The sequence below is a fragment of the Falco rusticolus genome, chromosome 3, assembly GCF_015220075.1.
Source record: "Falco rusticolus isolate bFalRus1 chromosome 3, bFalRus1.pri, whole genome shotgun sequence".
NCBI classification, from domain to species: domain Eukaryota; kingdom Metazoa; phylum Chordata; class Aves; order Falconiformes; family Falconidae; genus Falco; species Falco rusticolus.
In genome coordinates this window covers 93,261,911-93,333,101 of record NC_051189.1, presented here as the reverse complement: position 1 = coordinate 93,333,101, position 71,191 = coordinate 93,261,911, and the positions used below count along the sequence as shown (strand labels likewise).

The window sequence follows — 71,191 nt, the reverse complement described above, 5'->3', positions numbered from 1 at the left end:
GTGACTGCATCCATCCCCGTAAAAGTGGGTCAGGTATGTCAGCAGCAGTAGCCTGGGTGACACCCTGAAGCACCCAGGGAGGTGTTTCCCAAGCAGAGCTGGGTATGCATCCCCTAGGGCCACTGCAGATGTTCTTCCAAAATGGCAGGTACTGCTTAGCCAGGGGTGTTATGAAAGCAAGTGAAACCACCCTGCCAGGGGGAGGCAACTGGCTCTGCTCCCACCATCCCTGATTTCCAGCGCCACTATATCTTCAGAGTAAAGCAGTCATCAGCACCCTCCCATTAAGGGGCCTCCCCTTCCCTGCTGTCCCCATCCCAGCGCCCTGTGGTGCATGCGGCCCTGCCCTTGCCCATGGCACTGCTGGTGGTGGTGGCATTCCTGGAGCTCGCTCCCTCTCCTCCTGCCTGCAGCCACCTCTGGCATAGGCAGGCAGAAGGGCCCTGGCCCCAAGCTGCTGTGCTGAGATGCATCTTGCTGGGTTCGCAGTTCGAGTGATGCCTTCAAGGAATAAGGTTGCCATCCCACCACAACAGACATGTGACTGCTTCCAAAAGCACAAAGCACATCGTCTCAAACGTTTGTAAAATGATGCCCCTGCTCCCTGCCATCAGGAGGGCCCACTCAGAAGTGTCAGACATCCTGCAAAACACCCGCCTCCACCAACTGCCAATACACACTTTTGTTTTACTATGAAGAGACTTCCTGGCACGTGGATGGATGGATTTATGTCATCCCATCTTTATGTGCTTGGGTGTCACTGACCAAGTGGATCAATAGGTACCTTTGATCAGACACCTGGCTATACAGTTGTAAGCTGTCCGGGGATTCCCTGAATTTCCATCCTTTCTGCCACATCCAAGAGAGTACACAACCTCTGTAAGCAAAGATACTGACAGAGGCGGGAGAGAAGGAGGTTTCTGGAAGAGTGCTTGCATGTAATCCTAAACATGACCTTATAATCCCAGCCTGTGAGTCAGAGCTGGGGGGATGCAGAGGGTCGGTGTGGCCCACTCATCCACCGCAGTGAGTCACTACCCTCCGAAGAGAAAGGGAGCCTTAAAGCCTCTTTCTGATCGCTGTGAAAGATGGCAACGGGACATGCTGCACAGAGTACCCTAAATCAAAGGCAATTCTGTTACGCAATACTTTACAATACCTGGTCCCCATAGTGTCTCACTTAACAGATTGCAGGACCTGAGTCTGATTAAACAGGGTTTTCTTAATCGCTCGACGAGACAACTGAGAGACAGTCAGAGGCATAAAGAGACACACAGCTCGGAGAGCCTTCTAGATCTTGGAGTGTTTACACTTCTCCGGTCATGCTGTGCCTGCCTCAATATGGCATTTAAAAATAAATTAGCTGAATTAGTTGGCGTGATTATGTGGTCTTTCTTGCTCCTGTCAAAGGAGCTGCTGCACTCTCCACTGCCAGCTACAAGAGCATCCCAGCATCGAGCAAGTGCTGTGAGCCTGGCTACGGTCAATGCAGAAAACTGGTAATGTGATAACAACACTGATGGTCCCTTTCCTCCTGGAATTAACATCACAGAAATAAACGGAATGCAAATCCGTTATTCACATAGGGTCTTAGAAAGTGTGAAGTGGGCCACATGCATCTGTGAGTAGCTGGGGAGAAGGGGGACAGGAAGAAGGAGAACAGGCAAAGCAGATCTGCTTTGGCAGCTCTAGGAGCTCAAAGATTGCTGGTCAGGTGAATTATTTGGTTTTCTTCACAAGAAATCTTAAGCCAGCTTGGCACTGATGAAGGATGGGACAGCCTCAAATGATGCAGCATCTGAATTATGTCCTTAGAAGCAGTTAACAATTTGAATGCTTTACAAGTTACCGAAACCTCTGCAAGAGGTCTCTGCAAGAGACTGGGGCTTTTTTGTGCAATTTTTGATAATCCTGCTTGGGAGGCCAAATCTGGGGCCCCCCACAGAAAATGGCACCTATTAGTTCTCCAAGACCAGCTCCCCAGCACCAGAGCTGAATGCCTGGTGTGGCAGGGCAGCGCAAGTAAGCACAACCTGAAGTCACTTGCGGTCTTGGTATGAGTGTAGCATGTGCTAAGGGAGCCTGACAGAAGACAGTGCAAGGGAGCTTTCAAGCCTTTCCTACATCTGGCTCCAATCCAGCTGCAAATGGTCCAGGGGTGCCCCTTCCAGATGTAGACTGACACCATGGCTGTTCAGGGAAGCTGGAAATTGCCATGGAAGGGAAGGGTAGAGGAGGAGTTTTTAGCAGAGTACAGCTTAAAAATGAAGGGAGGTTTGGGAAGCTTCTGCAAGGTCTCCCCACTGCAGGGAGCATGTTTTTAGAGGCACCTCTGGCTGTGGATTGCCAGTGGCCGGTTGGTCCTGTGGTTGGCTGCTGCTGCCTCCCAAAGCCGCAGCAGCATTGTCAAGCTGCAGACGTGCAGAGCAGCTCACGCCAAGGCTGCACACTCACAGGTGATCTCTCGGTCTGTACATTTTCCAGCGGAGCTGGCAGCCGCTCCTGCGGTGTGCATGCTTCGTTGGCTATCCAAAGAAGGAACCAGGCGGGCGTTGATCCAGTTGAGGCGGTTTTGAGGACTGAAGGCAGGAAGGAAAATTACCAACTTTGACATATGTTGCTCCCTGCAGGTCTCTCTTATTATAGCCTGGCGGGATGTCAAGGTGCACAGACACAACCCAGAACTGTAACACCCGATGGCTGCTTCGCCTCCTGTCCCACCCCTTTCAAACAGGCAGGAGTGGCAAACCCATTTCTGGCATACCAGGAAATCCTGGTTCTCGCTATTGTCAAGGAGGGAGCGCGCAGTTATACAAGCTCGAGCTGCCATCAGCGGGACCCGCGGGAGGGAGGGGGGGAATAGTTCACTTGGAAAGGAATGCTGCAGTGTAGGGCAGTGGTTTTGACATGCTGGAGTGAAACTTGGCATAGGGGAATAGAGGGAATTCATTTGCCCGGTTGACGTGGCACTTGAGCAAGTGATTAAATGAAATGGCAGTGGAAATCTTGAGAGATCCTCCGAGGCAGCTAGTCAGTACAGGGCATGTGCCTGAAGCCCTTAACACAGGTTTCACTATGCTGGGTGTCTGTACCTTTCTAACAACTATTATTTATCTGACTCTCCAGCTCTTTCATCCCGCCAGCACACGAGAAGCCAGCTGTGTGCATAGTCCGACCTGGGGTAGGGCCTCCAACTTGACAAGAAGAAATGAAGACCCAGGGTTCAGTGGCCTGAAGTGTTTGTCAGCTGTTTGCAATGGCAGAAATCGACTTACTATTCCGAGAATATTTATCCACTCTAGTGTGCCAGGAAGAATGTAGTGTGGCATAGCAGCTATGCAGAACGATGGCAAATATTTGTTTCTGGTAAAAATTTGCTTGCCACATGTCTTCATTTGCAGCATATGGGGGAGTCTGGGTTGCCCTTCTGAAATGTCATTAAGGACTGAGTCTTAAAGAGAGCACTTATGTGGAAAAGCTGGGAGAAATACACATGTGCATCAAGAAGCATTAGGTGTGCATTGGATTAACACCTTTCATTCTCCCCCCTGACAAGTCCCTTCCAAGGGCTTGACATATAAACAAAACACATTAAACCTTCCTCTTCACAGATTCTTACTTCTGGGGCGAGCTCCCCATCGCTCGCATTCATGCTGTGCTTTCAGCCGTTGTTTTTGTAGTCTGTCAGCACAACCTTGAGAGAAAGGACTTTGGCTGAGAGCTGAACACACAGTACCAGCTGTACTGATTTCTGCCTCCTGGTATGTAGCAGTGGACTTTCACACTGTGCCTTCTTTGCCTCCCCCAGCTAAGGTGAAATCTCTCACCAAAGTTTCTGCTCTTCTGTGTGGCTGAATCGACTCAGCCGTGAGAAGCAGCGGTTTAGGCTCCCGCAGCCCCACTGTCAGGATGGGAACCCCTTGGCAGGGTGCAGGCAGCCACGTGGGATGAGGAGCTGAAGGCATCGGAGGAATGTTGATGTTCCAACAAACTTTGGGATGAGCGAGGGAAGCTGGAATGCATGAGTGGATCAGAGAAGAGGAGGAAGCGACCGGAAAAGGGAGATACCGTGTGATAGATGGGAAGGAGAGCAGAAGGGCAGTGTAAAATCACACAGGGGATGGGCAGGATCTGTAGAATAAGGGCAATAAAAGATGAGGGAGTGTTATAAGTGCCTAACTCTCTGGGGAGCTAGTAAGAAATTGGACGTCCCTCCCCCCTCATCTCTGACTTGGACTGTATTTTGAAAAGAAAAAAAAAAACACAAAAAGATATTTTAGTGACTATCTTTTTTTTTGTTGAGAAATAGCCAGGTTCTTGCACTATGAATTTTTTTCCTTGCATTCCTTTGGTTATGACAGTGAAGTAGATTAAAAACAAAAGCACTGTATTTTGCACTTCATCATGTGCTTTGGTGCCCTGTCCTTTTCTCCTTTCTGTGACTCTGCCAAGGAGAAGTGCAAAGCACAGACATCTCCTCCTTAGAAGGGGTTTTACGCTGACCTCGTCACCCGCATGATGCAGTGTTGTTACCTGGCAGTTGTGATGCTCTTTAGCCTCAAACAAAGGTTCATATGAAACACAGGCCCTTTGTGTGAATAGAGGGAAACAGGATGAAGAAATCGGGTGATGCCTGAATAGCAGCATGCCTGGAACAAAGCTTGGAAGGGTAATGTGGAAAGGGGGATGCTCCAGCCTCCTCCTCAAACATTCTCTGGGCACTGTGACATGATCTGGAAAGTCCTCATTGTCCTAGTGTCACGCAGCTGGAAGGTCTCTTCATCCTGTCACGTGGCCTGCAGATACTGGTGACCACTGACTCCTATCACCTGCTTCCCCTTTGCAAGCCTCAGGAAAGGATGTAAAACTGCATTTCTGCCCTATCTCTGCTCTTGCTGCTGTTTGTCCTTCCAGAGCGTACCCAGCACACCTATTTTCTCTGGCAGTGTGTGGATGAACTTTTATTTGTATCCTAGGGGAGTTTGTTAGAATTAGGGTCAGCTTGACATGAGTGGAGACCTGTACAGAGATATTTACAGCTGTTTGCAACACTTGTATTGAGTATAAGACCAGCAGCAATTAGGATCCAGACCAGTGCCTTCAGTGAATAATGGTCTTGGTTACTTGGAAATAGCAGATGGCTTCAGCTTTATGCAGTTGCTATGAGGAAAAAAAGTTAAGTAAACAAAGAAAAAGAATAAGAGGAGGGAGTGGTGTTTTTTTTTTATTGGCATAGGCAAGAAGGGCAGTCAAGGAGAGAGAAAGAAACTGGAAAACAATACCCTGGGTCTTCTCTTGCAGCCCACAGCACAGAACAGACATTTTCTTTGCATGCCTTGATGTTCAATATCCTCCTCCAGGAGCCCTTTTGGCTCCTGCCTCTCAGAGACCTTCCTTGGAGGCCAGTTTCATTATTTGGGTGCTCCACTGTTAAGATTTGTTTCTAATGCTTAACATATGATCTCCATTGCCGTGCAGTCCTGGGACCTCATCCCTGCGAAGCACCCTCACATCTCACGGCCTCTATGGCAGCTGGTAGTACTCGACCACATGTCCCCAGGGCCAGCACTCAGCAATTGTCCCTCTTTAGGGACAAGTGTCACAATAGTCCACCTGGCTTCCTCTGGGGGTTTGAAGATGGGAGGTCCTGAGATGGGAGACAGAGCGGGAGATTATTTCTGGAGGTTTTCCTGAGCCGCTACAGTGCCTGTTGCACAGATGCCCTCCTCTCCTATAGATAAGGGAGAAATGCATTCAGATTCCTGGAAATATTTTGTCTTTTCTCGGATAAATAAGATAACCTGAGGGAACAGATTACACCATGTTCTCTGTGTCTAGCTGTGGAAACAGGCACATGGCCACCTTTGCCGGCCTGGCCAAGGAGTTTGTAGTTATGCCGCTTCTCATGATGGCAATGTGGGTCCCACCTGGTGCCAGGAGCTCTGCAGGCAGCTCCTGCAGGTGGGGGCCTCCACCTGGATTTTTGGGCTTGTCTTTCTTTTCTGGTGTAGACTAGCCCCGAGCACAGAGGCAGGCACAAGCCTTCCTCAGCACACTGCTCTTCAGAAATAAAATGAGCCTATTTTGCCACCCTGCAAGAACCCCTCTGAGGACTCTGAGAGGAGGCAGGACTTCTCGCAGCTTGCTTTCCCTGCCTGCAGCAGGGGTTGCCTCCTTTCACAGCATTCCCCGCAGTGGCCCGTGTTTCCCTCTGGAGATGCAGGCTGTAATGAGATCAAGATGGAGGGGCAGCCTTTTAGCAACTCTTCGGCCTGCTCTAGCAATGGAGGAGGGCTGCCAGTGCGCCCGTCAGTGGGACAAGGTCTGGGTAGCCTTGCCTTCTAGAAACGAAGGAGCTGGTCCTTCCCAGGGCAGTGTACCTCCTGCTTGCGATGACACCAAAAAAGCCTTGGCTCCTGCAGGCTGCTGGCACACGCGGCTCGCTAGAGCACTGGCAAGTTTTGAAGGTTTTGTCAGATGGGAACAGTGGTGGAGAAAAGAAAAGTGAAACCAGATGTTTTTCCTTACGGTTGCTTCATATTCGTATGAGGGGGAGAAGAGAGGCCATAAAAATGTCATAACCCCTGATCCCTGAGGCTCAGCATTATACTCCGCAAAAGCCAGTGCTGTAAATCCGCACCTCCGCCTCGGCAGCCACGGGTCCTGGTGGGATGAGACCATTGCGATAGCTCCCCCCTGGGAGGGCAGAGCCTTTGCGTTTGTCAGCATAAACTGGAGCAAAAAAGCCTTTTGGAAGTTAACGCCAATAGGCTACTTTTATGGAATCAGTTATTTTTTCAGATTTCTCTGGGGATGCATCAGTGCCGAGTCCTGAGGCTGACCGGGCAGGCTCAGAAATTCGGGATGTGTCTGCACTGCAATCAATCTGCCCCGCCGGCATCCTCCCCAGCCTGGGCTGGCCTGTCAGCACAGCCAGGGCAGTGCAGTGCTGGGCTCACCCCCGAAGCATTCTCCTAGCTTGCCCGGCAGAGTTTTGCAGCCCCTGCTGCCCTGCACTGCTGCAGCTATGCATGTCCCTGTCACCTCAGGCAGCCAGCCTGGGGACCACTGCACTGCAGCGCCAGCAGCCATGTGGAAGCAGTTCTCGTTAGAGGGTCCGGCTGGCACCAGAGGAGAGCTGCTAGGAAAAGTCTGACTCCAGACATCTCTCTTTTCCTATCAGAGAGGCTGTTATAGTCAAAAAACAACCCTGTGGAGTGCCAGGCAGACCTCTTCCAGGGAAATGTGTGCTTGGGTGAGCACAGGGATGGAGGAGAGGAAATGAAAGTTATGTACACACATGCCTTGAGCCAAGCAAGGATTTAAACAGAAAGCAGCAAGGCCTTTTCTGCCCTGTTCAAGGCCTATGATAACCAGATATTTTTTCTTGATATTTCTTGATATTTTCATGTTTGGTTTCTGCCTACATGTCAGCAGTGAGGAAAGGCTTTCCCTGATCTGGTGCAGACTGTATGGGTGCTCATCCGCCTTGCAAGGGCTGGGGTCAGAGGTGATTTCAGCCGCCAGCCTGGATTCTGAATATGAATTTCCCTGCAAGGTCAGAAGTGACTAGCTTTAGCCCTGTTTTGGGGGAATAAGCTGTGCTACCTCCCATAGGATTCAGGTAGTTTGCTGTGCTGGGCAATGTATAGTTACAGCACTACTTGCACTAATGGATGAATAGAAACAAGAACAGGATGAAAGGTGGGGAGTGCACAGAAGAGGGCAGTGGGCTTGAACTTCAGAAGATTTCATTTTGGATCTTGATTCAGCCAAAGGCTCCTGTGTTTTCTGTGGTCAAATCATGTAAATCAGCTTTTGGAGCTTTCTGCCCCTTTGCAAAAGGGGCAAGCTGCCCTTGGTAGTCTCCGCTGAGCGCTGGGATTACACACCGTCCAGGTATTATGACAGCATGGCCCAATTTTTAGAAGTATTTTCATATGGGGGTTAGTCATCCTGTAAAATAATTTTGTGGAATGACTGCAGTTTTCTTTGACTTTGCACACAAAAGAGACTAAAAGTGTAGTCTCTTTCTGACACAAATTGCAGACTTTTTACCTCACTGCTTGATTTCTCTTCTCCATCACCACACCAAATGACAGAAAGCAGGAGACATTCACAAGCTGCCTGGCATTGTAATTGCGCTACTTTTGCGAGCGCTGGCACCCTGGGCATCCTGGTGCACTGCAGCTATCAAAAATAGATTATACTGTGGGTGACTGTGCTTCCACTGACTTTGTATTGACTCAAATGTTCTCAGATGCAGGTCTTATGGTCCTTCATCACTAATGTTTTCTAGACCTCTGGTCTATCTCACACCTCTCTTCTGGACTCTTTCCAGTTGGTTAGTGTTGAAGAGTTGTGTCCAAAACCAGAGAGCAGTCCAGCTCCAGCCTTGGTTAGTCTGGGGTGGAAGGATTACTTCACTTGCATTGAGGGATTTTTTCCTGTTTATACATGCAGCACGTTGTTTGCCTTTTTCCTAACGGTGTTGCACTGTTGACTGACATTCAGTGTATGATCCTGATCCTCCCCTGCAGAATGTGTACCAAGACAGTGGTGTCTCCATCCTGGATCTGGGAACTGATGTATTTCTCTTGGCATATAGTTCCTTGTGCTTGGGCCCCTTGAAATGCACTCTCTCTGTGATGGCTTCTTTAGTTTTCTTGCGGTTAATGGAAAGAAACATTTATGATTGATTCAGACAGTTGATCAATGCTCATTTGGGGGAGGCCAGCTTGCGTGATGGAGTTGTGGTGAGCCAGAACACCAGGAGACAAAGGCAGATGTTACGGGCAAGATTGAAATGCAATGGCTGATGTTACAATGCTCAGCTGTGAAAATGCTCCTTAGCTCTGTCAAGGGATTGTTGTTGCTGACCTGCTTTAGAAGTAATTACAAAAGATTGCCTGGTTGTAGAAATGAACATAAGAATAGTTTTGTATCTCTCTCTGAGTTAGGGAGTTAGTAATAGCCAGAGGGTGAGGATTTCATGTGCATACCTATTATCTCCTGGCATTTTGCAAAATGACTGAAAACTTGAGCCAGTTTGCGAAATGATCGGTTTCACAACACAAGAACATAACGTATGTGCCTTAAAAGGCTACTGTAACTGAAACAGAGCAGTAACTCAACAGCATCTTTGAGTGTTTAGTGAGAGATGAAATTTGTCTAAGCAGAGAGTAGTCCACTCCATCAAATATTCTCCCTGTCCCTGTTGCTGCTGAGCACTTTGAAGACATTGGAAAGGACAGAATGGCCTTTAGACTTCTGTAAACCTGGAAACTCCCATAATACTGATTTCCACCCCTCCCCCCCCATTGTCAAAAAACTTCACCTTGAACCCAGCTGCTTCTCCCTGCTCCTTTTGCTTTAGTTTAGTGCAACAGAACTTCTCCAGGATTAAAAGCTGCTCTTTCTGCCATGCAAGTGTTGGGAGAGGAGGGTGGCTGCTGGGCAACTGATGAACTGGGGTGAAACGGTATTGGGAAAGAGAGCACAATGTTCTTTTCTTTTTATGGAAAGTGATATATTACCATAGACCACAGTAATCCAAGGTCTGCTCTGAGCTGCTTCACGATTAGCGAATAGGCCCCACTTGTGCTGTACCAACCGTTTGTGCAGCTGTGGTAGGCACGAGGATGTCAATTAATCTTGATTTGTGCTATAGGATTACTTCATATGAGAGGAAATTTATCATCAGGTTTTGTTTCAGTGTATGTAGATGGACATCATGCTATCTTTGCAGGGAAAGCACAGGCTTCCCCTGTGCCAGGCAAGTCACTGGTCCTTGCTGGAACTTCCCTGGCAAATTCCCTCTCTTCTTGAGAGCCCTAATTCGGTCTGAAAGATGGAGCAATCAGCACACAGTACAAAATGTTTTGCAAACTTTGCCCAGGCTGTCCCTGTGTCACACCCATTTTAGGGAAAAGAAAAATAAGGCTTTTGCTCAGCCATATAAAAGGTTGTAATTATTATTTGTATGGCAGCTCAAACTTTTTGAGATGCAGGGTAAACATAGAAACAGGTGAAGTCCTGGTTCTGCATCAGAGAGCACAAAGTCTGCATAGATAAAAAAACCCAGAAGATAAAAAGATGTAGTCAAGCACACCCTCCAAGAACAGACATGTGCTGTCTTTTAATATTCCTTCTACCACCATCCTGAACCAGAGAAAAATTAATTTGCCTTCAAAACTGCAAGGCTCGGAGAAATAAATAAACAGCAAACTACAAATGTGTTCTTCTTACTGGCTTCTTTTGTAAAGTGATGTTTGTGCAAAAGAATGAAGCTCTTGTCTCTGAGGTGGGATGAGAAAATACAGAATAATGTGATGTGACAAAATTACGAGACCTGCCAAACTGTTTCTTAGTCCTGTGTCCGAGTCTACCTGTTCTTTATGCAACACACCAGCCCCTGCTGTATGAAGCCATGCTCCCAGGGACCAGGCTGCTCTGAAACGGGTGCAAGGCAGCACACGCTGGCAGATCTAGTCAGTACAGGTCAAAGCAGGGAAGAGGAAGCAGCATGGCCTTCAGCAAAAAAACAGTTCAGGGACCTGGAGAACTGGCTGCCTTTGCGAGCCGGGGCTGAAGTCCTCGCTGCTGTGCCTCTGCTGTGATTGCTCCCTGCCCGACCCTGCTCGGCTGCAGCTAGCTCAAGTATGCCAGCCTCGCTGATTGTAATGTGGAGATCACTGTGTGCGAGCCAGAGGAGAAAATAGCTGGGTAGACGGTGCTATATTAAGGAGAGCGTCTCAGAATTGTCTGCTGGGATTCTCTGGGGGCAAGGGCCCATCTTGGCCTCACTTGCTCTCTGCCTTCCCCAGCACCTCCTCCTCTTCCTCCCCTTTTCTCCTTTATGGATCCTCACTTGCTGAGGACACCCTGGGGTGATGCGCAGCCCAAGGGGTGCTACCTCCAGCTGTAATTTGGGGGAAGATGAAAATCAGGTGTACGCAGCCTGCACCCCATCTGCGCTGGAGCAAGCTGGAGGCCCCTCCGTTCCCACGACCCGGTCCAGCTCTGCTCTGCCACAGGTCCCAGGGCAGGACCCGAGCGGCAGTTTTCTGCAGAAAAGGGCTGGCAGGGGCAAGGGAGGGCCTCCTAATCTTCCCTGTCAGCAATCAGCTTTCTACTTTTCAGGCTCCATGGGGGAAGGACTTGCAGCAGCATGTTTTTCTTCTCCCTCTCCCAGCCTCAGCTCCTCTCCTTTCCCCCCTCCCACAGCTCGCAGCCACTACCAGCCCTGCTCCTCATCCCTGCCAGTTGTCTCTGCCTCCCTCCCAGCTCTCCCCTCCGGTTCCCAGCTAAGCTCCAGCGAGCAGGGCAGCAGGCAGGGGCGGGAGGGGAGGACAGTGACAAGACACAGCTGCTGGCTGCTCTTAGCAGCTCGGAGAGTGGCCTCTAGTGACAGCAGCAGAGCGGGCTGGGCATGGGCGGCCGCATGGCAGGAGGGAGGGCACTGGTCCCCCCCGGCAGGTCAGCACGCACTCCCCTGGGGTCGCCTTTGGTAAACAGACAAGACCCGTCTAGTACCGAAAACAAATGGGGGAAGAAAAATGCTTGTGCTCGTGATGCAATGGAAGGGCCTGAAGATTTGTGGCTTTGCAATATTACCCTTATTTTTTTTGGTGGCACTAAGATCATTTCCTAATGCAGGGAGGTCTCAAAGAGGCTGGGCAGAAGGTACCTTGCCTCAGCTCCTCCCCAGATCTGCTGGAAAACAAGAGTCCACACTCTGTTTTTTGGCTTTTCCAGCCCTTTGAAACATCCTGATGGACAGTATAAAGACAGTAGCTGAAAGCACGTGGAACAGTCACCTTCCTGTATCAGTGCAGGCATCTGGTGTTTGGGGGGCTCAAAAAGGAACGCAGCTCTCTGGTCAGACGTGATACGAGCTCCAGTGCAGTATATCTGGGCTGTGTCTGGGATCCCTAGCTGGGCACCACTGAAAACTGGAGTGCAGAGAAGCCCTGGAGTTGCTCTAAGTAGTGGATGTTCAGAATCCTACACGTACAGAGAGAAAACTGGCTCCTTTTACCTGTCAGAGTATGGAAGGATCAAAGATGGAAATACTGGGATTGATCATGATGGGTGTCAAAAAGGATGCTGGAAGATAAAGCAGCACAGCAGCCACATGGGAACAGTAACGCAGTCACTTGGAGATGCTTCAAAAGGCATGTGGGACAGTGGCTATCGTTTGTTCTTTGTAACACACATTTTACTTGGTTAGCCCTTCTGTTGTAAGAATAATTTTACCGTCTGTGGACGGGTTTCATGACGCTCCTTTTCCATATAGCCCTTTTACATTTTTTTCCCATATTAAACTTGACAGGTTTTTAAGTGTAAGATTGTCACAGAAAAATAATTTTGATTTTTTTCTGGCTCTTGAACATTCAAAAAAATCCTGTCCACAGCATTATTCCCAAATAACTTCTTCTAGTTGTTAAAATGTGATGCTCCTGTGTTTATATCACGTGCTTCTTCGTATCACTGTTACCAAGGGGTGTTTTGCCCCAGCACATTGCGGTCTTCTCAGGACCAGGTTTGTTATTCAGGATGACTCTGCGTCCGTGAGGAAAGAGGCAGGCAAGGTCCCCGGCTGCCTGCTGCAAAGCGCTGCTGCTTGAGAGAGGGAAATACTAATTCTGTTGTAGAAAGCGATGTGACATGCCATCTGCACAATGCGGGGCAGTTATGGTCATTCACGTTCAAAAAAGATTGATTCACGCTGGAACAGGTGCAAAGAAAGGCAGCAGGGGGATTAGAGCGTTGGAGAGCTGAGGTTATAAAAGTAGACTAAAAGAGCTTGGCTTATTTAGTCCAGCACCACGAAGGCTGAGAGAGGGATATGATCGCTCTCTATAAATACATCCTGGAGGTTAATGCTAAGGAGGAAGAGGAGCTATTTCAGTTAAAGGACAATGCTGACACAAAAGCAAATGGGCATCATAAACGTGGCATGCAGAAACCCGGGGTGGGAAGTTAGGTAGACGTCAGGCATTGCTGCTGGCAGGGTGAGGGTAGGGTGAGGGCAGGGGGCTCGGGGAGCTGCCGGGGGGGCTGTATTGCTTTGCTTACCCATGCACGCAGGCTGGGTGCCGCAGCCATGGGCTTGCAAGACCCCAGCAGGGAGTATCTGCATGAGCCCGTTCGGTGGTGTGCCGGGGAGGTGCCCCAGCCAAGCTGCAGCTCCCACCCTGCCCGGACCCTGAGGGCACCAACAGCCCTGATGTCCCTGACCAGCCCCCCAAGGCTCCCCCATGTCAGCCCCCTGGGGCCATCAGCCCCTGGCCTAGCAGCGCTGCAGCAGGGCCAGTCTCTGGCTCCCCACAGCCTGGCTCACACGCGGCCTAGGCCTGTCCCTGTCCCCCGGGAGATGCAGATGCCCGGAGCTGGCACTGCCCTCCCTGGGCCTGGGGGGGGGTGTGGGACAGGCCCCCGCCAGCAGGGCCGTGCTCATCTCCACACAGGGCTTCCATCAGCCCATTGGTTACAATAGCCGTAGTTGTCTCAGTTTGCCTGCCTGGAGAAGGAAGAAGCGCCATTGATACGGGCACCTGCTATGTTTTGTGTCCAGTGACGAAAGGTTTCCCTGTAATGGCTGTGACGGGGGATTTTGGGGTATGGAAGGAGATGGCTGCCACTGGCCACGGGACCGAGGCCTGGGAGCGCATCTGGCTGCCCAGGGCTGGTGCTGCAGCAGCGCAGGGCATCCCCAGGAGGCCGCAGACATTTTGTTCCTGGCACAGAGCGTGGTCAGCTGCTGGAGACAGCCCATGGCCGAGAAGCTGTCTGGGCGTGTCTGTCACTTGAAATCACTAGCATCATGTTGTGCTTCAAATTTCTGTCTTGGGCTGCCTAAAAGATCTTGCTGCCTAAAACTGTTGGCAATGCGAGTGGACGAGTGATTACTCTTGGTGATGGGAGCTGAGGGGCTGCTGGGTTGCCAGTCCGATTTTATTTCCACCCTGCAACATATGCCTGCTGAGATACTTCACCTTCGGGTCAGTGGGATGGAGAGGGGCTGCCAGTGAAGCTGTGCCTCCTGCTGAAGCATGCTTGGCCAGGGCAGAGCCCTGCCTTTCCTCCCCAGGAAGGTACTGCCGCTTGCTCTTGGGATGCTCTGCTGGTACAGTGCTCTGAGCACCCCCCACCTTCAGTGGCCAGGCCACCCACCTGAGGACCAGGTGACATAAAGCAATGGAGACCATACCTAGCTGGCAGGGTCAGCTGTTAGTTCTCATGGTAAAACAAATAATGTCGTGGTCACAAGTTTCCCAGCTCACGTGTTTTGGAGATTTCTCCCCCTGCTCCCCCTATTCTCTTTTCATTGCTGGAAGCTGTGGGCAGCCCATGGGATGAATATTTCACTCTGGACTTTCATTCAGCTATAAAGTCAGGATGTTTGCCAGAAATTTAATTCTTTGTTGCATCTTCAGGATAATAGCCGGGTAGGATGGCGGATGGCTCATTCAGGACGAGACATTACAACACTTTTATTCCTGGCATAGGCTGGTATGTGGCTGTACTGCCTGCGGGTAGGTGCTTGGGTAACAGTGTTTCTTTAAGGAAAGAACTTTTTTTATGATTATTAAATACCTCTTCTCTTGCTTTGCCCAGTGAGTTCTGCTGGTTGGGACATCCTGTATCAGAAAGGGACCCGGCAGTGCATGTGTTAGAGACCTGCTGCCCTCTAATGGCTACGTGTCCCTGTGAGCCCTGGGACCTCACAGGTTTTGTGCATTCAGTGAAAGAAATCTGCTTAGCTGAGACCTTTTTCATAGCGTGGGGCAAATCTCTGGTGAGGGAGTGTGGAGAGATCTCTTCATGACTCTTCATGGTGTAACGCACCTCTTCCTTTTCCCTGGATTCAGTGCAACCCCCATCTTTTCCTCCTTGCTTCTGCCACATCCCATCCTGCTTTGATTCCTGTTAGGGAAGTACTTGCCTTTCCGAACAGCTTTAGATGCGGTTTAGAGGGTAGACAAAGAAGAATAACAACAGCACAGCCCTTGAACTCCATCAGCTTTGTGCAGACCACAGGAGACCTGCAGCATGTGGTCGGAGAGACACTGCTCTGGACTTGCCAAACACTTGGAGAGAGTTCAGACAGCTCTATTTGTGAAATGCTTTACTGTGGTAACGAAGACACAGTATCAACTTCTGCTAGTCCACTACCAGACGTGTAATAATGTCTGCTGTGTTCTGAGAAAGCTATCGGTGCCCTGCCTGCCTTGTTGACTTAGAGGGATTACATTTCTCACCAAGTGCAGACCATGCAGTTCCCTGCTGCTGCTTATCTGCAGGCAAGGTACAGCATGCTGCTCCCTCAGGAGCAATTCCTGAACCAGCACGGGCTCCCTGGAAAGCCTGGTGCTCATCGAGTGTTGTGGAATTCTTCTGGTTTTCTCTCCAAAACCAAAATCTTTAAGACTGTCTGGAGGTACACTGCTGTATTGGAGCAGCACAAGAGAAGCAGTAAGATATCTGGACAGAATTTTGCAGATGAGTTAATGATCAGTGGAGTATGAAGAATGGTACCGACACAGCCTGCATCTCTTTGCCAAGGAATCTAGCGTCCTACTGAGGACTGGAGGCTGTAAGCGACAGGGGAGAACGAAAGATGAATTGCAGTTAAGCAGACAAACAAGCACTCTGAGAGCTGTTGGAGGAAAGTTCCAGGGGCTGGAGCCTAACTCCATTCACAGTCTTCTCCCTCTTTTGACTTAACTACTTTTGCTAATTTTGATAACAATCTCAATGAGAACACAGGATCACGACTGTTGTTTCATCACAGTTAGCCAGCCTCAGTGAAAGTTTAATGAAAACAGCAAGGCTGCAATCTTTGATGTTCCCTCTTCTATCCAGCCTGGAAAGAACAGTTTTAGAGCTCTATTTATAAAATGTATTTTAAATCTGGATTTGTACATTTTGGAAGGTGGGGGGTGAAAGCCTGGCTTCATTCAAATCAGTGGGAGTTTTGCCATGATTTGCATGGGCCAGAGTTTCATCGTTGTTTATGTAGTTTTGCAGCCAGGCTGAAGAACTATTAGGATGCCTGGGCCAGAAAAAAAGATCTTGAATCTCAACACTGCTGCGAACAGTTGGGGTAGGAATGCTGGGAAAGTCCCAAGGAAACTGAACTGGCATAGAAGTCACGTGTTTAGCTGGCCATGTTTTAGATGCTTTTTTTGTGCTTTCCATCTCCTCTCCTGCTGCCTGAACTGAGAATGATGTGCTACAGACCAACCTGATCTGCAGAGAGCTGCAATTCTGACACGTAGTCATCTGCAATGCCTTCACTGGCAGGGGAACGCCAGGTAGCTTTTTAAGATCAGATAATAGCCGGGCGCAAGACAACCAGAACTCTGAACATACTTAGTAAGCAATGTTCCTGACTAATGTAGGCAGCAGTCGTTTTAATAGCAATCCGCACGTGGTAGCCAAAGCGCTATGGGATGTGCTTGGATCAGGTTTGGGCATGCACCAGGTTAAAAAACTGCTCTGTTAGATGGGTTGCTTCTTCCAAGCTGCCATTATAGGTCAGTGCAACACACTGAACTAAGAGCCATGTGTGAAAAGGATTTCTAGATCACATCTCTGTGGCTGTCCATTTGCACCTGTGAGGTTTTCAGGTGATCTTTCTATATCTCATAGCACTCATCAGCTTCTGAATTCCCCAGCCTGTGGCTGCACAGCAAAGAGCATGTGCAGCTACTCATTTCATTTGACAAATCCTACACCTCATATTCCAGAATAACAGTCAACAGACTTAAAATTTCTATTTTAGGTAGAACAGTAAACCAAGTAAGTTGCAGTGTATTTTTTACCCCAGAAGCTGCATGGATTTTAAAAATGGCTACATCTGTGCAGCTTCTTCTGCTAAAACACTGGGTTTCAGGGTGCCATACAAACTAACCTGAACATCCACATGCATCTGCAACATTTTAAGTGGTTGTATGCTCTTAAATTCATTTAGTTTAGTATTGTACCACCCAGGCATAACACCTCGTGTGGGGAAAGTTTCACAGGTACCAAGGGCTGTGCTGGACTATGAGAACAGGCAACTCTTAAGGTAGAGCTTTGAGCTAAAAATAAGTTACTCCATCCAAGAGTCCACATAACGCTGTGCTATGCTCCATAGCTTGTCTGGTAGCAGTGACTTCAGAGGAACTACACTGAAGAACTTAGGAAGAAAATTTGGTCCCAGGCTCTGATCTCAGAACGTCCTGCAGGCCCCAGAAGCACTTAAAGCAAACTGATGCTTGTTTGGTGTAACACTGTCCCTTCTTTCCACAGAATTTGCCTCAGAAGAGTGAGGATCTGGTCAAGTACAGACTGATCCCAGACCCAAACACGATGGCTGAAGAGTTGCTGGACTGGCTCCTACAGGCCTTGCTTAAAACAAAACAAAACAGACAAACCCAACAGTCTTGCTGACACAGGTTGGATTTTTGCCTGAGGGAGACCTACCAGGTTTGACACTTGGTGAAATTGTTGGGGTGACTTTCCCATTTTCTTCAAATAAACAGGCCAACACTCCCAGCAAAAGCAACGCTCTGCACAGAACCAGTTTGGCTTCCTCTCCTAGGCAGGGCCCACCAGGGAGAATTTTGTTGCATCTTGCCAAGATGCTGGTGGCTGTAATAAGCTGGATATAAACAGGGCAAAGGGACAGCCCACAGGCCTTCTCTTGCCCCTACCAGTGGAAGAGGGATGGGTGAGATTTCCCTGCTGTTGTTCAGCTGTTGGTTAACAGAAGAAGCTGTTTTCTATTTGGGCTTGTGCTGGTGGAGCAGCCTGGTCTGCAGCTGTATCGCGTTACACACTGTTATGCAACCCATCCTCCCTTGCAAACAATGACAGGAGCAACCTAAATCATGAAACATAAAGACTATAATTAAAGAGGGGAAAGTGCTTATTTTGCATTCGGATACCCACAGCCAATTCAGATGAGCTGAACTAGCAAATCGCTTGGCACAGGCTTAATGAGAATAACATTTGCACTGGACTAAATGATGGTTGTTTTACCCCACTGTCAGCCAAGACATTAGTGTCACCTGACTAGTGCTGCCATGGCTTGGGCAGTTCTCTCCTTAACAGACAGTGAGATTTACACCATCAACAGGAGGAGCTGGGCAGTTAAAGGCTGTGCCTCAGGTTCTGAAACCATTAGCACCTGGGGGAGCTCTGATCCAAGGTGATGCTTCAAGTCTCTTTCTTGCAATTGGAAATTTGCAGGTCTACACATCTGACAGACAGTAACTGCTCAGACTATGCCCTATGTTTCCCTGCCAGGCTTACCCTCTTCAGGCTGGTTGTGGGGTTTGTGCATCCATGGAGCTTGCTGCTGCAGTTGACTGTGAAATGTAGAAGTGCCTAGCCAGGAACTCTAAACGTAAAGAGTGTGTGACTGTGCAAAGCCTCTGAAAGCTTTGCAAAGTGTTTCTGAACCCCCTACTCCCTCCCTCCCACCTCTTAAAGAAGAAAGACCCACAGGTTTTAAGATCTGATATTTCTTTCAGATTTTTCTTGCTGGAGGTCTTCCTTGGGGAACCCAGATTATTACTTCACACAGGCATTAATGGAACAGCAGCTGTTTAATGTTAAACAAAGAGAGATTTTCATCCAACTGATTGCTAGATATTTGAGTTAAATAAGAATTAATTAAGAATAAAGGCCCTGCTTCCCTTTTAGCTTGCAGCTTTTACTCTAGTGAACATCTCCAAGGGACTCAGTTGAGTTTTCTGATTTGTGCCACAAGCCATCAGGACTCTGAAAGTTCTAAGTAAGGTGAAAAAAAAAGTTGAATGATTTTATGTTGCTGCCTTGGAGACTATGAAACTGTATACCTGCTGGATCTTCAATTGACCCTGAGGATATCTAGTGGGGGAAGAAAAGAGCTTAAAGTTTAAAATGTAAAATATGGAGATGAATCAGCACAATTTTGATGCCCGTGGCTCCACCCACCTGTTTTAATCATGCATCTTCCTCTTTTTCCTGCTGTAATCATTCTCTGCACGTAGTTAGAATTATTTTGCAGATCGCTGAATGCCAGAAATGATGCAAGTTACACTGTCCCAGTATCAGTGACACCCACATCTTGCTAATTTATATTGGATATGAAGATAATTACCCATGACTTTGGGCAAGTAGGTCAACAGTTTAGTTTATGGAGAGTTCTGCAAAATACTGATGACAAAGCACTGCAGCATCTGTACCGCTGGTTGTATGGTGAATGCTTTCTTGTCCCATTGCTGTCCAAAACCCTGCATTATCCCTTCCCACAGCTATCCCATCACAGCCAAAAGCTTATCTATCTGAAGAGTCAGGCAGCTCTTCAAATGGGAAGACGTTGCATGATATTGAATAACAGCTCTGTTTCTTGATATGCATACATTTTTCACAGTTAATCTCGCATTCCTTTGCCCCAGTCTCTGAGAGGAAATGTTCAAGCATCTTAGCCTTGAATACAGCTCTACGTTGCCCAGACAAGTTAGCTAAATTTGAGATGCAACAGGTTATTCCACAGAGGCATCGTTAAGGCTGGGGATAGTGTTTACCAGTAGGATGCAACATCACATTGTACTGACTGAAGACAAAAGACGCTGCCTCTGGTGACACAGCAAGCCAGTTCTCTAGCCCTGGTGTGCCTATACCCCAGCTTCCTCTTGGAGCTCTACATCCAGAGACACTTTTTAGCCTCCCCTGAGGTTTAGGCCCCTCATTTTTTTTGTAAATCCTGGGATGAGAACCTCAGGAGCCCTGGGCCAATCTAGCTCTGCTTTTCCTTAGCTTTGCTATAGGCTTTGGGTGGGAACCATGATGGTTTTGCATGCTAACAATCCCTTAACTGCACCTGTATTTGGATGCCTCCTCCCCTTAGCTTAGCTGAGCTCACAGCATGCGGCTCATCATGGGCCTGAATGTCTAGTAGGTGACCAGTCTTACATGCTGATAGAGAGAAGCTTATTTACAGCTAGGATAATTTCTAAGCTATAAGGCCCAGCAGAGCCTGGGCAGGTTTGTCTGTGGTAGGCTAGGGGGGTGCTGGATTTGCAAAGTGGAGCTAATGGGGTTAATTCAGCACTCTCTTGCCTTTAAGGCTGTCCCAAGTTGCTCACCTGCTTTTAGTCAGGTGGCAAGCAGCAGCTGGTGCAACCCAACATTTTCATTGCCTTTATATTGGGCCCTCCAGCAATCAAGAGAGAGTTTGGGCTTTGTTTTGCTAGCAGCTCTAGCTTTCCCTCTGGGAAGGATGGAATTAGGAGATGAGGTAGCTAGAGACATTGTTCCTAGTGTAGGTTCCTGCCTTCTCCTTCATGGAGACACAAGCTGACCTGATATTCCCTCTATCTACTGGAGTTTCTCTGATTCTGAAGGTACTGTTGCCAGGTAATTTTGAAGGTGTTTTATTTATTCTTAATTCTCTATTTATGGACTGAAGTTCATAGGCAACTGTCATTTTTAGTGCTGTGTTTGGTTTTATTTTTTTTTTTTTTTTAAACAAAGCAAGCTGCTTTGGGAGCACTTAGACCCGGGCTGATGCTCAGTACAGAACTTGGCTGTCTGTGATGCTGCAGGGAGCACAGGGAGAAACAGCTGCCTATGGACTGTGAAAGACAGGCTCTTTAGCAGCCAGTGGATCACCTCTGCAAAGATCCTGGAGAAACTGTTTCCATGGGTCAGTACCTTGCTGGATGGAGGAGCAGTTGTGTATTTGATACTCCAGAAGTCACATATTTACAAAGTCAGATGCTGACATCAAACACTTGGTCACTTAAGAAGATAGAACTGTATGTTATGGGGGTGTATTCTTTTTTCTCCACATCTTCCCTTCCTCTAGACTACCAGTCTGTCTTCTACTTCAACACTGTAATACAAAAAGCTATTTCAAATGGGCTGTTCTCTTTTTCAGCTTTCAGTGACTCTAGTCAAATTCAGTAAGTTAATATCTTCTACATATGTTAAATGCAAAGGTTCTCTTCTGGCTGAAGTAGTGCTTTGCTGAAGCCTGTCCTTTCTTTTCTCTCTCTCTTTTTTTGGAATCAAATTTATGGTTGCTTCTCCACAGAGTATGAAAGTTTCTTTTTATTATTAGTTTAAGTAAAAAAATATAACTGCTGTGGTGCCCCACTTCCTGGATGACATTGGCAACTTTATGTGTGGCTACTGACATTTCAAGAGAACCATCTTATACAGGCAGCCTGTGTTTGGCTAAATTTAGCAAGCCACGGATCAAGTGGCAAGTATGTTCCACCCTGAAACCTATTTTAGGGAGGAACCCTGCATAGGCACCAAGAGGTTAAAAAGCTGTGTGGGGGAGAAGAGAGGAGGAAAAAAAAAAAAAATACAAGAAGCAAAATATTTTGCAAGAATTGTTGCTATGTTCTGAGCTTCAGCTCTTGAACACTGTGGCTCTGAATCACGTTCACTGGGGAAACAGCTGCAGCTGTTTAAGATGCTACTGCTCCTCAGCTGTTTGTTACCTTCCCTTTGCAGGCTGAGGTCCGAGCACAACCCTGCAGCAGCTTCGGCTTAATGTACCAGCTTCTAACCTGAAGCAAACAAAACACAGGCATGTGCCCCTTTAGCCAAGCATGGCTGGGGAGCTTGGCAATCCCTGCAAGAGGGCTGGGATGGGCATGGATATTGTAAGTAGCCTTAGCAAGTTTCTGTAATGGATTTGGAAGGGCTGCATTTATGTGTACCATGTGCTTGGGAGTCTGGACTGTACTGTGCTGTCCCAGATAACAAAATATGTTTCTACACATTGAGTTGTGACTGGGTTAGTTAAAATTGTTTTGGAAAATTGACTTGGCTAAATCACAGAGAAATCGTGGTGTGGACATGCTGGTCTATAATTAATTGTTGAGCGCTAACCAGATAAAAACCGGTTGTCAGCTCGCATAAGTGCATTCATATGGGTTTGTGCATGTTTAGCCAAACAGTTCAAACCCTGTTTTGATTCAACTGCTTCTAGACACTGCTTGTTCCTTCCTACAAAAGTATACATTAGCAAAAAGGAGGTGTAATGCTGTACCACTGTGTGCCCATCCTCTCCCTGCTGCCGGGTTGCCCTGCGATGGAAGATGCAAAGCAGACTGCCTCCCCGGGAGCCCTGCCAGCACCTGACTCCAGGCGAAGTATCTCCGGGACTGGCTGTAATGGATAAGAGCCGCACCCGGGCTGGTTAAGCAGCACACCTGGTGCTGTCTGCTCTGGCAGCGATTGGGAAAGACATCGGTGTTGGCTGGCAGAGCCCCCTGACAGCGTGCCCGCAGCTCACCTGGGCTTCAGCTGCCAGCAGGCCTGCGAGCTTGCACGGCTTTGAGGTCTCCCATTGCCCCAGCCTGTGCGGGTGGGCAGCTGGCACGGCTCCTCTCCTGCCCTGCTGGAGGGGGAGATGGGTGAAACTAGGCTGGCAGCAGCTGAGTCATGGGGCTGACTCCTCGTTCACTCCTGGGGCAACATCTTGCTTGAGGATCCAGGGGTATGTTAGAAACGGTAAAGGGAGAGCTTGTTTCTAGTGAGGATGCTGGGCTGGCAATCTGGAAGTGGAAGAGATTCCCAGCTGTGTTACTGGCCTCGGCTTCCCCTAGAAACAAAACAGGGCTAATAACTACTTTATCATGAAGTTCAAGCTCAGGAATATTGAACATTACTTGAGGGAGTATTCATGGGACTGTCACTTGTTTTGTGGCTTTTATTAGCAACACTGGTACTTACTAAAATAGAAATAATCTGGGGATCTAACAGGCTCTTCATTGTGTAGCTAGCTTGCTTATTCTTTTATTGAGCTCAATCAGTTGACAAAATAGTTCAGGGTGTTCTGCATCAGCTATTAATGAGGTGTGAGAATAAGAATGATTAAGACTTTAAAATTTTTGTGTGATAGTTGCAGGAAAAAAGTGTATTCCTTTTTTTTTTTTTTGTTAGGATTCACTAAATGGGTCTTCAATACTAAAGCTTAACACAGAGGTTTTGACCAGCCTGAAAGGCATCCTGGCAATGAGGGCACAAATTCAGTAAGTGCTTTTGGTGTACAAGTGTTTAGGAAACATGCTTTCCTAAGCATTCAGTACTCTTTTTCACAAAAGTTACAAGAACACTCAGTACACAGCCCTAAAAAATTCTTGATCTCTGCAAAACCAGGAAAGGCCATGTTTAGTTTTCTTGGTATTCCTGAAGCTGGGGGGGTGGGGAAATCTCACACCAAACCTGAAAGGAAGCACACTTAATTTCCTGCCCCTCAAGTATTTCTCAAGCCACAAGAAACTCCTTTGAAAAAGAGCAGAAACACAATTTAATAATGAAGTTGTTGCAAGTAGACTTAAAATCTCAACAGAAGAAGATGGAATTAAACCTCTTGAAAACATCACCTTGACCTTATTTGGGGCAACACAGGTTGCAGTACACTTTTCAGATCAGACTTGTCTTCCCCTATTTTACCGCTTCTGTGAAAGTGAGCAGAAGAAGGGTCTGTTTGAGCCCATCCTTGCAGGATGCAGCAGTGGGGAAGAGCAGAAAGCAATACTTCAAGACTGCTTGGAAAGAGAAGGAATTTAATTCCCACCTCAATCAGTGAAATGGCCTCTTTCCTCTTGATTTCAGTGACGGCTGCTACAAACACTGATAGACTGAGGTGAAATTGCAAATAGACTAAACCACAGTAAAACTTGCGGAGGACGAATATGTGCACCGCCCCCTCCCCCATGCTAGGAAACAGACACGGTCCCTAATAGTACTTGAAAGGTGGAAATACTGCAGCCCGTGCCTCAAACATACAGGCAACAGGGGCTTCAGCTGGCTATTGACTTTTCAAGTACAGAAGGACTGAGAAGAGCAGGGAAAAATGATGGTGTTCTTTTAATGATAGAGGAAGGCTGTCCTAATGCTGAACTGCTGCTGATCACATCATCAAGCTCTCCCCTTTCCTCTGTGCCTCCTTCCCGAGTCTGAAGTGAGCTACTTGAGGAGACACAAACAAACCAAGCATGCTTCACCCTCCCAACAGTGATTTTTATCTTTTTTCAGTAGGATCAGCTTGCTGAGGGGTGGCCCTGCTGGCCTGAGGGAGGAGCACAGCTGCAGATGAGGGTTGTGAGGAGGTAAGAGGCAGGGATCTGAGGGTGATTCTCAGCAAAAAAAAAAAAATAATCTGCTGATTCTTGTGTTGGCAGCTGAAGCTGTTAATGAACTGGCTGTGGGTCTGCTGCAGGAGATGGGCAGCTGTATTAATGCCTTGTATTGACAGGTTTGCTAGTGCACCAGCCTGTTACTGGAGGTGGCTTGGGAGCAGGTACATGCTGTGCTTGACTGTCCCCTCTGCAGGGCAGCCTTCTTTGGCAGAGAAGGGCTTAGTGGCCCACAGCTGGCAGCACCCTTGATTTCTGCAGCAGGAATAGCCAGAGTTGTTGTCGAGGTTTGAAGAAGCTTTTAAACAGAGTGTGAATTTCAAAAGGTGACATGAGAATGTGAGCAAATACGTTGCTTTGTGGTGTTTGACCTCCACTGTGCGGGATGGGGGGGAGAAAAAAAAACGTGCATTCTTTGCAAGGAATGAAGGGAACACCTCATTCAGCTACAGAATCTGCTTGTAACGGAAACTTACCGCTCCCTGCATTTTTGGCTGGCTGCGGAGGTCAGAAGGGATAACAGTAGCGCTGTGCTGGGGTTAGTGTTGCTCTATTTATAAGGAGGAAGCTCTTGTCTTGTCAACATGGGCTGAAATCATCTCTTACTATGGACACAGATGATATTTAAGCCATTAACACTTCAGTGATAAGTATCTCCTCACTATGGTAAAGTCCTAGAAAAGTGGCTTTAATGAAAATAAAGACTTAACTCGAAACTTTCTATGTTCAAGGTTGGTACACAACACTAGACTTGGTCCAACAAATACGGGTCCAGTGGGCCAATACATAAGGCTTGCAGTCTGGTCCTTGTCGCCTGTTTGGAGGGCCCTTCAAAGCAGGGAGTATGCTACTCTTACACTGCTGGTGATGGCAGAGGTAGCAGCTGAGGCACTGCAGCCCCATCTGGTTTCATGATGGTCTTTCCTGTAGCAGGAGGCCAGACATGAGCTCTCTCTGTGGGAGGGGAGGGGCTGCCGGGTCCTCAGGAAAGCTGGTAATTAGGTTGGTTTCCAGAAAAATCAGTGCTTGTGGGTAGCTCCTCTAATGAATCCCAGGAGCTCTTGGAAAATAGTTTGCTGTGGTATCACCAGCCTGGGACCATCCTTCTGATGGCCTTGATGGGAAGCAGGGTGGTTTACAGGCTTGTATGAATGCCTGCAGCATTTCTGAGAGGTGTATAGCTGACTGCATGTAGACAGCTCAGCTCTTCCCCCTGTGTGCGATATGTAATGTTCAGGGAAGGTCAGGTGTGTAGCACTTGTGTGGTGAGAAGAAGCTGTGGCCTGTCTCCAGCTTGAAATTTGGGCACCGCTGGTCCCAGAGCATGTAGTGTGCAGAGCCTCATTTGCTGGTAGTTTCTGCAATTATGGTAGAGAAGGGCCAAGTTTCAGGGAGGAAAAAAAGTGGCCATGAGAACTTTTAAATCACTAAAAAAAGACACAGACACTGCAATCTTTGCTATGACTCATCTGGACTGTTATTTGAAAAAGGCAGGCTGTGCAGTTGTGGACCTCCTTGCTCAAGGGAGCAGCACTCATTTGAGAACTTGCTGAAGCCCTGAAAGCAGAATTGGTGTAGCTGAGCGGGTTCCCATGCTGAGCCTCTGACCACTGATTTCCCTCCAGCCGTGGCCAGATGCAGCTTAGGGAGAGCTAGCATGTCATGGTTGGCTAGTTTCTTCCCACCTGTTGCTTCCACTGCTGCTAAACAAGTCTGAGAACTAAAAATCCAGCAAACACGTTCTCATCGTCCTCTTTCTCCTGCAAACAAACAGTGAAATAGATGCAGGAATATCAGTAATTCCTGGATGATGAGGCTTTGCACTGCAGTGAGTGTTACAAATGGAGGGGTGGGGGGCGTCGGAGGAAAGCTGGTGTCTGCATTGTCAAAGTGTGAGTGGAGATAATTTCAGGACATTTTGGCAATGTTTTTCCCACTCTGTATTTTATTCCAGATTCACAGAGTACTGCTGTGAGCTGCAGCAGCTTGTTCAGTCACCTCCCTTCAGTGAACAAGCCATGCTCCCACGGGGCCTTGCTGGGACATGAAAGTGCCAACAGATGAGTCCTGGCAACCCTCGCAGCATCACTGCCTCCTCCCTGGGGATTAGGGACCCGCTGAGTCCCAGGAAAAAGTATGTCCCCTCGGCTCAGCAAATCTTGGTGCAAAGTGCTGAGGAGGGTAGGGCCAGGCAGTTCCACTCGCCGGCAGCCCGGGCACTGGGCAGAGGAGTGCTGCTGTCCCTGGCCACTGCTGCTGTTTGTCCAGGGAGTGGGAGTCACGGCGATAACGTGTCCCTCCTGATAAAGCTGTTTTGTCGTTTGCCTGCTGGGCTGGAGCTAGGTAGGTGCTCTGTTGCTGTGCGTTAAGGGTGTAGGCTGCTTAAAAAAATTTAAAAAGGGACTTTGAATGGGCTGGGTCCAGGTTCAGAGGATTAAACCAGAGCAGTTCCGGCAGTCATTGGAGGGAGAAAGTTGAATCTTACACCGAGTAAACGGCTCCATCTTAGCCAGCCAGGTCTTTAAAAGCTTGATGGGAGAGAGAAACACTTGCGCAGTCATAAAGCCATCGTCTGTTTAAGAAGGTGGGGTTTTTTCAGCCAAGTTTTTGCAAGGGTGTATCGCCATCCTCAAGTCAGGAAAAAAGATTACCGGGGGGTGGGGGTGGGGGGGGTGGGACACAGACGTGCGGCCAGGCTCAGTAGTTTAACAGCGCCACCTCCTGGATGGCCGTGAGAGGCAGGGATGGCCCAGCTTCGCACTGACGTGTCCCACACTTCGGAGTTACCAGCAGCAGCCCTGAAGTCCCACGCACGGATCTCTCGCCAAGCGCTGGACGGTGCGGGGCTGCAAAGGGGAATGGGCTGCAGCTTATCCATGGTCAGCACAGCAGCCGGGAAGGGTCCCTGGGGGGCCAAGCCTGGCCCAGGCAGCATTTTTCCCCTTCATGTGCAAACGCCATGAGCCTTCGGTATTTTTCATCTGTGTGGGATGAAGAGAAGTCCCGATCTTGCCTCCTCTCCCAGGGACAGGGCACTCGGAACACAAAACATGTTGATTCATAGTGGGGCAGGACAGATCCTCTTTGGTAAGGTCAGATGAATTGTCCAAAGGCTGATATTTAAATTTCATAAAGTGTTAATTAAAGGCAACAGGCATTTTGAAATGAAAAGCCCCTTCCTACGGCACTGGTATAAAGGTTTTTCCTTGGGAACAGGCTGGGATTTCCCGGTGTGAGGGGCTATCCATTGCCCTATCCCCTAGGCGCCTGATCTGTTCGCACCAATTAGCCCAGGACATGGGCTGCTGCATGAGTCTACATAGATGTAGCCAGGTGTTGCTGCAAATGACTCCTGAGCCAGGATGATGGGAGGGAGGCATGGCTGGGCTCCTCCTGAAGGTGGGGTGTCAGCTGGAGAGCAAGGACTTGCATGGGACTGGGGAGCTGGAGACACTGTGGAAAAGGCTGTCCCTAGGAAGGCCAGCAGAATAGGGTCTCAGCTTTGGAGAAAACCTTGATTTCCCCGAAGGATTGGGCTCACAGCCTTATTTTTCCTGCTGCAGTTGTTTCCATGAAGCTGAGCAGGATCCAGGACTGCCTTGCACATGGATGGCAGCCCCAGGGCAGTTCAGGCAGCTCTTGACCTCCCACCTCATTTCCCCACTCCTGGCTCCAGCACTGCTATGACCCCTGCAGAGCCAGTTCAAGAAGTTAAACCAGCAGAACGCACAAGGCAGAGGTGAGCAGCTTTCTGCTGGTGTGGTTTTGTGAACAGGCGTGCAGCAGAGCAGGGTGAACCTCACGTGGGTGCGAGGGAAGGGGTGGGAATGCACAGCTGAGGTGGCATGGGCGCGAGCACAGCTCCAGTGGCCGCAGTGCTTTGCTGTGCCCTGAATGCTGTGTTTGCGATGGTTCCCAGTGCAGCTGGGACAGGCCTTCAGCAGCAGGGTGCACTTCCTAAGGCACATCAGCTGCTTCAACGTACTCTTAAGATATTCAGGACCTTAAAGACAGCATTTTGTCTCTCTAAGGGAACAATTTATATTTGCAGAAGTTCTGGTAACAGCATGGCATTTTGTTGTAGGTTTATTTTCCCTCTGGATGGTACAAAGTGTAATCACTTATGCAATCCAGTAGACCAGCTTTCTAATCTTCCCGCTGTGGTACCACTTTGGCAAATTCTTTGAGTTTATAGCTGTATCCCATGGTGTTCTCCATCCTTCTCACTATCATCTCATCCTATGGTGTTTCCTGTGGGTGTAGTAACTACTGAGGAAGCAGGAGTGGCAGGAATGTCTTGAAATGGCTGTGATGGAAAAACCTGGTAGTGTGGTAATGCCTCCTGAGCAGCACTTCAGCCCATGGTGGGGCAACGCAGAAAGCTCAGCAAAATTTTTGATGTGAGGAATGCTGCATCTTGGGACCTCGACCCTTCAGCTGGACTGAAGGATTTGCGGTATAAGCCAGGCCAGAGAACTGGCTGAGCCTAAGAAAAGTAAATAAAGCTACAGCACAAGTCCAGTGTGTTGACACAACCAGGAACTCCTTCAACCATTTTTGCTGCTGAAGCCCCCATACCATCAAGGTACAGCCTAATAGTTTTGGACTGACTTCCAAATAGCTCATGATGAGTCTTGTCATGTGTAACCACAGTCTGTGTCTGGAAGGCTTCTTCATTTAATCTATCCTTTAGCTACCACCCTTTCTAAAGTGCTTTGCTTGGTCTAGCTGCATCCCCTGACATGAAGCAGAAGGTACTCAAACTTTTTGTCCGTTAACTCTGTCTCACCTGTGTTTGGGGCTTTATCCTAACTGGAAGGCAAAACCCAGAAAATCTGCAGATAAAATACCTCTTGAATCCTCATGGTGATATCTGTTGTGTGAAGGTCTGCACAGAGTTTGTTATTTCAGTGAAGCCAACATAGAAAAATTTCCCTGGGTCATTGTCACAGGTGGACTAAGATATTATCTCCCCCCACCCCCCGGAATAATCTGGTGTGGTTAAATCCAGAGGTACCCAAGAGTCTACTTGAGTCTGTTTCTTACCTTGGCTGTACCTGGGGTTTCTGTCCACATTACTTTTTTTTTTGCTGGCCAGTGGGAGCAGTTTGCTATTGTAGATACTACTATTAGAGAATTGTGTGAGCAAGCAGCAGTGACTTGGAGGTGAAAAAAATCCTGCGGTGTTGTTTGCTTGCTACCTTCTGCAACTGCAGTACCAGAGCTCATTGTAGTAGTGGCTCTAGGCTTGTTTGTACTCATCATCCACAAGACACTGATGTATTTTTGAACTCTTATGTCTCTTGTCGTGTGTTTACCCTTAGAGATGTTAATGAAAGAATTAGCAATGGAAAAGTATTGTGTATTCCTGATCTGGACCTGCAGTTCCCTAACATCCAGGGAGACCTTGAATTTGATGCTACTTTTCTGTTTCTTAGGGAACAAACCAAACCATGAATAATAAATACAGGGTCTGGGGCAAAACTGTTTTCCATTCATAAAATTCAACAGTAAAGACTTAGTAGTAATTTCTCAGCCTCCTGCAAAGCAATAGGAACTCCATGTTGGAACTAGAAAGCTACTGACAGCTTCTTTGCCTTTTGCTGTGCCACAGTTAATAAATTGGCTCAGCTTTGAGTTTTATCTAGATATAGCTAAGATGTCTCCAGCTAAGTGATTCAGATTAGTGTAGTTTCCAATCTGAGCAGTTTGAACTTGAAAAAATAAAGGCAAAACAAAGCCCCTTCCTTCTGTTGGCTTCTCTCTTGGCTTTCAGAATGGGAAATAGCTGGGGCATAACCTGAGTAAATGAAGTAGAAAGAACAGATGAAAGCTATGGCATTGTGTTTTGGGCTGAATTAAAACCTATTGCGCAGACACCGAAGTTTCTGCTTCAGTGATGATGGGGTGAGAAATCAAATCATAGGATGCCAATAATTTTCTGTGGTCCTGATCCTGTATTTATTTGTGTCTCAGCACCTGAGGGCTTCTGTGCGAGTCCAGGCAGAGCGATGTTGGGAGGGAGGCAAGGAGGAAGGGGTAAATCACTGTTAGCACAGTGGTGCAAAGGTTGAGGAGGATCTGTGATTTGGGTGCTCTAATAGAGAGCATCTCAAGCATTCAGTAGGGAAACCTGATTATGACTTGCTCTCCTCCTGCCCCGGAGCAGCCTGTTGTTTTCCAAACTGATGTTTGTCAGATAGTAAAGGAGGAGAAGTTTTGCAAGAGAATATCCTGGATCAAAGTGTTTGATTTTTGAAGGTAAAGTTATATTAAACTGGGGAGAAGCAAATCAGCAACAGGGAAGAATAATCTGTGCATTTTATCACTCTGCTAACCCCAGCTGTAAAATTTACCATCAGAAAGCTAATAAAATGGGAGCCACACAAGCAAACGGAGGGCATGGAATTATGGGCAAACATTTATTTTGGCTCTGGTGGAGCCACTCTCCTCATCAAAGCAGTTGGAGTTTGAACCTCTTAAGTTGTTCCCTGCTTGGTCTGGGAGTGCCTTGCTCTTGTATTGATGGCATCAGTATCCTCTGTGCAGCTGAGTGGAAGAAGGAAAGTATCAGTAGGGAGAAGAAAAGTATGTGTGAGGCTGCTTTATTGCAGTGTGAGACAACAGTGGCTTATTTTAGCTTTGCCAGCCACTGCCTGGTTTAGGAAAACAACCTAAGGCTTATTGTATAACTAGATAGTACAGGCATTATCACAGGGCCAACAGGGAATGCTTTACCATCTTGCAGGCTCATGCCTGGCAGACTGAGTAGCTCTGCAACCCTTATCATCGAAATACCCCGCTGGCAGAAGTCACCTTGAGCCTCAGGCTCAGCCCTTTGGGAGCCTCATCTCTGTCTGATCTCTTTGTTCAAGGTTCCCCTCTTCTCCTCCAACTAGTGATGCTCAAATACCTCTTGGCAATGACTCTCCTGGCTGAAATGAATTGCCCCTCTCTGATCCTTTCAGGCCCCGTGGTTGGTGTCTGGTGGAGGGGGGGGGGCTCATTTGTTGGATGTGGCGTTCTCACTCAGCCCCACTTGCTGGGGAAATACTTAAAAGAGCTTCGAGGAGGAGGTACCATGCATAAGGAATGCAGTAGCGTCATGGATAGAGGCAGAGGGAGGAGAAAGTTTTAAGGCCTCACGAGCAGGATCTTTCTGTGGACACATCTAGCCTCTCACTTTAAGAGCAGAACAAAGGCAGCTTTATTTCTGACTTTCTTTCCATGGTTTTTCTCACCTTTTTTTGTATCTTCTGGTTTTGGGGTTTTCTGGGGCTCTGTTGGGGAGATTGTTGTACCCCACCAGTGTGCTTGAGTTCAGGTTCAGTTTAAGGCCAGCTCCTAATGTGTTTACACTAGAGGGGCAGGTGGGGAGCTGGACTTGAATGTGCCTGCTAACACCATGGCTCTCCTCACTGGACAGGGCAGTGCTGAAGAATCAGTGTCCTTCCTTTGAAGGCGAGGCCAGGCTGAGCAGCAAGGGAAGAGAGCAGACATCAGGAGATCGACCCTGTGGGTGTTGGTCTGCAGAGGATTGCTTCATAGCATGTGTTTTTCCAATTCTTATTTTTATATGGCTCTGCAATATCTTGCCAGAGCTAGGCCAGAGTATTTGTTTTTGGGGGCCTCCCTGGAGGTGTGGGTGTTGAGGGGAAGCTGGAGCAATCTGGCAGGCCAGCAGAGCAATCCAAGCAAGACTTTCCCCTTGCTGTCCCCAGGGGACCATGTGTGACTTTGTCCTTACATCTGCCACAACCAGCTCTCTCAGGCTACGTGAGGAAGGTACTGCATCCATCGTGTGAGGTCCAGGAAGGCTTTCCTGTTCTAGGCTGGTTGAGCGCTGTGGTGTGTGCCACATTAGCTTGAGAGCTGTCCTGCAGAGGAGCCCGTCCCACTGTTGTACAGAACTGAGGGTCTCAGCCATGTTCAGCCATGTAACAAGGCTGGGTGGGTGAGAGCTAGATTTGTGGGTGGACCTTCATGCTGATTGAGGGATGTGCTGGTGTAAAAAAAGTGAGTGGTGGGAGGTCTGTTCATCTCTGGCAGTCTTGAACTTGGCCTGCTGAGCTACAGTAGTCTCTGTGACTGGGCTGCGTGTGACTTGGTAGAAACATTGCAGGTAGCTGGTTTATCTCATCTTTAACTGGTTATTGAATGCATTTGCAGCGCAGTGATCAAGGTGTTTGCCCGAGTCCTGTGGGAGCTCCTGGGGAGTAGACTCCCATCCCATCTGTCTCACTGAAGCATTTGTCAGTCCTGGGAAGGCTAGTTCAGAATAATACACTAAAGAGACTGAGGTCTATGTGCGAGGCAAGTTCTTCACTGTAGTCCATTGCATAAGAGCTGAGGGTAAAGACAGCTTCATGCTTTACCTCCCCAGTATCCTCTGGGACAAAACCTTGATTTTTGTTGGAGGAACATCTTTTAAATGTCCTGTTCCCCAGGATCCCCTTTTTCATGCTGCAGAGCACTATCAGAAGAGTAAAATAGAGCTACTCTGGGGTTATTTTAGGGCTACACTAGAGAGTGTCGGGGATGGTGTGTGAGAAATTTAAACAGTGGATCTTTATGCATAGAGTAGCATCTTTCAGCATAACAGATTTAACAGCACAAAGACACTTCCAGTTCAGGAAATCTTGCCAGCAAGGGCTGAGAGCCCAGCAGCTGGCTGTGAGGTTCACTTGTGCCTGGTCCCTCTGACTTTAAGGAGAGCTGGCTGGAAATGAGCAGACCCTTGTTTTGGCAAAACCCAACTGCCTCCTTGCCCAGACTGCAAATCCCTGGAGGATATTGCTCTCACCCTTGCACAGCTGAGCTATGTTCAGAGCCTGGGTGTTGCTACAGCACCCTTACTAAGCTTTTTGAGGTATTTCAGAAAGACAACTGCAGTAGCTGCCAAGTGTATTTGAATTCTGGTGTGATAGTGTGAATACACCACAGACCTTCTGGGACAGCAAGGGATTAGTTAGCTGTGCTGGGATCAGTGAACATCAGCTCTGTTTTTGTTGCTTGGCCATACACAATGGTGTCTGATTAGAAACAGGAATTTAAGGAAGAAACAGAGGCATTTCTTAGGCTGAAGGGGCAAAGCCCTTTTTAATTTAGAGAGCAGCTGAGACCTTGAGCTGCCATGCCCTGAATGATATCTAGACAATGAAGCTCCATGGCTTTGTGGTATGGCAAACATACTTTTCTCGTGCTGTGGAGAAAGCTCCAGTTAAAGCCTAGGAGTGGGTTTAAGATTGTCTTGATTTTCAGCTTTTAATTCCAAGAGAAAAATGGCAAGCAATTTTTGTGATGGGAAACTAAATGTTGTTCAGCTGATGCTGGGAGTGAAGCTCTGCAATGCCTGTGTGTGAGTTGGGCAATGAGGGCTCCATGATGGAAGATCTCAAGGGCCAGAAGTCTGATGCTTTGGATATTAAATTCCCACCTTTTGGGTAGCTGAGGCCTCCTGCAGCAGCTTCTGCTACAGATGTTCTAGGGGAGCCCCTTCACCATGTGAAGGCCAAAGCTGGCTTGTTTGCTGTGGTGGGTCTTGAGGTCCCTCCAGGTGTGCCCCAGGGTATAAGAAGCCTGGTGAATTTGGCTAAGATTATCTTGGCTATTGTGGGATAAATTTCAAGTAGAAGTGCTTAAACTGGCACTGGGTTTGTTTTTAATCTGGTGAATCTTTCATCGGATAACAGACCAAGAAGCTTGGTGGCAGGAATTTGGGTTTTAGTCATACTTTTGTTGTGTGGTTGTGGTGGAATGGAGCTGAGCAAGTGGACTCTTGTGTGAGTGTTGCTGCTGAATCCAGTTTTATTTGCTTCTCGTGGTATTGCTCTTCTGGTATCTCATGGGAATTATGGGGAGAGAGATGAATCTAAAAAGCTACTGATGTGAAGAGAAAAAACTGAGCTTGTCTGTATTGTGATACTCTTTTATTAGTTATGAAGACCTAAAACACAGCAATGAAGGTGATGTGGATGAACTGCTTCCAAAATGGCATCAGCAGTTTAGAGTTGAACCCTGATCTGAGGAGTGGTGGCCAAAGCTGTGATGAACCCCTTCAGCCCTCTCTCTCTCTCTTTCCCCCTCCCCCCTGCCCACTGTACCCCCCACCCCCCAAATCAGGGTGTAATAGAAATGGGCTGAAGCTGCAGTGTGTTAAACATGTTCCATCTTATTTTGTGGCACTTGCTGGTTCATGTTCAGCAGTGGTAAGCCTCTCTGATGCAAGTCAGGCCTCAAAGACTTGTTCACCTTTGCTGGGACGGCAGGTGAGAATTTCACTGCATGGGAGGCAAGCAAGGGACTATCCCTTGCCGCTAGCTGTTGGCTGCTCTGCAGAGTTGGTCATCTGTTCGGCAGGGATGCTCTTGCTGCTCAGGAATTTTTGAGCCGCAGCTTGTGGGTGTGTAGGATGGAGGCCATATGTCAGAGCTTCTGTGTGGCCAGCTGTGAGCCACAGCTGGCCTAGCTGTACATGCTGAACCTCTCCAAGATGGGGCATGCAGCCCAATGCTCATTTACCATCCTTTGTAGACCTGTGCTCAGTTCCAGGACCCTCTTGTGGCTCTGATTCCTGCCCATACCTTTCCAAATTGAATCTCAACCTTGCTCCTGATCCTTCTCCTATTCTTTGAGTCTCCCAAACAGATCTCTGCACTCTCCAGCCCATAAATCCTAATCCCATGTGCTGCCCTGTGCTTGGTTATCTACCTACCCATCGACTATGCCAGCTGCAAAGGCTCCTGGAATGAGAAAGTTTGGGGATGTGCTGCACCTGGAAGTGTAATTTGTGTTTAGCTCTCCTGGGGCTTTGTGCTCAAAGCAAGGAACAGTTTGTCCTCTGCTAATGTACAATGTGTGTCAACATGACTGATATTTCATATTTTTAAAAGTGTTCCTTTAACTTGTTTCCCTCAATCTTTTCCCCCCCTCCCCTCCCCCCTTTAAGCTTTGGATAGATCCTAGAATCATGAAGAAAAGTGAGGAAAAAAAAATATTCTATCATTATGAATTTATTGAGAAGCAAGAAGAGCACATAGCTTAGGTACAGAATGATTCGCATATCACTTAAAAGACATTAAAAAACAAAAAATTCCAGGTAGATTCCAGAAGACTTGTGATATGAATCTAGTGGCAGGACGTGGATCACTGGAAAAAAGCCATGTTCATCCTATGTGGTCTTGTTCTGTGGTTATAACAAAATCTATACTAGTGAAAGCTTCAAACAGGCTGCAGAGAAGTTTGAAAATGTTGAGTGCTGTAACTGCATAATATGTGATACATATGAAAACAGTCTTTAGCCTGTGCTAGAAATGAATACCTCCGTAACTTACTGAAAAAAGATGTTTAGGCTCTTCCTGTTCTGCCTGATGCTATTTTCATCCTAAGATGAGAATGTTGGTATTGGATACTTTCTATTTGCAGCTGTACCTATTAGAAGCAATAAGTGGGTTACAGTGTTTGTTTAGAGGTAAAATTACCACTAGAGGGTCTAGTGACTTCTTGAAAATAATTAATCATAAAGATGAATAGCATCAGAACCACCGCGTGGGGATTATTTCCTTCAGAATCGTTGTAGCATGCAAGCAGCTCACTTGGCTTGAATAGCTTTTGTAGTATTTGTATGTATGTAGCTTTCTTGAAATTGATTTGTTGCTAATAATAGTCTAAATAATTTTTCACAGTAAAATCGGCACAGGCGACAGTGACGTGATCTTCATTAGTCAGCTTTGCTGAAATAATGTAATCTCCCTGCATGAGACGAACACAAAGCAAGAGATTAGCCCATCAGTAGCATACGACTGCTTCTATTTCTACGGGGGAGCCCTCTTCTTAGAAACAGAATAACACTTTTCCTATCAAGTTCCTCCAAAACCTTTCCTGTCCCAATGTTTCAGAACTGGTAAAGGACTTGCCCGTATTTTCTGCCAAAAGACTCTCATCAGGGATATCAATGCTGACAGCACAAGTTCAAAATTAAAACAGTGCAAGGAGAACAAAATGTTTTGATGCATAAAAATTACTTTCGAATCTGTGTAACTTCTCATATTTCTCATGAGCAAGCACAATATGGCCTGTGCTGTTTAGTAACTGGAAGAGGTGCTTGGTTGTCTGGCACTTCTCCTCCTTGGCTCTTGTTCAGTGTGTACATTGTTATTGATAAGAATTTTTATGAGCATGCACCTTGGGGGATGTGTGTGTATAGGTGACTCAGTCTGTGATTAATTCCTATATAATAGAACCAGAGATAGTTCAATTTCAAATTGTGTAGTTAAAACTACTCGTAATTCAGGCTTTGGGGACAACTTGTATCATGCAGTGCAAAAAAATCTCAACCTTCAAGAAGCCACACTTTTTTTTGCATTGGTCGAAACTGCTCTCTCCAGACACTTGGAGAATAAGCACTGGGCAGGGGAGGTGACAAGGCTCACTTAAATTGGGACAAAGAGGTGAGCTAGAATTAATTCACTGTAGATTGCTGGCACTGTGGGTTTTCTTTTTGTTTTTTTCTGGAGCGTGGAGGGGACCAAAACCTGGCATAGGAGAACTTGGCAATAGTGGCTTCCTGGCTTTGAACCATAGGAAGCTCTTGCCCTGCTCAGAACTCTTCTGGTTGTGGAGTAAAAGGAGTCACAGCTAGAATGAGTCGGCTTTCTCGGCACTTTCCCTTTACCATGGAATTCTAAAGCAATAAACGGCCTGTGTCTTCACAGAGAGGTTCAGGTTAAACATAACATCCAATTTAGAGATACCCAGTGGCAACATGCTCATGAGAATACAGCCTTGTCGTAATCGCTGTGTGGACTGTGCAAACGTTCTTCAGGCTGTTCAGATGAGGCTGTTCTTTGTAATGAGCAGACGATGACTGCTGCATGGAATAACTCCTTATTGCTGGCATGGAGGGAGGGTGTTATTTGCCTGATTAATTGACAAAAAAGGCTTCCTATTCCCTTTCTCACATGGATGTTAGCTGTCCAAAAGCTTATAGTTTCATTCATGGAAGGGATTTTGTAATAACTCATTATGATTGCTTGTTAATGATTAGATTTTTTTTTTCTTCCTCCAGAATAGTTTTTTGCTCATAGGTAAAAATTCTTATTAAAGGAGGATTGTGAACATTCTAAAATTTCTGGCTCCAGATTCAGCTAATACTCCCAGAACTGGAGCTGTACTGCTCTGTGTGGATGTTTCTAGGGCTTCCTCTTGGTCTAAAGACCTGTTCCTTGGTATGGTAGTACAGCTGCTCCTGCTGACTGACAGAAGCTTGGGTGCTCCAGTGTGAAACATCAAAAGGTATTGCTCAACACAGCATCTCTAGGCATAGCCTTTGGGGAAGCAGGCTGGTCAGGGTGCTGTAACAGCCTGCGTAAGGGGGCCCAGCTCCCTGTGTGAAAGCCTTGGAAAATGAAGGTTGTGGCTGCTGCTATCACTAAGGGGAGACTGAAATACAAGAGACAGTAGCTGTTACAAAGGCTCAGTCCTCCCAGAAGTCAGCTATTCTTATCACCTCTGCAGGTCTTGGCAAGCCCAGCTCTCTGAGATTCATGTCTTTGTTCTGTATCCCTGTTCTGATCCTGTTTTCTCCTTTTCCTCCACCTGACCAATCCAGTGCTAAGGAGGCCCCAGACCTCATCTGTGAAGCTCTGACATAGATTTTGTGTCTGCTGCTGAGGAACTGAGAGCTCATGCTGTGCTTCTCCATGTGAGTAATCCAAGGAGTGTTTGACTGACCACCTGAACTGTATGCTTTTGCAGTGCTGACCATGATCTTTTCTTCACCACATTCTCAGCCAGATGCTTTTATGATCCAGATCTTACCTTCTTCCCTTCAGTCTCTTCATGTATGTGACTAAAGGTCCTTTGTTATTTCCTGGTCAAATATAGCTTCATGTTGTGCTCAGTTAAGAGACACTGTAGTGCATTCAGCACTTCAGACCTCTCTTGCTTTCGCAATGTGATTTGGTTGACCTTCTAGAAGGAGACTTAGCTGAGTATGGAGAAGACTGCTTATAAACAGCATCTGTAATGGATGACCAGGAAATTCAGAGCAGTGCTTAAAGTACCGCCTGTTTTCTCACCTTTCTAAGAAATTATTTTCTTGTTTTAAGGCTCCATAAGTCCAGAGAAAGTGTTCTCGGCCCAATAAGCTGTACTTTCAGTTGCAAGTACAAGAAGACCTCTGTATCTAACACCATATCTGTATGCTGGAAGACATATAATTGCAGTTATGTATCTAAATTTCCTTTATAGCCAGTGAGGATGAATGAGCTTCTCCAAATTGTTCAGCCAACTAAGGAGTGAGGTGAATTGCAGCCTTGGTCTCTCAGGAGTCCCTTGGAGCTGCTTCTTTTGTTGCTATTTTAAGAGTAATAGAGGGGAAGTCTACTAAAGAACTGACTTAGTGCTGGTGGAAGGATTCAGCTGTCCTAAGAAAACCTGTCCATTTCTGGACAATGGCGGCTCTCGAATGCTTTAAACAAAACCAGGTCATATTGAAAATGATTAGTCATGTAATCACTATCAGATCCAGTGTGCCAGCTGTGGGAGCTTGGAATACGCTGATGTGATTGCTGGTAGTCCTTTGATCATACCTCAGCCAGAAGGCCCTTCTGCTTCGGAGTACAGCTGTGATCAACTTACCTGTGGGATTTCTTTGATTCCCAGTGTGACTGGTCCCTCATAATAGAGGTGTTCTGAAAAGCAAAAATAGTGACGGGTAGTTAGACATGCAACACGTGAAGGAAGCAGGCAACTGGTTGTAGATGCATTTTTGTAATAGCACTTCGAAGTGCACCAGTGACAAGTGTTACGGAACTGCAAGGTGCTCTGTATAGTCTTGCCCCAGCCCTTCTGAGAGAAATGTCAGGATGCGTACTGCCCTACGGGGAAAGCAGGGCAGAGTCTGGGCTCAAGGAGGACCTGCAGCCTCTGTCTGAGTGGAGGAGGGGGGCATGGCTTTGCACAGCTGGGTGCGTGTTCCTATGTCAGCCTGCATCCTGCAAATGGGGAAAAGAAAGGGGAGAGCGACTGCTGGACACAAGTCCTTTAGCATGATCTATTAAACACCTGCAGATGCAATAGTTCAACCATATACTGCTTTGCTAAATTTAAGAAAAAACAATCTGAGCTGAGTGTTTCTGTAGGTGTGGACTTCTGACTGCCTGCTGAACATGACCTTAAAGTAATAAGAACATGTCTATCTCGCTGTTGAGGGAGTGTTCACCAAGTTACATGATGTACTGAAGCCATCACAAGTTGTTGGTGACTGGAATAGAGCCCAGGAGTTCCACCTTCCAATCCTCATCTCCCTAATCGCAAGGCATGCTTGCTCTTTGCTGTTGAAGAAAGGGCAACTTTGGCATTAATGGACAGAATTAGCAAGCTGTTCTGCAGTTCCTCCTACTTTTTCATAGCTTACTGGGCCAAACTGTGCAGACTTACTGAAAATAAAATTTGAGGATGTTTCAGAATTTCTTGCACAACTTGCCCTCCACAAGTCATGGAAAAGTCTAAAAACTGTTTAAGGATTCTCTTCTGTAGGTGTCATGAAATACTCTTTACTTTGACAGTGACAGAGGAGTAAGTGTTTCATCATATTTATATGAGTATGTGCTGGCATCTTGATGCTTGTCACTTCTAGAGAGTTGTTTTAGTCCACTCTCACTGTGCTGGTTTAAACTGTTTCTTGTGAAATGTTGGACAAAAGGTTTGTAACATCTTTATGTCATGTGGTCCATTCCACCAAGCAGTAGATATCTGACTTGGAAAAGAGTCCACAGAGGGCCTTCCCCACACATGCTGTCAAATGTTATTCAATGCCTTGTAAGAAATTTATATGAAAGAATAATGACTATAAAATAAACTAGAAAAAGAACAGGAGAAACCTGAGACATCACTGGTCTTCTACACCTTTATATGAATGAGGAATTTGTTAAATGTAATGCCCTGATGATCTTGGGAGGTGGAGAAGATGCAGAACTTCTCAGTGTTGCCCTGAAAACCTGAATACCAAAACAGAGAATAGAGCAAGTACGTTTGGCTTGTAACAGCATCCCTAGCTACTTCACCTAGACACCAAGAAGTCTTGTCCTTTTCAAAGAGCAGTCACCATTGTTGCTTGTTTCTGTGCGCAAAGCAAAAGCCCTGAAGTCTGACACATCTCCACTGCAGAGAGCGGTGACTCAAGAATTTTAAAAATACAGTACAACCCACTTCTCGGTTCACAACTTCATTAGAGTCTAAAAGGGAGTTAAAGGCACTGCAGGCTGCAGAACTTGGGTGCTGAGTGACTCCCTTGGGACTTGAGCTGTATGTGTGTTGATGTGTGCTAAACCATATTGTGAGCTGCCCCCTCAGGGGGCTGTGGACCACGCAGTGGTGTGGCTTATGGTCTGTGTGTCCTTTCGTTCAGAGAACTTTGTTTGACTGTCTCTCCTTCAGTCAACTCTGAGCCTAGCAGATCTTGGATGGCAGCAGAGGGGAGAGGAAACTGGGCTGTGCATAATCAGCCTTCTCCAAAGTCCTTCTCCATAAGGGACACGGCAACTCCTCTTGGATCACATGGCTTGTTAGGGTCTCACCTAAACGTACAGATACAAGCATTTAAGCTCTGCAAAGCCAGTATTTTAAAATTAAGTAGGAGTCATCAGGCCATAAATTTGCTTCTGAAATTATAGCAATGCTAATCTCTCCTTCAGTGTAGGTAGAAGCTATCCCCAGCACCCCATCCCACCCTCCCATACACTTTGCTGTGACAAAGTAATAATTACATCAGAGCTAGATGAAAGCAGTCTTAGGACACTGCCTCATTACTCTCCGAGAAGTTATCTATGATTGCTCTGATGTGTGGTAACTGTGCCTTTGCTTGATAATTAATGGAGTCACTCTCACAGGCTGGAGTATAGGTGGAGCTAGGTGCTGTGTGTCTGGTCTGAGGTCCATGTTTGCTGCTTTACTTCAGCATTGCCCTTGTTTAGCCTTTTCTTACCAGAAGTCTTACAGTGGTTCACAGTTATTAGTCATACAGAGCTACTGGAGAGAGTCCAGTGAAGGGCCAGTGATATGATTAAGGGGCTGAAATGTCTCTCCACTGAGGAGATGTTGAGGGAGCTGGGAGCTGCTCTCAACCTAGGGAACAGAAAGATTAGGGGAGAGCATGTCAATATGTACACCCTGAAGGGGGTGTAAAAAGGAGAGAGCCAGGCTCTTCCCAGTGGTGCCCAGTGACAGGACAAGAGGCAGTGGGTGCGAACTGAAACACATGAGGTTTCTTCTGAACATCAGGAAAGACTTTCTGGTTTTGTTTTTTTTTACTGTGAGGGTGACTGAGCACTGGCAGAGGTGTCCCAGAGAGGTTGTGGAGTCTCCATCCTTGGATATATTTAAAAACTCTGCCTAGACACGGTCCTGGGCAACTGGCTGTAGGTGGCCCTGCTTAAAGTAGGTGGGAGTTAGACTGAGCTTCAGAGGTTCTTCCCAACCTCAGCTATTCTGTGGCTCTGTAACCAGGCCTCTAGAAAACTCTTGTGACCTTTCTCACTTCAACAGTTGGGGGGGAAAGGACTATGCTGCTTTGAAAGTATGTCCTGATAGGAAAGCACAGGCAGCTTTCATTTTCAGCTACTTGAGACGTGCCAGGAAATAATATGGATCCATAGATCTGCTGAATTTTATCGTTCATATTCACTTTGTACCATGGCAACCTCCTCTGTGCCTGTGCTGGCTGGATCAGGCTTTTCAAAGCCCCTTCAATGTTCCTCTCACATGAGGATTTCTGCTATAATTCCAGAAGCGTAAACATCCTCCAAGGCTCTAAGGACTGTAGTTTATTACAGCATCCTTCGTTTACATTTTTCTCCATATATTCATACAATTTTGCATTTCTACATTGAAAAAGGATGAACACATCTGCTGCAGTAAGTGTAACTGTCACAAACACTGAGCCGAGCTCATTGAAAGAATTCTGTGGTCTTTTTAGAGCAAGCACAGATGTAGTTGCAAAAAATGTATGAACATTGGGAATGGCATAAATCAGGAGGGCATTTTTCCAATTAAAAATTCCCTTATGTCTTTATTGGTCTGCTGGTAAGTGATGGTATCTGTCAAGCATGCTGTCATCAGTGACGTGCTTTCAGCCCACCTTCCGTTTTCAACCCTTTTTCTTAAAGACTTAACTGAAAGTGATTTCCGTAAAGCATCCTGGAAAACATTTCTAATGTACCACTGATTCAAGCTGTTGTTATTGTATTGCTTGTAGCAGCCTTTTGCTGTTGTTTCTACCAAAAGTAACTTAGTCCTTTTCCCTGCCAGTGAGCAGGCCTCTAGTAGCTTCCAGTCTGAAGCAGAGCTTTCAAATGTGTAAGAAAGAAGTTCCTGAGGATTACTTCAAGTTGCTGGTTATCATTTATCGTGAAGATGCCTCTCATTCCTGACAAAACACCTATAATGAAATTCTCACTCCTCTTTCTCAAATCTTCCTTGCACTGAAAATCTTTATATGTTCTCACACTCTAGTACTATATAAAGGCCCTGTACATCTGCACCCACCTCTTCCTTTTTCTATGTTTTAAATCTTTTTAGAACTTAAATGCTCCATGTTGGAGTTGTTCTGGGACATGATCTTGCACCCATGCAACTGACACACAACTTCTGTGAGTTTTAGGGATGTAGGAATGATATGAATAACTGCCAGCTATAGATGTATACTTGAGTGAGAAAAATGTATATAAATACATAGCCCAGTAAGAAACATCCACTCTCTTTACTGGGGAGGAAAAAGTGAGATGAAGGGGCTAAGCAAACTGGCATTTTAGTCAGCCCAAAGGCCTAGCTCTGTGGTGTAGCTGCTTTCTCAGAAACATGTATCTAAACTGCTCTCGGCGTGATACCCAGTTCTGTAATTCATGTAACGTTCTCTACTTTTATTCACAAATACTATTTTAGGAACTTGCTCACTGTAACACCTACTAAAAGAGGTAATAATGTAAAGAATGGAGGTCTGAAGCAAGGAGGAGTTTCTCTGTGGGTTGGGAGTGTGCACAAGGAATTGTGTAAGTGTTCTGATGGTGCCTTCAGCAGTTGGGCCTGAAAGAAAATTTGTGGGCATACAGAGGATGCAACTGTCTTCTGTCAGGAAGCTTTCTTTAAGCCTGCAAGTTGTGGTTGGCACATTGCTAAATATTGCCCTGGTAGGTCTTTTTCTCTGATTTTAGTGATTGCATTGGGAAATCTGTTAAATCTTACGCAACTGTTTTCTTTGGAGGAAATGGGGAATAATCCACATTTTCTACTAAGAAAGAGGAAGACCTGAATTCGTGTTATGCCACAAAGAATTTAGCAGTTTTGTTGTTGTTGTTCTTAAATGGACAACGACCCATTTCCTTGCAAGTTTTGAGCTAACAACTTCACGATAGGCATATAGCTCAAAGAAAAAGATCTTGGAATCCTGTTTAGGAGTCCCAGTGAGCAGTGTCAGATGTGACCTTTGCTTAACATAAATAGTAAATACTATATGATTATGGTGGTCATGAAACCTCTGGCTATATTAAGTCTTCTGAAGTTTTCCCAGTCATGGCAAAAATGTAACGTTATAGGAGAGCAAATTAAAATAAAACCCCAAACACCCAAGACTTTACCACATCCACCTGTTATAAGTCTCTTTTCCTTGTAACTTCTGCTCTGCTTGTCCACATGACTGAGAGTACCAACAAAGCCTGCAGCAGAACTACGTTCAGTCTCATTTTGGGAGAGGGAGGAGCAAGCAATTTTTGGCCCCATGTGGAGGTAAGCAAATTCTGTGTGGAACTATATATAAACTCATGTTGGATCTGGCCAGATGTTGGAAATACTGCCTTTAAAACAGGGAAAAGGGGGCTTTGCATGAAAAGCTTCAGTTGAAAGTGCTGTCTGCTCCTCTGTACCTTTGCTAGGCTTCATACTTGGCCATTCACAATGTCGTCCTTTCTGCATAGCTCAGATTTACAGCTGTGCTAATATGGTAAATTATGGCTGTGCTGAATTGCCTCAAATTGGTCTTTAGCTCAATTCTGTGTCCTAAAACACAGGTTAGAATCAAATGTCAACTAATTAAGAAATACCACATTTTCAGTTTGAACCTTAGTCTGAGAAACTTCACTTCTTTCCCACTGTGACTTAATTACTAAATAAAAACAGCTACTGAACAAGAGCGTGTGTATTAAAGAGTGTGGCAGCGGTCCTTGTGCTAACTTACAGAGGCTTCTATATGAAGATATATAGTATTATTTAAACAACCAACTATATATTTTTTATCATCATGTACTTTAATTAGTAGAAACAATCACCTGTCAGTTTAAGATTAAGGGACTTGGAAATCCCAGGAGGTTTTGGCTTTGTGGCTTCATGTGTGAATAGCAGTTTGTGCTCAGCTCAGGACTGACTGCTTCTTAATGTATTCTCTAAAGGATGTTATTTAGTGCTTCATCAGAACAAGGTGGTTTTTCAGTAGGTCTGTGGGTGTGTGTGGTTATTTTTCCCTTGTAATTCAATGCACAATTGAAGAAACCTCTGAATTTTTTGTCTGTCTGGCTTCCAGGATTTGCATAATTGGTTGCTCATGCAGCATTTCTCTATTATCCTTTGTGATATTTCTATGTTGTGTGAAATGTCTTAATAATTTTCCAAGGGCTGTCTTAGCAGTAGCGCTGTGCATGGTCTTTAAACTCATAGCCCTTGCACATGAATTACTGCAGTGTTATCAGGATGTGAATGGAAGGAAAGCAGAGCTTCTGAAACTAACTGGTGCTCTAACAACTTTGAAACTTCCTTGCAACTCTACCTGTTTATTGTAAAATCAGCCTAGAGGTGATCGTGACATAAGAGGGATTTCAAAATAACTATTTAAGACATGCGGCTATTACAGTCCAGAGGCATAGACAGACCATAGGTCTTCTGGGCGTAGCATTTCCAGTTTTGCACTGCCTGGCCTGGGTCGTGGCAGAGGAGACCTTGAGGTGCCCAAGCTCACCTGGGACCAAAGATGCTTGCTTTCTGGGGGCAGCTAATGCCATGGTAAACCAACTAGTGCAAGTCTGCACCAGTTGGCAGTTTGAGTGGCACAAACTGAAGTCATCTGACTGTTGCATAGGCAAGTGCTGAGCAGAAACAAGATGCAAACTATAGATGATATCAAATGGTGTCTTGGTTCAAATATCCTTATCCAAGGATAACTCCTTTTAAAGTGAGTTAAGAATTGCCTTTAAGGTCAGGAAGTATTACTTGCTTAATAGTGAAGAACATGTTCAGAAGGGCTTGTTTGTTTGCTCAGCCATTTCTTTTACAGAACCGGCCTTTATTTTTGTCATACTTCTTGCTCACATGACAACCATGTGGCTATAAATAAGGCTTATGAACGTCTCTGCTGTTGGATAGGGTCACGTTACCACAGTTATTTTTTATGGACTTGAAATCCCACATGCATGCCATATTCTGTGATTAAAAGAAAAGCAAGCGAACAGGTTAGGGGAAAAAGCAGGCTCTGAAATTAAAACGTCTCTGTCCTACTGTGTTTCTGTCATCCATTAACATGCTGTTGAAGTAAACAGAACATTACGATGTATTGGTGCATTCAACAGCACAGCAGGTACATCCTGCTTGGAGTATTCAGTAGCCATCAAACACTTAGAGTGCTGCCTAAATTACCTCCTTTCTTCTTTCCACAGAAAATAAGTTTAGAATGACCCGGCTCGCAGAGCACCTCTGAGTAGGATAAGACGGTCTTCCCGTTTATGATCAGGTCAACCTTGGCGTACAGTTCCTTGATGTTGTGTCCTACACAGAAAGCAGAAGGAGAGCTCAGAGAAAGTGCAAGGGTAAACAGGTTCACTTTGCTTTTTAAGAGGTTCAATTTTTTCCCCTCTGCTGTTTAAGCCATTGAATGTTTTCCTCTTCACTGAGAACTCACGATACATAAGAAATCCATGCTTTTGGAACAGGTCTCTAAGTTCCTTAAGGTATATGACAGGGGACATAATAGCATATATCTTTATTGTTAGAGAATGGTTATGGGCATAGTTTATTTGACTTGGAGGCCAACTGTTACAGTAAATCTTGCGTGCATACATCTAAACATTCCTTTCTATTGAGCCTAGCAGAGGGATCATGTCCAGTGGACCCCTGGGGGCAACCCATGGCCTGTACCTGCTGCTTGGGAAAACGTTAGGTGGCCTGAGCCAGCCTGTGCCAAAGACCAGCACAGCAGCTTGCCAGTACTGGGAAGCTGCTTGCTTGTGCCTGGCTTGCTAATATAGATACAGCCAGTGAGGCTACTGGATTTGGATTTAGAGGGCCAACTCGGAGTTACCGGAAAAGTATTTGCAAATGACTGTAATGTGATTTTTGCAGGCTTGTTTGACTTTGCAGCCACCTGAAAACTGATGCTCCCCAGGCAAAAGGGCAGCATGTCTCACAGGAGGGAAACCTTTTGCATGCAAGGGAGCATTCCCAAGCCCTAAGGCACTTGGCACGCAAACTTATTTTCAGCACCAGGAGCATATAGCAGAGCTCTCATATTTATGCTCTAGTAGTAGAGGTTCTAGGTGAGCTTGGGGCCAACAGGGTTGCCAGAAGGTGGCTTTTGTGCAAAGATCACAAAGCAAGGTATGGCTGATAACTTGCCCACCCAGCCCATTAGTTCAAACGCAGTTCTGCTTTTGACCTTTTATTGCTGATCAGTCAAGTGCTGAAGGGTACAATGACAATTTCAGCTAGCATAGGTGGTGAGCTGATGGCATGGCTGCATTGCCTCAGGCTAGCACTTCCCCAGCGCTCCCCCAGCATGCTTCTCTGCATGCCCAGGAGAGGCAGAGAGGTGCCCACACCTTGCTCTGTGGGAGTCCCTTCAGTCTCCTGCCTGGAAAGGTGAGCCTTAGCAATTTGGTGAGCACTGCTGGTGCTGCTGCAAGGGCATGGGTGCTGTAGCTGTCTCATTTAACAAGACTTGCCCAGAAGACTTAGCTGTGAAGACAAGCTCTAGAGCAGCCCCCACCTTGGCTATCCATATGTACAAATGAAGGGTAGGAGAGGAACAGGGGCTGAGGGCTGTTATGACCTGCTTAGGATGACACATGTAGTCTGAGGCTGAGCTGATAACAGAGCTGACATTTCTGTAGCCTTGCACAGGGGCTTGAAATTTCTCAGAAATGAGAACCATTCATATTTTATAGGAGGTTGTCACCCTTACTTCTTAATACCAGCACTCACACATGTGCTACCTGTTTATGGTGTGAGAAGATAGTAGTTCGCTTACTTAGGACTATTGCACCTCTGATGTTGAAGGTGTGGGTTGCGATATCAGAACAACGGTCAATGCTGAAAGCAAAATCTTGCTGAGGATCTGTTTGGAGACAGAAAGCAGTGGGTAACAAGTTGTATTTTTAATGAGGTACTGGCTGTATAGAAGAAAACAATAAAATATAGAAGTGTTGTAAAAAACATATTAGATATTCCTTAAAAATTCTCCATGATGTGCTCAAAGCTCCCATACCCTGTGTTTAATATGTAACTTCTTCCTTCCTGCCACTTGAAGCACATTCAGATGACAGCTTATATGTGGCTAAAACCTGCTGTGTGGAAAAATGAGCCAAGTTCAGGGACAGCAAGTTCCCCACAGTGGTGGGTAGCCACTACTCATTCAACTGTGAAGTCCTAGCACAGCTGCTCTTCCCAGGCTCTGCACATCACCGTTCCTTCCTCGGCACTGAAGAGCAATTGGTTACGATGATGTTTTTTAATTCACTCGTATCACAAGATGTCTTGGTGAGGGTGATTGGGAAACTGAATCCTAAAGTGGGATGAACAGTCTTAAAATGAAAATAAAATGGTGTAACTGAGATCCTGCAGTATTTCATGCTGGGTCCACCATCATGTGATATTTCTAACCCAGGAAATATTCTACATTTCTCCCTTTCTGGAAGGCTTTAGCAGAGCTGGGGTCAAAGGGTGATGACTGACATAAATGTGGCTCTCACCAGTTCCTGCAGTACCCCTTTCTCTGCATTAAGCTCCAAACCCCTTGTACAAACATAATTGCTTCCCCCCCTCCCCTTCCCCCTTCTCTCTTGCTAGCCTCCATGGCACTCCATGTGGTGTGCCTTAAGGCTTACCAATGTGTTGCTCTCTGGTGACAGGTGGCAGCGACAACTGACAACTCAGCTGCCACAACCAACAGCATGTGCAAGTGTTTTCCAGAGCTGTGGCTAGCTGCGAAAGATTTGGCTAGTTTGGAAACATACCATCTTGAGTCTCCAGGTTTAAAGGAGGAGGTAAAAGGCAATGCTGTTTGCCACAGATCTGGGTCCCTGTGTTGGATTTTTGTCCTCCACATCACTAAAGCAGGCTCTGCAGTTGCATGGTCTGCTTGGGACAAAAAGTTAGTGCCTGGAGTTCTTTATTGGCTCAAGTGTGATGCACCAGAGGATTATCTTTCCTCCCTTTCCATATTCCTATCAGTTGCCACTTTTTTGTTGCAGCTTCAGAGGCTCTTGTGGTTGGGTAGGAGAGCAGTTTCCTGCTCCAGCCAGAAAACATGTCAAACTTCTCTTTTCTCCAGGACCGTTGTGCCTGCTTCCCCTCTGGTCTCTACCACCTCTCAGGGCTTGGTTTCTTCTTTTCTCTGGACTTTTGCAAGAGCCTCTCTCATTTCTGTTCTGTGTGGTGTGGTTAGGTTCAGGAAGCAGCTGTTGAGATTCAGAGCAACAAACAGTGCTGGTTTTCAAATTACTAAAGTTGTCAGCTCTGTAATTTCCAGAGTGACCTATGGTCAAAAATGGCACTGCAATGTACGTGGTGCTCTTCTTTTTTTCAGAGACTAAGATGTGCTTTAGTCAAAAAATTAAATTGTGGTACTTGGGCTCCAAGTCGAATTTTTAGCTCAAAATTTCTCATCAGTAACTGTTTGGATGGAAACAGGATGTTCATGAATCCAAGCTTCTCTGGAAAGCATGGGCTTCTTACAATGAATCTGACCTCAGCGCTGTTTTAGTTTAGATGTCTCATGCATGTTTGTTTTTTTCTGTAGGTTGAGCTCTTTTGCCAGATGACATATTTCTTGGTGCATTGTAGCCATAGGTGTCTTCTACTGCTCCACTAGTGACGCAACATAGGATTCTGGTGTATCCACAGAGGTGCTGTCTGGTCCCCAGAGTGGAAGAGAGTGTGGAAGCACTCACATGAGAAATCCCAGCAAAATTTGTGAATAAGAGCACTTGGATTTTGTGTCGTTACTCTGTTGCTGAGAAATGTAAACTTTTCCACTGGCAAAAGAAACCCCAATTAATTTTCTGACTATCTCCCTGTGGAAATTCCAGCTATGACTTTGCAATCCAACATCTTAGATACTGTGGTGTACATGGGGGCTTCCTGCTGAAATGAGTTGCAAGGATGGCTGTGTTGTTAAAGCTGTGGTGCCAGGGAGTCTGGATTCTAAAACATGTCTGTAGGAAAGGTTGCTGCTAAAAGGAAATTAAAGAAAAGAATGGGTTTTAACCATTTGATAAGTGAAGATGTTCATAAATTCAGCTGTGCACTGTAAAATAAGGTAGTGTGCCATACCCCTCTTTCTTTAAATGTTGAGGAGTCCCTCGTGTGGCAAAGATAACTCCAGGCAATTGCCATTTGTGTTTCATTTCAGATGCACAACTGTTGAATCACTGTCTCTCTCTTATGGAGGTTTAATACTTATTCTTCCTTGTTTGCCTCAGTCTGAAGTGAGCTAGTTAGACTGAAAAAAATACATGTTATGTCTTTCACATGTGCAGAGCAATAACATTTACTGTTAAATCTCTAAAATACGTGGGGCTGCCCTTCAGCCTTCCACTTCCCTGCAACATTTCATAGTGCACAGTACTGTATGTTCTTAGACTTCCCTCCACCCACTCCCTTCAATCTGCTCCCTCTTCCATAATTAAAGCTAGAAGCTCTTCAACTGATCGCAGAGTTTTTCTTTTCCAGTTCAGCTTTGATATATTACCAACACTTTAAACGTTGCTGGCAATTTTGCAAACACATTGAGGTTTATCAGTGAAAATCTGCTTACTGGGGGGAAAAAGGGCATTTTTTGTGTCCCCATCTAGTGAGAAGGTCTTGGGCTGCAATGTATTTATAGCCAGCATGAAGGTGCCCGGGAGCAGGATTTTGACTGAAGTTTCTGTCTAGACAGTTCTAAATCTTTCAGGCAAGTGTTCTGAGGAAAAGGCAAGTCTTTGGCTTTTGTAAACAATCAATGCACTGTAAGATCTCGCTAGGACCTGTGTTTGAACTTGATGTTGTGTTAATGCTTTATCTAGCACTGAATGGGACATCGCTCGCTGAAAACTGGCTTCTGTAGCACATTCATTGCTTTGTGAGAGGGTAAAATTTGGCTGTACCTGGGCACATTGCCACTGAATCACCACTTACGATGGCAATAGTGGCCAGCGGACCCCATACATCCCACCTGCCCTGTCACCCATACCTATGTACTCTGGTAGAGATTTATTGACATATTGGCTTCGTATGTGGTTTTCCTTATATACAACCCATAGTGGCACCAGAGTGCAATATTTCAGCCTGGCTTACTATTGTGAGGTGCTCACAGGCATGAATTTGGCTGGGTTTTTTTACAAGACTGAGTAGACATGTATAGCACAGCCTAGAAGTTCAGATGAGTTCCTGAACTTTTCTTCCTAGTTTCTTTTCCTGCTCTTGTTCTTGGCAGAAGGTTCATAGGTAAATTAGCTCAGACATAATTTACAGCAGTGTATCTATGTGACCTTCCTGGCTGCAAGCCTTGTACCTTTCATGGAGATTATTACCCCAGTAACAGGGACAACAGATGGCAACACACTTTCATGTCTCAGTTATTGCAGTTGTGGGACCACTGGCTCATGCTTCTGCTGAACGTGGGTGTCCACCAAGCCACAGGGCTGTGAGCTGAGTCTGCCCTTACAGCCCACAGCGTCCTGTGCTCTGGGAGGCGATCTCCAGCACGAAGATGAAGCAGACAGCTGGGAATGAGAACATGCTAACCCACTGTGGTTGTGCCCCTCAGAGCCTGAGAAGCTAGAGGACTAGCTGGGCATTACAGAAACTGCATGGCCAGATGGGCAGCACCTGTTATAGGAATTTTTCTGGGCTGGTGTACAACAGCCTCTGTCTTTTATCCTTTTCTCTCCCTTCCCCCATCTTGTTAACCATCCTCTACTGGCTTTACTCTCATCTGAATCTGCTCTAAAATCACATTGTTTCCATATAAGCATGAAAATCAGTGGTACGAGTGAATAGGTGCAGCAAACAGGCAAGCGTTTTGTGTAAGAGTCCACATCTGTAAGTCTTGAAGTGGTGAGGAGACTCTGCAAATTGGTAAGTCTGGGTGTTTCAAAATACCACTTTTAGGAGCAGATGAGCCACAGAAGTGAATGTAATGACATAGCTGCACTTGGTTAGGGTCATACAAGGACAGACCAGTGCTAGAGGAGCTGGAAATTAGCACAAGGAAGAAACATATTTAGTAATCACCCAACACTCCTCACCTTCAAAGCTCTTAATAAAATTAAATCATTAGCCCTTACAACATTCAAGGTGATGAAAGGAGAGGGAAAGAATGAGGAACTGTTTGGGATGTCAGGCTTTATGTATTCACTCAACATTTTCCCTTTAATGTCTATTTAAATAAATTAACCTGAATGCTCAAGGTTATGTTTGACACTGCAATCTACTTATAAGGTACTGAGGAAGAAGCATCCGGTGAATTAGCAGCTCTCCGGTTGTGCATCTGGATTTCCCTGAGCACCTTCAGTTTAATGAACTTCCCTTTGGGCCTGCCTTCACTGCATGCCACTGCCATGTCCAGACATGGTAGGGCGGAGCAGGTGACCCTCTGTTCAGGGCGAGCAAAATAAATTGTGAGACTTGTGTTGGTTGAGTCTAGTTTATCAGGAGGATGCTTCATCCCGAGACACTCACCTCAGACATGACCCGCTCCAGGCTTTTGCCTAGTTTGGACAGGCATTCTGCTCTCCTTTGCAGAACTCATGGTATGTTTTATCTCCTGTACCTTTCTGGCTTGCTTAGGCAACATGGAGGTGAAGGAATAGGGAAGATTACAGCTCACATATCCTTAATGTCCTGGAGGTGCAGACTGTAGCAATTCCCCTTTGCAAACAGAGCTTTCAACTTGTGGATCTGAGGTCTACTTAAACCCGAAGGTCTTGGAGATGTCTAATAGAATAACTCTGCTTCCTTTCTGATAAAACTTATGCGGCTGTAGAGGAAAGTCGGAAGATTTGGTCACAGTATAATCTATAAGCTAAAAAACCCCACAACACTAGCAAAAGAAACTTAAAATACGGCTTAAAAAAGAAAAAGTGTCTATGCAATATTTAAATAATTTCCACTCCTCTCTCAAGAATACTGAACACATCTTTGCATTAAAGAGCAATTACATACTGCTTGGTTAGATGAAGGAGCAGGCATTATTGACTGTATTTATGGCCCTGGTTTGGAGCAAGGCAATTCCAATGCTTACAAAAGGAGTTAATAAAGGACAAGACTTTGCCTCTTGCTATTTTCAATAAAAACTCATTTCTGATTATAAACTGATGTCCAAATTTGAAAACTATTCAGAAACAGTACTCAGAAAGCTGGTAGCTTCTCCAACTTATTGCTGGGCACTGAATGCAACGTAAGTAATGTTTGGGTTGTGAAGAGCAGATGGTGGAGGGGCTCAGCCCACAAGTAAAGGTTTGAAGTGGGGCAGATGGAGAAGAGATTTGGCCTGGTACCAGGCTGAGGTCACCCCAGCTGCCACCTGTCGCCGTGGAGCTGCTGGTGGCCTGGGTGAGGAGGCTGGTGGTGTGATAGCTGGAGGGAAGCCCCTGTAAAGACGGCAGGTGTGAGGGGGCTCTCTGCAGCTGGAGGGCTGTGTTTGGGGACAGGGTGTCACCAGCATGCATAAAGCCTTTCGCCGAAGACTTGGCCTGAGCCTCACTGCCTTTTCCTGCCTGAACCACCTTTCTTGACAGCAGGCTGTTAGAGCGTTTGGCCAGGGCTCGGGGAGGCCCGGTTCTGAAGGTTCATGGAGGCTTTCCTTGCTTTTGCCAGTGATGGTATTTGGAAAAGGGAGGTTTCTGTGCTTTGTGTGGTATGACAAAGCTTTGTATAAGCCTCTTTAAAAAGACAAAACTGAAAGATGCTGGCTTTGAGAAATAGCACGTACAGATCTGTATTTGTATTTGATAATCCTGATTTGTCCTAGTTAGCTTGAGAGAGAAAGGGAGGCAGGGCAGGCTTCAGCTACAGCAGTGTAACAAGAAAATACTGCATCAATTTGGGCCCAGCAGGGAATGTATTAGAGAGAGAAAGTCTTTGTTCCCCTGTTCTGTTGGTAAGAAAACACGCGCTGCATGAGTAAGATGCATACTGTAACTGCCTGTATTCCTAATCAGATCTGTCTCTTTTCTCTTCGTGCATTTTTTCATCATTCTTTATACTGCTGTACTCAACAGAGATCTCTGGACATCAGTGCTTGCCAGCATGACTGGGGATTCACAACAGACTTGCAGACTTGTGTCAGAAATAGAACCAAACATTACTAGAAACTGCCCTACTGTTAGACACATGCCATGCTCTGGGATATCAGGCTTTACTGCTGATTATACAGAACAGTTAGCAGCAGCATATAAATGGGCTAAATGTTCCCATTTTCCCAGGATGAGCTGAAATCCACTGCAGGAACGTGACAGTAAGCTATAGCTGGAATGGCATGCTCCCTCTGCTGAGGAAACTAGCTGGGTTCCCTCCTGCCCCATCACCGCTGGGTTATTTGACAGGAGCCATCCATCTTCAAATGAAGAGGAAACTGGTGCACTGAATTAATTTGTGGTAGCTTTCAAGATCCTAGCTTTTGGCCAATTGAAGCTCTCCTGAGTCTAAAAGTGGAATCAGGGACAGATCAAAGGTTTTGGATTCGGTACGTGGTAGTTCTGTACAGGGTATTTGGACATCATTTGTTCCGAAGGACCACTGCTTCTCCCTAGTTTTAGGTTACCATAAGCTTCCTTGAAGTTGGTGCAGTCACACCAACACACAATAACGCTGAAGTCCTTTTATGGGTTCTTCTGAAGTATGTCAATTTTTCTTAGATTATTCTGGGTATTTTTGCTGATGGATGTTAAATTGCTGCGAGAACCTGATTCTGTTTTCTTTGGTAAACTTTAAGCGTTGTAGGGTCCAGAACCACTCTGAGGCCTTGATGACAGCTCTAGATGAGATGATGTGGCAATGCCAAGAAAGCCTAGCAGTGCTTCAGGTACTTACACAGAAAGCTTTATACTGGAGCAATTATGAGCAACTGTGGTTTGTTCTTGCTTCTGACTTCATCCAGTGAATATGCCTTTTGGTAATTTCTACTTTATGTAATACAGGAGCTAATCTCAACTTGCCATGAAAACTGTTCCTATAGCTGTGACATCTGTTTAGTATATTAGACTGCTCCCTCCACTCAGTTCAGCACACAGCAGCAAATGACAGTTCTGCCTTGCTCACAGTACTTCTTGACTGTAATGCAATATGCAGTTTTCTAGGGATGTCTCTCTCCTATTTGTTTCCAAATGGGAGAACACAATTTCCTATGGCCTGCCTTGCGGGCTGTCACCCCTCCTGCTTGTGATGCCTTAGTGACTCTGGCTGCCACAACTAAAGATGTGGCAAAAGGCAATAGGTGGAAAAGGTGTCTAGTCTTCTAGATGTAGCAGCTGGAGGGAAGCAGGAGGGGCTGTCACACATAAACAATCCTCTTTTGCAGTCCATGATGTAGGACCTTCATTGATTTGGTGAAGAAATGTGCACTGTGCGGAAAACTCTGAGAACTAAATTAGATGGGAAAATTTAAAGCGTGGTGAGAAAAGTTCAGCTGAGGTTAATTCTCTCCACTACTAGTCTCAGTGAAAGCATTAATATTGATTTTGCTAAATGGTTCAAAGTCTAGATGCTGAACCTAATGGTTTTGCCAGAGTACCTTGGAGATATGAAAGTCTCCTGCATCTCCTTACCACTTGCATTTTAAACTTACTAATACTCTCCCTCTCTGAAAGAAGAGGTAGAATAAAATCAGAACCACCTTAAGAGGTCACGTAGGAGAAGGAAGTTTTAATCCTCTCTAATGAAGTGGAGAATTAAATAGACAGTTTTAATTCATGCAGGGACCAAAATTTTGAAGGATGACTTGCATGTGCACTTACATTTATGCTACCTTGATTCTGATGATAGTTTCAGTTTGTTAGGATCTGGTGCCAGAAATATGCATGTCAACATCTGGCCTTCCCCCTGGAATAAGTAAGCTATACCAGATGAGTACAGCAGCAAGGCTATGACAGCAAGATGGCTTGGACAGAGCAAACAAACAAAATCTTTTCAAGTGAAATTCTAAAGTTCTTTGATTGTTTGCCCATTAGCGATCTGTGCAACAAAAGATCAGAGGAGAGCTGGTGTTATGTGGCTTTAAATAATTCAGAAGCAGAAGCAATTGCTGGAGACTGCTTGAGCGATATAAATAAATAAGTCCAAGAGAAGCACCTGGTTCAATCTGTCTGCCAAAACGCCAAAGAATAATGGAAAAAGAACCTTCTTTTAACAAGTGTCTAGAAGAACATTTGCCCTGAAGATGCATGAGGTGAGAATTTTTTGCAGACTTTTCTTTGCCAGCTGAAGCTATCGGATTACTTAGATCCTTTAACTAAAGGATATAAATGTGTGGCCAGGGAGGAAAAAGGACTAGTAACATTGGTTGAAATAAAAACCAGAAAGTGATGTCCTATAAAACTAGTTCTGCAATGATGACAATTTAGCAGGGTTGTTTACAAGTTGGTATTGCTGATTGAGCAGGGATGGGTGTTACAGGTCTATTTTTAAAAAAGGAAAAAGAAGATTTTAAGAGAAATAGTACATTTGATCTCTCAGTATGTAGGATAAAGGCTGTAATGGGTTGAGCGTGTGAGAGGGACCCTAGAAAGACTGAAACTATTCAGCATGGACAGATAAATGATCAGAGGATTATAACCTAACCAGTCTCTCAGTCTCATTTTTTATTTTATTTTTTTTAAAGCACGGAAAGTTTCCCTCAAAGCAGAGTGTAACAGGAGGGTGTCTATACTGCACTATCTGCCCAGAGCAGGTTCTACACCAGATAACCCTGTTGCCTTCAAGGAGCCATTTTAACAGAGATCCAAACCTGAGCTCACAAGTTTAAAGAAAAGCAATACAAGTGAGTTTCTCTATCTGTAAATGCAAGCTCATACTGAAGCAGGCAGTGCTGCTCTCTCCTACTGTACCAATGTACGGCAGGAAAAAGCTTTATAGAAATGACCCTGCTTGAAGTGTGACATGGGGCTATGCAAGCGGTCATGGAACTCGGTGGGCTTAAGTTCAGTCTGACTTTACTCTGTTCAGGAAGAGGCACTGGCATGTAAAAATAATTCTCTAGATGACCAAAGGGCCTTGTTTCTTTGTTTAGCAGAATACGTTAATTAAAGCAAATGGTTACCCACCCGTATCCCTAAATATGTTTCCTTATTTTTTTAATTTATATATATGCAGATATGAAACTTGTTGTACCCTTTACAAGTTTTGTATTTAGGTTCTGGGGGTTGAAATGAATACTGATTGATTGCCTTCTCCTGAAATGATGGCTATTAACCTTGCATCAGATGAAAAAAGAAGAAAAAGCAAAGTCAGATGTGCATTAGGAAATGTCTTTGCCTGTGAAAGTAAAAAATCCCATGTGGTCTGAACAGTGTTTTATAAAGCCTAGGAAATGTTTTCAAGTGCCATCTTCAAATGCTACTACTTCGACTCTCCTGAAGATCCCTGAAATTACCTGTTATTTACTCCATGCACAGAAAATAAAGTCCTTAATGGTTGATGCTCTCCAGGCCCTTTCTAAAAAACCTTCTGCCTTATCCGTAACCTTTCTGCACAGTCAAGGAATCCACGTTTCAGGCAGCTCTGAACTCTCCAGGGTCCTAATCTAAATGTGGTGCTTTATAATCACTGAGCACACTGGTCTGAGTTTGCTGATCACAACAAAACCGCATTCTGAAACACTGATCTGTGGATGCAGGCCGGACTACATTTCAAGAAGAGCTGTGACAATAGTTGGGAAATGTTTTCATGTGGTCTGCAGCAGTAGTCACCTGCTTTAACCCTATGAAGAGGGCCCCACTTGAACACTACGTGTAATAATGTTTTCATGGCTAATTAAGACAATTAGGCTTATGTGAATGGCTAGAAGCAGGTGCTGTAGATGTATTGAGGAGGTATATTTTGTAGTTTCCAACGTATTGCACTTGCACTTCAGGTGGATGCCTGACAGCACCGAATCTGCCCAGGGCATTTTGCTAATGTTTCCTTCCTGCCTTTCCTACCTAAAACAATTGCCTTTTAAAAATGTAGCTGGAAGATCAAAAGCATTATACTGTAAGAATCACTGTGAAATTAAAGGGATAGGAATCACCATTGTGGTAGCAGGTTCTTTTCATGTCTCTGCATAGACTTGCCAAGTACAGTTCTCTTTTCTCAGTTGGAGATGTTAACCCTGCGCTGCTTTTATCTCAGGATCCCGGCCCAGGTTTTCTAAGGGATTTGTGGTCATTTGAGATCTTCCTTCATTTTTGTCACTTGTTCCTGGGAGAAGAGTGGCACTGATGGGAAATGTTCTGCTATTTATAGGCTGTCTCAGTGCTATGTCTCCTCGGTTACACCGAGGAGAGCAGCATACTGTCTATTTACTTACTTTAGACACCCGTGTCTCAGCCTGAGTTTCTCTCATGGATTAGTTGCTAAGAATTCTTGTCTGATTTCTTTTAGATTACTTTTTTTTTTTTTTAACAAGTGATATATGTTGATCCCTAGGGTCTTGGTCTCGCCCTTGTTTGATGCATTCCTTGGGGTCCTGGTTACTGACCTTTAGTCTGGTGCGGCTGGGGGGAATGGGGATTCTTTCTATAGGATCCAGAATATGGAGTGAGACTGGGGGCTTGATGCATGCTGTATCTTCCACGTTATAGGGGCAGGATGCAGCTAGAGCACGTGTTTGTGACGGGAATGGGATTTGCTCCTGGTACGGAGATCGCTGTGCTTCTCCGTCTGGCTTCAGTTATCCACCTAAGCTTCTACTACCTTTATCACGGCTATACTAGCTCATATTTTTGGCTTAGACAGTTTTACTGCATGGGGAGGATCTGATAAACTGCAAAGTAATGAACCTTCCTCCTTTTTAAATGCCAGACTGACTCTTATTATCTGGATAGAGGGCATTCAGCTCCAGAGTTAAAATTGTGAAGTACTTGGCTAAAATTCTCTCAAATTCATTAAATTTGCTTGATTCAACTCTGATTCACTGGTAACACCCTAGAGTTTATAGTACACACAACAGAAGTGAAATCCTGCCCCTTGAAGCCAATAGGGAATCCTTTACCCAGATTTCATACTAGATACCTCACTGTGGCCACTGTATCCCTAGAATGTGTCATCCTCTGGCACATTCAGTGGAGCCAGAAATACCACAGGGACTTCTCAGACTGGAGGGCACGCAGGGCAGTCTTCCCCTGAAACAGCTGAAGACTATGGGCAGTTGTCTAGCATTGGCTCTGTGCTTGCTGACATTGCAAAGCTGTCTAGAGAAGGTTTCTTTGGAAAGGGTCTTGTCAACCCAGGCACTATGTGGTCTGTTCCCCCCTGAGAACACTTGGTGGGACACAGCTAAAGAGCAAAGCTATGTTCTGCCCATCTAGTTGTGGTTTGCAGTGAATGCAGTGGGGACACATATTCCTCTTTCCTGAAGGGGTGATTGACACCTTTGGTGCTGTTGTGAGCTTGCCAGTGAGCTCAGTAAGAGCAGTGCCTTCTCGAAGGGAGTACGGACTAGTGTACTCAGATTTATCCTCCCCACCTGTAGATTTTTGGGCTCAGCCCCAAACACTTTATACTTTGTCTGCTTTAGGCAAGCTACCATGCTATGAGCTGGGTCAACAGAGGTGCAGATGGCGCATCCTGTGTGATGCTACAGATGTGGTAGCCTCTGGAAAAAAAGGCAGGGCAGAACATTGTTTCAGCAGCCGTAGGTGGTTGCTATAACTGAATCTACCAGACCTGTAAGGGAGTAGGAATTGGGCTTCAGACATGGAAATCTGATTTAATTCTTACATTGTTTCCATGCCTGTGCAATCTTCTCATCTCCCATAGCCGTGCCTGGGAGAACGAAAGCCACTGTCCAGTGTTGGGACTGACCTGATTAATCTCTGTCTTGTGCTCCTCAAACTGTGAATTCCTGCAAAATGAATAGACCTCTTACCTTTCTGTGTATGCAAACCAAAAGAAGTGATGCATAAGCAATAAAGAAGGTGCACTTTGTTAGCTAGGCCAGTGGGTGCATAGTAAGAAGCAATGCCTGACTGACACATGCCCAGCAGGACAAATTTCATCATCATTTGAACTGACTCCAACTGTAGCCTGTGCCTCTGTGTCAAGGCATCTCATGCTAACTGAGACCTGTTGAGGGAACAGAATAACTGATACAATGAATTCTTACTAAATAAAGGTAATACCAAAGCTTGTATTAAATCTAATTAGATATTTTCCTAATGCAGTGTACACATTTATAATATGTGAAGCCTGACTTTAGTCTCCTGGGAGCAGGCCAGTAAAGAATAGCATTACAAATATTTATCTACTTCTCTTGTCCCTCACTGGCTTTATCTTAATGGGTGTGCAAAACCACATGAAGCTAGGGGAGAAAAAGCCCCCCGGGAAACTCTTTGTATCAGGATGAATTGGAAAAACAACTCTAGGGTGCTCATTTACCATGAATCGCTTTTCACATCACGTGCGGAAAATGAATGAGGCGTCTGTGAATCTAATTCCCTTTGTCCCAGTTGTAAAGCAGATCACAATAGGAGAGGCACAAGGCCAGCAAAGCAAGAGGTGAAAGCAGGCACCAATTCAGTGAATTCATTTTCAGTCACTCCAATGCTGCGTGCTTGCTGCTTTCTTCTCTACAGATTTGAAGAACAGCAAAACCCTATTGTCCTGGAAATGCCTCTGTTAAGTGCTGCTGCTGAAGTACCTGGCTAGCACAGTGGCAGGGGTGGAGAACATGAATCCTTCCCACTGTCATGCTGGGTCCCTTGTCACTCCAAGTGGGGAGGACAGAGAGCACACAATACACCCTCACCACAACCATTAGAAACACGCAGATCAGTGCATTGAAGAGCTGTTTTGTCCAGGGGTGTAAAGAATAAAGATCTAGGGTATCCCTCTTTCTTTTTTTCTTTCCCTAACTTCAAGATAAAAAAAATGTAGTCATCCCTTTCATGCTGAACGGGGTTTTTTGACAGCTGTTTATTATTCTGAATTAGGTTACATTATGTCCTCTTCATTATCAGCTTCTAAATGCAGTTAGATTTGTGTGTGTGTGTCAACCAAACCAGCTATAACTAAAAGACTAAAAGTATTCTAGCTGTGAAACCCAATGCTGGCTTGGGAGTGTAATCCTCCCATTCATTGCCTGGTTTATAAGCCTCTCTCAATCCATAAGAACAACTTTGTTGCCCAGATAAAAGGAAAATGGAAATATAAAAAATCTTACCACAGCTTTTGTAATATACTTCCAGGTTGTCCTCTTTGCAGACTGTGTGCGTGGGCCATTCTGTGCTGGCATTGATATAAAGCAGGACTAAGATGAGAAGATCTGACGTCTTCATGGTGGTGGTAGTAGCTTGCAAGATTACTTCTCTGTCTCTCGCTAACCCTCTGTGAAGGGAAGTATTCCTTCCTTTCTCCAAGAGAGATAGGAGTTACTACAGTCACGCCTGCAGAAGGGTTAAGTGAACCAATGCAGCCTTAGCTTACCACAACGTGGTATAAACAAGAGGCTAATCGGAACTGGAGAGTGCTATTTCCGTGTGCTGAAGACTTCTGCTTTCTGTTTCATGTTAGTTTAATGATAAATGAGCTAATCACACCTACTCGCTGCATGGTGTAGCCCTGCCTCGGTGCTTGCTGGAACAATGCAGCAAACTTTGGCTTTTCTGTTTGCTGCCAGTGTATTCTCTTGAAGGCAAAGCACTTAGGTCAAGACTTCAAACAGGCTTATTTAGCCCTCCTGGCTGCAAAACATCATGATCCAAATTGCGCCCCATCTTAATCACACGAAGTCAGACCAAATTTTGCTAGATGAACAGTTTGGTTTCTATGTTCTTCTTAGTAACAAACCTGTCTGCTAGAGGGAAGGGGTGGTGGTGTCTGATAAAGCTTACACCAAATAAGTCTTGAAACTTTCAGGAATTAGTTCTTTCTGCTTGACTATGCTAAATACTGCACTTACCTTCATTTTGTTCAACGGTTCTTAGGAATGTACTATGTAACAATATATCCCATCAGGCAAACCTAGACTTAATTTTCTTCCTTCTGTCTTCCTGGTTTTTTACCTGCCCACTAGTGACACTGTGCATTTGTTGTTTGTAGTAGCGTTTTTCAAACTGTGCTTTATGCAGAAATCAGTGGCTGTTGCAGATGGCAGGGAATGATCAGTAAGGAAAGCAGGAAGGGTTGCTTCATCTCCAGTAAACCTCTCCAATTCAGTTTAAGATTCAGGGTTGGAATAGAATTTCAAACTGCAGTTGTCAAGAAGGTCTTTCCTGGACAGAGCACCAACTGGGAAAAAACTACAAGCTAAATTCAACCCTAAAGCAAATGTCTGCAATAGTCTTCTCTGAGCTGGAGATGAGGAGAAATTGGCTCTTGCAGGATGACAGAGTTGGATAGAAGACCACTTTGGCCATCTCAGCCTTCCTTGCTCTGAAGGCTGCAAGTACTGTTTGCTCTGCCAGTGGGTAAAGTTGAAGAGGGGAAAGCCTATGTACTTCAACAAACAGAAAAGCACCTAACAAGATAATTACAAAATAATGCTAAACAGTAGAGCTGTTCCTCAGGCAGAATCCTGGCCTGAATGAAGGTAATAAAAGTAATTCCATAGATTGAAGAGAGGGCCAAGATTTCAACCATGGTGTATTAAATTTAAAAGCCAATTCAATACAATCCAAGAGACCTTGCTTTGAATAATGAGGCTCAGGCCTGCTTTGTGGTTTTGGATACTATCATAATGGCAAATTACATGTCCAGGGCCAGGGTGAGAATCCAGGCAACTGTCCTTAGGCATGGAACATGTACAAGTCACGTAAAGAGATTTGGGTTACAGATCTGTCTGATTTGACTGAACTTTGGTTTTACCCAGCTGATAGCTGAGGAGAGCAATGCCTGGGATTACTGTAATACTTTTAAACTAGAATCACATAAAGTAAAAAACAGTCCTTTCCCACTAAGGTCTACAAAGACAGTGAAAATTTGATATAGCAATTTATTACAAAATGCAAAGTACTTTCAGGACTGTGAGAACATAACCTCCAGATTTTTTAGGAATGGCATCATCATGGTCCTTCATTTAAAATGTCAGCTTAATGCTCAATAACAATGAACAAAGCAAATCAAATGATAGGGCAAATGCCTCAAAGAGAGATGGCTGGGGATCACTAAGTAAACAAACTAAATCAGGCACAGGACCTCTCTTGAGATGAGAATCATTGGAAGCTGGGAAAATACATGGGACAAATACCATACGTGCTTGCCCTGCTCTTACTCTTCTCTGCATGCCTTGTTGTCCGCAGTCCTGGGGACAGGTTACTGGGTTAAATGGAGCCTGCGTCTGGGCTAGAATGGTTTACATGGATACTGGGCTTGTTCTTTACCTCTCCTTGCCTCTGCGCCGCCCCTCCCCCTCCTGCTGTAACCATGTTGCCGGTGCTTGGGGCTTCTGAAGTGCTGACTCGGAGCAGTCTTGTCTTTGCAGAAGCCCTGTAGTAGCTGCACTGCAGATAGCCGGAGCCTGGGCCTTGCCTTGCAGGGATTTCAGTCTAAGCACAAGCAGTCAGGCTGGGGAAGCGGAGCACACTGGACTTCCAGGTTACAATCCTTGCTTGATGGAAAGCATGGCTGGGGTAGATCTAGCGGAAACCAATTATGACTTGTAGATGAGCTCAGGAGCTCTGCTATACACAGGCAAGTGCCTGCACTGTTTCCCCGTCTGGTGCATACTCTCTTGCTCTTTTGAGACAGCTACTTCATCCTTTTTTTTTGGCAGTGCTCCTGACACTGACTCAAAATGACAAGTCACAAGATTTTTGCGAGTGCGGGGGTTGGAATGTGTGTTTCAAGTAGTTTTGTGGGTAGCCAATGTTCTGAGGGAAACAGCCATGATAGCTAATGTTTTGGGAAAGCCGTGCTGTCACTTCCCACTTTGCCCCACCATGTTGTTCTCAGTGGGAAAGGGAATTTTACTTTGAGCGGTTCAAGTTTACAACGTGTATTCCAGACACTGTTTCGCCATTTCATTCCCTGTGTAATCCTTGTATCTCCTAGAAGGAGCTTTATTACCAACTCCATCTGTTCTGAGAACTGCTTTCCCTTCAAACAGCCGAATCTGTGGGATGAGAAACTACATCTAAATGAGTGGTATACACTGCTGGCAGTGGGAATTCTGTTTTGGCAGGTTGCTTAGCTGGCCAACAAGCGTGTTTCTTTATCTGCCTGATTGAAGGCTTTGACCATGGAGATAAGCAGCTAAAAATGCCTGTAAACCTATTTACTAAAAGAGAGGCAGTGGCTTCGGTGTATCTAGAGCATTCTTCACCTGGTTTGGATGCTTCTGCAGTATTAAATAGTGAGAAGAGCCTCTTGTTCCTTATGAAGATTATTATATCCGTATATAATTGGGAGAGTAAAGATACAAAGATAGCAGACTAGTAAGCAGATAATCTTGTAGTGATGTTCGTAGCTTCTTGGGATGACTGGTACAAGACTGCTGATATAACTGTATGGCAAATCACTCCCACGCCCGCTCCCCAGCTCTGCCCGAGTAGCTGTTTATGCTCACGGCAGCATCATTGCCCTTGAATTGTTTTAATTACTCTCTGGGATTCCCTGCAGAGGTTGAACTAGTCTGAGGCTTGGTGTTCCGAGCGGGGCCTCTTGCTCGCATTCATACAGCTGCACCTACCCTGTACTTTTGCCAGGATAGTTATGGTATGGTGTTTTTCCTATGCTCCTAGCAAGTAGTTGCAAGGCATTTGCAAAACATTTTCAAACGTAGACCTGGATAGTGCCTTCACCTGATCCAGCACATGGGTTTCCTTCCTTAAGGTTTGATTTATTTAAAGCAATTTCCCCTCTCTAGTGTGCAAGTCCAGTCTAAGAACGAGTCCCAACCAAAGGTTTTAAAGTGCTTTCACGCCAAAATTCCCTTTTTTTTCTTGTCTTTGGCATCTTTGTATAGGAACATTCTACAGGGGTAGCTTCACTACAAAAGATTCAGTGATTTCCTTTGTTTTTCTCTGCAATTTCACTGAACCAAAACCTTCTGCTTCCATATTTCTCACCGTGGGTCTCTTGCTAGTGAAAGACACCGAGTGAAAATTTGTCAGCGAATAAATGAGACTTTTCATAGTAGATACATTCACTCCCCATAAAAGTCAGCTTTTCTGTGCTTCTAATACCGTATTTAATACTTTTAGTTAAAAAAAGAAGGCCTAGAAATGCAATGCAAGCTGCACCTGAGTGAAGGTGAGTTCTGTTTGCTGAGATTTCCACAGTGCTTCCACAGTTTGAAGCGCGGTGCTGTCAGCAGAGTGCCTGATGGAGCTGGTGCGTTGGGGCTGTGTAAGCCCCACAGGAGCAGAGACCAGTGGGGCCTCAAGCCCCTGAGGCTTCTCCTTCCACAGAGTGAGGAAGTTTTGGGGCTCCACCAGCCCTGTTGGCTGCCAACGCAACACCTGCTTGGCGAGCACCTGGCTGCTGCAGTCACCCCTTGTCCCTGCAACTGCTTCAGGACCAAACTGAGAGCTGGGGCTGAGACTGCTGCGAAGTGACAAAATTTGATGCAAGCAGGACTTGCAGACGGGACTGCTGTTTCATGCTTTCTCTGAGCACTGTGAGGCTGAGCTTCAATGAGCCCTGATATGCTCTCAGCACAACCCCTTTGTGCTGTCTGGGGTTGGACTGCTGCTTGGGAGTACCTGCTTCTTAGGACAACAAAGCTGGGGAAGGGTGTGGAGCACAAGTCCTATGAGGAGCGGCTGAGGGAATGGGGGTTGCTTAGTCTGGAGAGGAGGACACTCAGGGAGGGACCTTATTACTCTCTACAACTACCTGAAAGGAGGTTGTAAGCAGGTGGGAGTTGGTCTCTTTTCCCAGGAAACAAGTGACAGGACAAGGGGAAACTGCCTCAAGCTATGCCAGGGAGGTTTAGATTAGGTATTAGGAAAAATTTCTCCACTGAAAGGGTGGTGAGCATTGGAACAGGCTGCCCAGGGAGGTGGTGGAATCACCATCCCTGGAGGTTTTTAAAAAACTTGTAGATGCAGTGCTTAAGGACTCGTTTTAGTGATGGACTTGGCAGTCCTGGGTTAATGGTTGGACTCGATGATCTCAAAGGTCTTTTCCAGCCTAATGATCCTATGATTCCCCATGAACACTGGTCCTGTTTGTACATAGCTTGAGCCTACAAGTCAGGCTTTAACTACTTTGACACCTTAAATAGTAGCAGGCTACTACGTTAGCTACCTTGCTAATTTGAATTGCTCTTTTTAAAATAAAAATTACATCTTTCAGGAAAAGGGAGTAGTCAGTGGTATGGAGAAAAGGAGAACTTTCTCCTTTTTATCGTTTATATTAAATGTTCAGAAAACTATTGAAGTCTGTATGTTGTTACAACTTTCCAGGACTCCACCTGGAGTCTACTGCCTGTGAGACAGACTAAACGTTCCTGGTTCATCTGCTAGAAATGAGAGCAATTTTTTTTTGCAATAGAACAAAATTGCAAATGCACACAGCATTTGCACCGACATTCATGCCTTAGGCCATGGAGCTGTAATAGGTATGTGCAAAAGAGAAACCTTGTGCAGCTTCCTTCTGGTTACAAGCTAGTCTTTTCCTGGAGTAAACTGGTGGACAGTCATGGAACAAGGGTGCAATTAAGCTGCTGTCTTGAGGCAACCATGTTCCTCGGGTCCAGAGGAGGGCCACAACAATGATCAGAAGGATGGGACACCTCACCTATAAGGAAAGGCTGAGAGTTGAGATGGTTCAGTCTGGAGAAGAGAGGCTCCGGGTAGACCTTACTGCAGTCTCTCAGTACTTAAAGGGGTTTTACAGGAAAGATGGGAACAGACTTTTTAATAGGGCTTGTAGTGATAGGACAAGGGGTAATGGTTTTGAACTGAAAGAGGGTAGATTTAGACTAGATGTAAGGAAGAAGTTTTTTTACAATGAGAGTGGTGAAACACTGGCACAGGTTGCTCAGAGGGGCTGTAGATCCCCCATCCCTGGAAACATTCAAGGTCAGGTTAGATCAGATTCTGAGCAACCTGATCTAGTTGAAGATATCCCTGCTCATTGCAGGGGGTGGACTAGACGAGCTTTAAAGGTCCCCCCTAACGATTGTATGGTGGATCTAGAAATATTTCTAGATTTTAATGTTTGAATCCTTACACTTATAATATCCAATATTTCAAAGACTTATATGCAATTTCTGTGCTGTGATTAAATAGTGTCTTCATATAAAAACATAGATTATTTGTTAAAACTCCATTTAAGTCATTTACCAAGTGCTGGAAGACAAGATGGAAAGATTCTGGTTCTGGGGCTTGTAGACTTCTACTGGTAGCAGAGGAAGCATTTGAAACAATGATATAAAGTCAATGGGTGGTAACGAGGCAAGAGCAGTTGTTTGGTTTCCACCTTCCATTTATCACTATATTTTTCTGCCCTTAGTTGTACTGCTGTACCAGGGACTCTTCTGTAGTGACACAAACTCTGTGCTCGGCACTAAGGAAAGAAATAGGTTGTCTTCTGTATGGCCTCTTCTCTTTGATACTTTTTCCCCTGTGGAAAGAAGGTATCAGAGACAGAGAAAACATTCAGTCATGGTAGGTGTGGAGCAGGAAGGTGATTTTTATGTACTGTCCCTCTGCCAGTTGTTTGCGTGCAGGAAGAAGACATAGGATGAGTTTGCTCTGGTGCTCTCTGAAGAGGATAGCCATACTTTTGATGTGGCTAAGGTGACATATGTCCAAGTATGGAGTGACTGACAGTTTGAGATGTTATTCTTGGATGAGTGTTGCTGTGCTTGTCAACTCATCCACAGTGTGCACCTTTGAATAAAGGAATGGGAAGGAGGAAAACAGACTTAGCACCACTCAGAGCAGAGGCACTCATCCATGCGTACGTTTATTTGTGGTTTGCATTGCATGTTCATGATGCAAATGTACATGAGCCTGAGGCTGAAAAGAAATGCTGGCCTTGAAGTCATGTGGTCTCTCAAACCATAATAGGGATGGAAGTGACAAAACCAGCTTTGGTGCAAAGAGAAAAGCATTCATCTGCTCCTGCATCTCCCCTCCTCGGTTCCACCAACTGCTCTCAATAGCTGTGCGAAGTTGTTGCTGTGGCAGTCGGGTTTTGAGGTGGGTGGGAATTTTCCAGTGAATACTGTTCTTCTCAGAAAATACCACTCCACTAAATCCAAAGCTTCTTATGGAACTGCTGGTACAATGTGGTGGGAATGTGCATGCTAGTAGGGGAATTTTCTCAACACCAGAAGCATGCACTGCAGCTAGCAGAAAGATCCCCTTCCAGAATAGCCTGTATAGGTCGAGGAACTCTTTTATTTCTTGGGAGGCTGGAGTTCAAAGCAGGGACTTCTCTGGGGATTTCTCCTAGTCTAACAGACAGAGCTCCATGGGGGTGGCTTCCTTTTGTTCAGATGAAGCTCAGAATGGGAGAAGCTTTGAAACCTCAAGCTTCAAAGGGGTGAGGAAGGGTGTTTCACGCTGCTGTGCTGCACCTTCGGTGGACTGCCTCTCAGTGCACGGCAGCAGCAGCAGCAGCAATATGGTGAGGAACTGCTTTGGTGAGAAGCCTTTAATTAGCTAATGAAACGGCCTCTGGCTTAGCATGAACTTCACAGGTCTCATTACATCAGGAAGTCAATCTCTCCTGTGTTACTTTGTGGCTGTGCTCATGAGCAGCTCTTTGGCCAGGCAATATGTTTAAATTGACGTTGAATCAGGATCATTGTGGATCAATGGCCTTTGTTAAAACCCTATGGCCCTCCTGGATGGCCTGAATTTGTTTGCCAGCATTGCAGTACTGGTGTGCAACTTTGGATTGATGGAGATTGTTACAAGTTAGGCAGTATCGGTGCTGGAACAGCACACTAGGACAGTTGCACTGAGGTATGGTGTCGGCTTTTGTAACTCTGGTGGAGGTGTGTGTTTCTCCATCCTGGCTAATGGAGTTTCCTCTGTGTTCAGGGAGAAGTGACTTTCTGTAGTATAAGCCCAGTTCTTCACCTGGGAAATGCTCAGCAGTGTCCAGGAGCTCCTTTCATAATGTGCTCTGGGACCTTGTGGTGGAGCAGACTCAGCAAGGGACTAATTAATGTTTGATGTAAGGAACAGAATTTCTGGCCCTACAGACAAATTCTGTTTAGAGGTGACTCGACAGGGTAAGAAGTGATAGCTATAGATATCAAGTACCTATAGCCTGATAGGTACCACCTGGAAGGTATGAAATTTTGTAGTAGCACAAGTATTGTGTTGGGGAACTTGGCAACTCAGCAGGGGTTTGGACTGAATAATCATCCACAAGCAGGGATGAATGTCCAAAATAGCTGCCTTTGTGCTTCTGAATCATCTAGCACTGACAATCTTTCTCCCCTAAAATGGTCCAGTTGACTTCCACACAGGCCTGACAGGAAATCTTTAAAAATGATCTTGTAATCATGTGTTGACAGGTATGTAGAGAAGTTTCTGCTCACTGAGGGCACTGTGAAAGGGAGAACAACTGAAGATGTAGGTCTTTTACCAGAAACAGACATCGTGAAGAAGCAGCTAGGCCCTCCCAGGCAAGAAAGCAAGGCTTAAATTAAGCAAGAATTTTGGATTTCATCAACCTACTTTGCTGTTTGCTCCCTCTTGGTACCTGAGCATTCCCTAACCTGTATTTCTCATCGCCTTTTTGACTGGTGGGTGGTGAGGTTGGATTTGTTTGGATGCAAGGAAAAAAGAAGGCGGAGGAACTACAGCTGAAGGAAGGCTAAGTTTAAACTGGTTTCTGATAGGTTTTAAGAGTGAATTTCAGACTGGTCAGCCTACTGCAGAAAAGTTGTGAGTTTGATGCAAATGAATTTCATAGCTGCTGCTGACGTTCTCCTAGCTAAGTTCTTCGAGTTTGCAGTTGCTCCCAGCAAAGCTATTCCTGAGTTTATCCTACTGTTCTCAGACTGTAGGAACACAGGGTTTCTGAGCATCCCCTTGTCATCAGTACAACACCAACGAGAACGCAAGGAGGTTCCTTTCTTGGTGGCTCATTGTTTCAAATGCTGCTTTGATGGAAAATAACGCTCCCTCCGTGTCGAGCATTATTGTAACTGTGCAGGGAGCACTTGGCTGCTGTAACCAAATGCAAGGCTGACAGGAGGGAGCAGAGCCTGGTATGGGCTTCTCCTTCCTAGGTGGTGGGGAAGGATATGCTAGATCCATCCCTTCCTCAGGCCCTCAGGGGACAGACCTGCTACGGAGATGGCTTCAGCTGAGGCGGGGGGCTCAGACCTGCTGAAATCTGAGTTCTCTGCTCAGTCTCCCGAGGGTGCCAGTGCAGTGAGGCTGTTCTCTACCCCGCTACCTCAGCCAGGCGCTCTAGCAGGCACAGGTTGGTGTGATTGCATCTGATGTGAGGGTGGGATAGAGCTGAGTGCAATCTGTGACGGGAATTTGCCAACAAGGCAGCAATTATAGATATGGGATTATATGTGTGAAGGGCCATTGCCACTTCTGTAGCATTTCTAGAGAGAATGACAGGAGCCAGTTTAGAATGAGACTGCTACTCCCTGTTCTGCGTCAGGGGTGGGACAGCAGGGATCCTTCCTTAGTGATGTGAAAAGATTAAGTCCAGAAGCAGACAACTGTAATCTCTGCATTACCCCTGGTTGGTGCTGAGACAAAACAGTGAGAAGAGCATCATCTTTGGTCCAAGTCCTGCCTTGATATCACATTATAATGCTGACAATGTTATTGTGCCTCTTCAGGAAGCCAAACTTACTTTCTTTAGTAAGATTTTCTTAGGGATGGGGCAAGTAATATATTAGGGTAGGCTGCTTTTTCTCAATGGGTATTCAGAGAGCATCATCTGGGAGAGCTTCCAGCTTATTCTAGCTTCTGTTTCCTTAATAGAAGGCAGTATGGATCAGAGCCACAAGGTATTTCTAGTATGCAAATTGCCAGAGATCTAAAATTAATGTATGAACCTTCTTGTTCCAGGAGACCAGTGTGGCTATGGATAACTTTCTTCAGAAAAGCCTATCTATCTGGCTTTCTGTGATAGCTTTCCCTTCCAGGTAGGCAAATACAGGCTTTCTGAGTTAGCAAGGACATGACAGTTTGGACTAGCTAAGCCAAATTTGGATGTTGCTGAGATGAAAAAGCGGGATTTTTTTAGAGTTTCCTCTGGCAGAGAAAAGTTTCACTAGCAGTCTTGGTCAAAGCCTGTCTGAATCCGTTTCCTAGCAGAAACGTGCTCATCTTTCCTCCCACTTCTGTTGCAATCTCTTCCAGAGGATTGGTGGTGGTGGGAAGGAGCCAACTGCATTGGTTTGGAGGACTCAGTTTGCTGTGAGCACCCCAGCCCAAGCTCTGTGCTGGCTGGAAAGAATGATGTGAGGAAATAGGATCGCAGAGCCTGGGGAGAAGCTTTGCAGACCACCTGGCCTTCAAATTCCTGGCACTGCTTAAACTTGTCTCTGTAGGAAATCCATGTTCCAAGTCAAGCTCAGGTCACATGAGAAAAAGAATTTGGCAGGAATACTATGAGCCCCTACTGATCTGCCAACAAATCCACCCCAAGCATCTTGCTCCATGGCTCTACGCTTAGAA

The 71,191-nt window shown here is 45.8% G+C and overlaps 1 protein-coding gene across 1 annotated transcript; it reads right to left on the bottom strand.

The window, feature by feature from the left end:
• Positions 1–35,134: 35,134 nt before the first annotated feature.
• On the bottom strand, positions 35,135–61,064 carry LY86 (lymphocyte antigen 86). The gene is made up of 5 exons (XM_037381011.1): positions 60,796–61,064; positions 47,425–47,511; positions 45,819–45,947; positions 38,781–38,833; positions 35,135–35,891 (listed from the first exon to the last, which is right to left on the bottom strand). The coding sequence occupies exons 1-5, from the start codon at positions 60,908–60,910 to the stop codon at positions 35,796–35,798; spliced, it is 480 nt and encodes a 159-aa protein (XP_037236908.1). The 5' UTR covers positions 60,911–61,064; the 3' UTR covers positions 35,135–35,795.
• Between the last annotated feature and the right edge of the window lie 10,127 nt (positions 61,065–71,191).

Excerpts from the sequence above, each read along its gene's own strand:
- LY86 (XM_037381011.1), bottom strand. The coding sequence starts at position 60,910 with ATGAAGACGTCAGATCTTCTCATCTTAGTCCTGCTTTATATCAATGCC. Across the intron at positions 45,948-47,424 it reads CAGAGGTGCAATAGTCCTAA|GACACAACATCAAGGAACTG; the intron begins GTAAGCGAACTA and ends CTTTCTGTGTAG. Across the intron at positions 38,834-45,818 it reads CTGTGGAAAGAAGAAAGGAG|AACACCTCTATTATGAGGGA; the intron begins GTAATTTAGGCA and ends TTTGCTTTTCAG.